This window comes from Pelmatolapia mariae, linkage group LG16_19 (assembly GCF_036321145.2).
Source record: "Pelmatolapia mariae isolate MD_Pm_ZW linkage group LG16_19, Pm_UMD_F_2, whole genome shotgun sequence".
NCBI lineage: Eukaryota > Metazoa > Chordata > Actinopteri > Cichliformes > Cichlidae > Pelmatolapia > Pelmatolapia mariae.
In genome coordinates, this window is record NC_086241.1 from 31,220,566 (window position 1) to 31,277,601 (window position 57,036).

At 41.8% G+C, this 57,036-nt stretch overlaps 2 protein-coding genes across 2 annotated transcripts; both read right to left on the minus strand.

Moving 5' to 3' along the window:
* Nucleotides 1-266: 266 nt before the first annotated feature.
* On the minus strand, nucleotides 267-30,482 carry LOC134645334 (amine oxidase [flavin-containing]-like). Its single transcript, XM_063498734.1, has 15 exons — nucleotides 30,391-30,482; nucleotides 27,014-27,108; nucleotides 26,607-26,744; nucleotides 12,732-12,836; nucleotides 12,545-12,636; nucleotides 11,352-11,493; nucleotides 8,560-8,709; nucleotides 6,003-6,162; nucleotides 5,827-5,923; nucleotides 5,300-5,353; nucleotides 5,157-5,214; nucleotides 4,971-5,068; nucleotides 2,297-2,408; nucleotides 1,654-1,716; nucleotides 267-1,462 (listed from the first exon to the last, which is right to left on the minus strand). Exons 1-15 carry the CDS (start codon nucleotides 30,443-30,445, stop codon nucleotides 1,307-1,309), a joined length of 1,575 nt encoding a protein of 524 aa, XP_063354804.1. The 5' UTR covers nucleotides 30,446-30,482; the 3' UTR covers nucleotides 267-1,306.
* Nucleotides 30,483-35,930: 5,448 nt separating this feature from the next.
* On the minus strand, nucleotides 35,931-56,805 carry LOC134645333 (amine oxidase [flavin-containing]-like). Its single transcript, XM_063498733.1, has 15 exons — nucleotides 56,718-56,805; nucleotides 55,042-55,136; nucleotides 54,634-54,771; nucleotides 47,356-47,460; nucleotides 47,169-47,260; nucleotides 46,089-46,230; nucleotides 44,873-45,022; nucleotides 43,470-43,629; nucleotides 43,294-43,390; nucleotides 42,363-42,416; nucleotides 42,220-42,277; nucleotides 42,034-42,131; nucleotides 40,544-40,655; nucleotides 39,725-39,787; nucleotides 35,931-39,288 (listed from the first exon to the last, which is right to left on the minus strand). Exons 1-15 carry the CDS (start codon nucleotides 56,770-56,772, stop codon nucleotides 39,133-39,135), a joined length of 1,575 nt encoding a protein of 524 aa, XP_063354803.1. The 5' UTR covers nucleotides 56,773-56,805; the 3' UTR covers nucleotides 35,931-39,132.
* Between the last annotated feature and the right edge of the window lie 231 nt (nucleotides 56,806-57,036).

Here is a 57,036-nt window from a genome sequence, read left to right on the forward strand (position 1 = left end):
AGTGCTACTGCACAGTCCTACACAGAGGACTGTGCAGCAGGTTGGCTTTCACATCTCCACCCCCGACAAATGATTTTAGCGGGACGAATGATCGCTGACGACGCTCATCATCAAGGCTACAAAGGGGATGTTCCCTTTGTAGCCTTGATGATGAGTTTTGACACCTCAGCATATATCAATAAAGTTGTGGTTTGAAGACAATCAGAACAGTTTCTGGGTTTTTCTAAGTCTAGTTGCACAGGGAGAGACCACCCGCACTAACTTCTGATGCACACCAGTCGTTTTGTTCTATAAGCCTGAAGCATTCAAGGTCACTCCTGGTCGATTTATACAAAAACAACAAGGAACTATAACTGAGAAGTGTCACCATTAGTTTATGGATTACCAATTAAATTTATGGGTTCAGTACTTAGACTGGCACCGTCTTAATTTTTGGTGGGCATATTTGGTAGCCTGTGTTTGCTGATACCTAAGACTTACTATAGTTTAAACAGAGGATTTATATGAAAGGAGTTACCATGAAGGAGACAATTAGCTATATGAATTCAGTAATTTCATATTAGGGCACATAATTTGCGCTTTGGGATCTAAATAAAATTTAAATTTAAGAGAAACAACATTGCCCATTTCACACGGTACCAACTCACTTTAGGTGCTCTTTTCTCTTCTGAAGTCACTGGATTTCATCAAACAGCTATGGCTGCTTGGCCAGAATAAATCAGCACCTAAAATCAGCAGAGGTAATTAGACACACAGTGGAAACTCATGCACACGTGCTTGCACACTTTGTACGGAAACTTTGACAACAACGCGCTCACAAATGCATGCTCACCAAAGCACGCGACACAGACGAGGCTCATACACATAGTAAGCATGGCGACTTTTATAAACTCACATATAATTGACACAGTGGATTTCATTGGCAGTGTATGGGATAATAATAATGACAGAGTAGGTTTCCCCTTACGAACTGATTCTGATCTTTTTTCCTTCATTGGTTTCACAATCTGAGTCTGGATTTTTTAAACTGAAGTTAGGCTTTCGTCACTCCTCTCAAACACCTTTCAGTCGGCCCTTCTCATCTGCTTTGTTCTCTCTTTCATTTGTGGACAGAGTAACAGTGTGTTAGTGTTTTGCATGAGCTGAGCAGTCCTTCTTACATCACGGTGTTTCTCAAAAAACAACGTATACCCTATGTAGGTCACTACTCTGTAGTTTGGGCCCATAAAGTAGTGCACTAGAAGTACACAAATGTCTATTGAGACGTGTTCCCTTGAGATGTGGAGGAGTGAGACGACAGGGTGGTTTAACTCCGGGGGATGATGCCCTTCTTGTAGGCCACCAGGCCAGCTGCGGCGGCAGCAGACAGGAATGTGGAGACTCCTAAGAACTTGAGGAAACCATCAACCGAAGGCAGGTTTCTCTCCCAGAAGGTGGTGACAAACGGGAGTGCCCGGATTTCCTGCAGGACGGAGGGAATGATGATATCAGATATCTGCCTTTTTCATGTGCATGATATTAACTAGATACTTGATAGATGATTTGGCAATATACAACTTATGTAATCTTGGGTCCAAAATGTGTAAACAATGCATAGGTGTCTTAAACCTGCATTCTTTTAAATGACCAGCAGGGGGCAACTCCTCTGCTTACCTCATTCTCAGGCTCAGGTTGCCAGATCTGACTAGGTTGGAGTTTACCCATCGCACACATGACCTGCGAAAAGACATTGGTGGTGTCAGTCAAGGACTTATCAAAATTTACAGTCTAAATTTTAAACATGATACACATTTGAGTTTGGGTGATGTTAGTCTACTCAGACTTGACTGGCCTTTACTGTAACTGACCTACTCTGCAGCAGAGCCAGAGCTAAGAAACATGGAGGAACATGAACACATGGGGGAGTATCTTAGGAAACCAAACCTAATGTTAATGCCTTGGAAGAAGGACATAAACTGCAAGCAGCAGGTGAGTGTTTTAGAGAGATTTAGCTTCTAAGTAAGAAGACTGAGTGGGGAGGACTAGTGTGATGATTTGATACCAGCTGACCCCCCAGCACTGCTGGCTAAGCTCACCTCAGACTCTGAAAACTGGCAATGTGCTGACTTTACGTTCTGTTACATTCACATCACCAGGAGCAAGCTGAGGTGTGACTAATAGGTGTGCCAGCTGCATGATTTAAGTGGTTTCCACCTGGTATATATAAGTAACCTGCCTCTAAGGGTGTTTAAACTGGTAAGAACTGGTATTTGCTAACACGTAGCAGTGAAAAGCAGGTACTTTAATGCTCTCTGACCTCTCTGGCTGCTCTCTCTCCAGCTTGTACGGCCCCCTCCATGTAGCCACTCCATTCGGTGGCCGTCTCTGTGCCCGCAAAGTACAACTTGCCCACCGGCTCTCTCAGCACTCTGAAGAGCAAAAAAGAGAGAAACAGGAGAGGCTTCAGAGGTTAAACTGATTTACGGGTTTTAAACACTGTTTTATTTTTTTAATGTATGCACCAGCATTGTACTGACCTCTGAGCTTTAGCATGCATTCACTTCATTTAAAAAAATCATCTCACCTGAATAAGTGCAATATGGGATTATATAACACAAAGTGCATTTCCTTTGGATTAATCTTCCCACCCCCACTGTGCTCAACGTTAAAGAACCAAAGAAAGGACTTTTGCTTTAACTCTATTTATTGCAGGGCCACCCGGTATGTGAAACAAGTTACTCTGTATAAAAAAGCACAATGTTAGGTTTCCAACTCCAGCTTACTTTTCATTGTGAGTGAGAACACATTTGCACATCTGGTGAGGACATTTACACATGAAATATGGTCCCCATGACGATTAACAAGGAGTTTCAGTTTTTCATATGGAGGTTAACAAAACTCTAATAGTGAACATATGCACCAGGATCTGTACAACAAGCAGCTTCGACTAATAAATGAAACCAGCCGCAATGCATCAGACACCTGCAAACAGCCACGGCACTGGATTGTGTTTTATGTGTGTGTACAGCTATAGATTTAATGGGCAAATCCTGGGAACACGTCCTGCTGTACTGAAAATGCATTCATTTTTTCACACTCCAATAAAACCCATGAAATGCAGCAAAAACACCATTCAGTTAGGAATGCCTCCAACAGAACCGGTCAGTTTTTTTCTTTAAAAAAGGTGAATTATGAGATCACAGTATTGCTTGTGTGGCAAACATAATTATCCGTGCCACACAAAGTGTTGTGATTTCAGTGAGTCCCCTCTGGAACCGTGCACAGGCAGGCAGGTTCATTTTATGGAGTACGAGTGGCGCTGATTTGCAGAAATAAGTGCAAATCCTGCTGAAACATATTGTGGTGAGCTCAGGCGAAGTAGGAGACAGAGACTTCTGTTTCAACCTGCTGTTCCTGCGCTAGCCTCACCGCTAAGCTACAGGAAGCACAGCCTTTTATTAGAAATTCCCCTTCACTGCCGGTAACTGATGCCCTCAGGGGTTGGTGCGTTGGTGGTTCTTGGTGTCCGGGGCTGGGCGCTCAGCTATACACCAGCTCACTCCCGGTGGCTACTTGGCGGGGCCTGGTGCCTGTTGCTCGGTCAGGCCTCTTCCGGGGCAAAGGGGCCCCACAGGCCTCCGGCCTCTGGGCCTGCAGCTCGGTTCACTCTGGCACAGCTGGCTGCCGGCAGAGCCGGCGGGCACGCCACTGCAGCCCCCTCTGGCTTCTGCTCCGTGGCTACTGGGTGACCCCTCATCTGGGGCTCTCCTCAGCTCTTCCCAGGAGGGTGGCACGGATGCCCCTCCGGTGGTCCTCCTTGGGCTCTCGCACTCTGGGGCCTCTGGATGTCTGGAGCCTGGATCTCCTCCATGCCTGCTTCATGCCCTGGGGGACGGGGCTATGGCTCTCTACATCCTCTAGCAGACCGTTACATGGGGAAACCCTTTGAATACAAGCGCGCTGATCCACACAGGTGTGCACACGGGTGTTCACTGTTCATAGACATAAACTACACCTTTATTGGCTGCTATTTCCAAGCACATTGTGCGCTGTCGGTCCTGCTTGCTACACAACAACATTCAATATTTAGTATTTACTGCTGTTTACACTTAGCTAGATTAACGGGATGGTGTTGTGTTTAGTATGTTGCTCTGTTTTTGGTTTTTTTTGCTTGTTTTCTCTTCTTTTTCTCTCAACAGGTGATCCAGGAGATTTTTTTTCTCTCTTCTTTCTCTTTTTAAGTGCCCTTTCTCACTGTCCCTCTTCCCTTCTGTTTTTCTTTTCCTTCATCTTTCTTTCTCCCTTTCCTATCCCTCAGTCATGTCTGTCCCGTCTGTAACAACTGAAAATAAAATAAAATAAATAATAACAACAAAGGTTGATCAAATGGACCAATACGGCAAGGCTGTGATGATCCATTTGGCAAAATAAATCCATTGGGTATCCTTGTTGGTCTTCAGACAACAATTCTGACGGCTAAAGAACCAAATGGGACAGACAAAAAAAAAAAGAAAAGAAAAAAAAAAGGAATGCCCCTTCACACACAACAGTAGTGAGAGGTACTCAAAATCACAGTGCTCCGCCAGCCACACTAAACACAGAACACACAGCTACAGTAATGTTACATACTAACAACAGCAATGGCAAATCAACACATGTTAACTGTAGCAGCTGTTATAACGCTACAACTTAGAAACATTAACAGCAGGTTTTGACCTATAAGCCCTTGGGCCAGCGGCCCCTCTCCCTAGCCCTCTACACAGGGGTCAGTTGTCCCGACAACCCCATCACCCCACACAAAGTCTTTCAAATGTCCAGGGGCCTTCTTTAGGCGAGTCGGCCGGTTGAGCCTGCTACAATACATTAGCCATTAATATCCAGCAGCTGACACATTCAAATAAATTAGGAAGTCAATTGAAATGAAAAGATCACACTTTCATATTTATGTTTATTTTTTTGTGTGTGTACACGTGTGAGAGAGAGAGACTCACCTGCCAAACTGAGTAAGGATTCCTGGGGGGAAATAGGCTGTGTAGCAGCCTCCAGAGTACTCCTCTTCACACCAGTTCTTCTCCTCATAGTGCACCGGCTGCAGGAAACAAGCAGACACATGAGCAGTCAGTCAAGTGATTCCACAGTATCCACATGACTGTGTACCACTCTGCACCCAAACTCACATGCAAAGCCTCATCTGTGCCCAGCACTTTGGAGTAGATCTCACAGATCCTCCTCAACCTAAACACAACAACACAGGAGTTGGGATTAAACTGATCTCACAGCTCGTGAGAGTTTTTTTCCATCTCTGTCCACTGGTGTCTACCTTTCTTCCTTGGACAGGCTTGAGAGCTTTCTGGACTTGCGGGCAAGGATGAATCTGGGGGGAGAATGAAAAGAGAAAACACTACATGAGCATGTGTGTGGCTGGTTGGATGACTTTATCACTTGTGTTTAGCTCCATTCAAGCACAAGTCCTACACTGTATGGAAATTCTTGTAGGAGCTCATGTGAGAATACTAGGTTAGAGTCAGATGGTAAAGCTGAGACACAAGCCTACAGGCCAGTCAGTAACCCTCTGATAATCACACGTCGCTAGTGAAAAAAAATGTGTATTCCACCCTAATGATGACTAAAGCATGCATCATGGTGCAGCACTGTATACTTCTTTGGGACTGCTGATATCACTTAGCGCTATTTGGCAACCTCAAGTAACCACTTGCCAACCAATCTTATAACTCAGGTTAAGCTGTCCTGCGGCAGGTAAATATTTTTGGCGATGTAGTGTACAATATGAAATCATAATACAAAATATACACAATTACAGAGAACTGTTTGAAGCTCTGTACCAACCCTATAATACAAGGTACAGTCCCATCAGGCTTTGTGTCATCCAGGGTGAAGCCGATGGGAGCGCCCTCCTCCTCAATCACCATGCTGCCGCAGTAACCTGGTGACACAATAAAACGTTAGAAATGGCATCATCTTGAACAGCATTCACGCTCTCTGTGTTTTCACTTCCTGCGTACCCTTTTTCCTCCAGAAGTTCTCTCTGTAGTAGACCATGCACTTTATGACAGAGCCCACGGGAACACGGCTGATCAGCTGGTTCCTCAGCGGGGGCAGCTCAGGGTTGAAGTGCATCTTCAGATTCAAAGCAGGTGGTGTGGCCACGATCACATACTTGGCCTAACACAGAGACAGAGACAGTACAAAGTGCGTTCCAATAGTCCGTTTATAACTGAAAGATGTGACCCAGAAGTATCTGCATGGTAGTCATCAGCCATAGTAAGAGCTGTTCCAGTTCTCCAAATACTAAGGAAAGGGGCTTCAATGCTTCCTTTAATATAGGATACACTGGACTATCCTTTATGAAAAGAGAGGAGAAAATGCTGTCCCATAATTCATTGCGATGGACCATCTGACCATAAATGAAAACAATCAACCTAATCAACAAAGTAACACAGATCATGTACATTTTAACTGCTTTTTTCCACTTCATGCCAAAACCCGATAATATAAACTGCTTGTTGTTGAGTTGCTGCTTTGCATGAAGAACATGTGGCAGCAGGTTTCCAAGCAGCCAGTAGATGGCAGCCAAAGAGCAGCAGTGGCAGTGAAGTTTGTGAGTAACACTGTGAAGCAGTTACTGTTTTACAGATACATGGATGTTTCATATTAAGACTGCATTATCTCACATTATGTAGTGTATAAATATGTATAAATATAGCATTTGTTTCATTTCCTAATACATAAAAAATGAAACAAACACTATAACAGTTATTTGAAACATGGCTGCAGTAACAGGAAAACAGTAAAAGGAAAGTCCTGCATTCAGAATCTACTGAAACATTAGCAATGCGTCATTATTAATTATCTTATCAGATCGTTAACGGTGATGTATTCATATAAGCAAAGTCATTCTGACTATTTGTTTTGTGGGCCATTTGAAGGTTGGGAACCTCTGGACTGAACTAATCAATTGTGTCTACAAACCCAGTTTCAGAAAAGTTGTGACATTGTATAAACTGTAAATGAAAACAGAATGCAGTGACTTGCCGATCTCAGAAAGCCATCTTTTATTCACATATACAGAAAAATATCAGAAATCTACTATTATCATTTACAGAAACAAAAAGCTCACTTTGAATTTGATGGCAGTGACATGTCTCAAAGTGACATGACCAGCTATAAAAAGAGCATCTCAGAGATGCTCTGCAAAAACCCCCAAAACTGTGTCTACAAATTGTGGAGCAATTTCAGAAAAATGTTCCTCAACATAAAACTGAAAAGAATAATATCATCAAAACATTCCAAGAATCTGGAGGAATTTCTGTGTGCAAAGGATAAGGCTGAAAATCAATAATGGATGCCCATGATCTTTGGGCCCTGCTGCATCACTGCACTAAAAGCAGGCATGATTCTCATGAAATCACTGGGAGACCTCGGGAACACTTCTGGAAATCACTGTCTATGAACACTGTACTGTTCACAAATACAGGTTAAAGCTCTATCATGTGAACATGATGGTGAAACACTGACATCGTCTCTGGGCCAAAGCTCATTTTAAACAGACTGAGGCAAAGTGGAAACTGTTCTGTGGTCAGAGAAATCAACAGAAAGGCTTCAGCAGAAGTAAAAGAGTTGGGGTGCTGAACAGGCCTGCCTGCAGTCCAGACCTTTCACTAATTTGGAGCATTATGAAATGGAAAAAAAAGACATATGACGGAGAGCCAGAACTGTTGACATATATAATCAAACATGAATGAGACAACTTCCTGCTCCCAAAGGTTTAGTACCTGCTCTCCTCAGTTGCTGAGGAGGTGTTAAAAGAAGAGACGATGCTAAACTGTCTTAAACATGGCCCCATCGCAATTTTTTGGAGAACAGTTGCTGCCATCAAGTTCAATATGAGCTAATATCCATTTGCACTTTCTATGCTCCGTTTATGAGATTGAAAATAATTGCATTATTTTTATTTTACATTTTTACACAGCATCAACTTTTTCAGAATCAGGATTGTACGTACATCTGCCAACTGCATAAGTTGGCAGATGTGCGTACAGATGCACATATATTTATTTATTTACTGTTTTAAAATGTCTCCCTTTGCAGCTGTCACACAGATGAATGTGAGTTAAGTTAGATATTTTCCTCCGAAATGCAGGGACACAAAAGTACAAAGTAGCACATTGGAAAAGGTTAGGGTAAAGTATAAGAACCACCTCTCTGTGATACAGGCCCATGCTGCTGAGGGACCTTCCATGATCCTCTGAGTGCCTTTCCTCTATTTTCCTCTCATTATTTTATCCTCACTGTTGCCAAGTTCTGCTCAAAGGGGTTTCTCTCCATCTTGTTGTAATCCCTTTGACCATTTAGTGCGGTGTGCCATGAGATGATTTGGTGCTAGATACCGTTAATAAACATTAATCGAGCTCCTCGAATATTTCCTAGAATGGACTTTAAATGCTCATTTCCAGCTCAATATTATATTCCTGACTATAGCAGAATATGTAAGGAAAGACATAAAAAGTGTCCTTAAAGAATAGTACTTCAAATGAAATACTGGTGATATACTCAACTCACCTTGTAGGTCTGCTTGTCCACGGTCTCCACCACGACCATGTCTCCGGTCTGGTCGATCCTGTAGACTGGAGACTGCAGCTTCACTCGGTCTCCCAGCTCCCTCGCCATGCACTGACTCACCTGATTCGAACCCCCTACAAACTTCCTCTCCTTGAGACACAAAGAGAGCAGAGTTCAGTGAGCACCAACAGGGAGAGCAGATGCAGCAACACTGGTTTCTATTTCTATTGGGTGGAAGTGACTCTGATCCCCCTCTGGGTACCCCTCAGCAAGGCTAATAAACTCCCATTTTGGAATGAAGCTGATAAAATCCCCTGATTTATCCTGGTGAGACGCATCGGTTATCCTCAGTCCACCTTCATTTCCTTCACTACAAATTTCTGCATCTTAATTCAAAAGAAACACGTTCAGGAAGATGATAGCGAGGAGGCGGAGAGAGGTTTGGGCTGTCAAAGCTCCGATACACAAAACTATCAAATCAAATCAAATCAAATCAATTTATTTATATAGCACTTTTCACAGGATAAAAACCACAAAGTGCTTCACAGTAATATAAAACAGAAATACATAAAATACATTAATAATCAAACATACAGCACAAATCTAATTAAAAGCCAATCTAAATAAATGAGTCTTAAGCTGCTTTTTAAAAGAATAAATACAATCAAGGCAACGTAAAGATGGAGGGAGAGCATTCCACAACCTGGGGGCCACCGCTCTAAAAGATCTATCACCTCTAGTCTTAAAACGAGTTCGTGGGACTACCAACAGCCTTTGATTAGATGATCTCAGGCTGCGAGAGGGAGTGTGGGATTCTAAAAGATCAGAAATGTAGGCAGGGGCATCACAATTCAAAGCTTTAAAAGTCAGTACCAAGATTTTAAAATGAATTCTAAAATGTACTGGAAGCCAGTGTAATGAACGTAACACTGGTGTAATGTGCTCTCTTTTTCGTGTCTTAGTTAAAAGCCTTGCAGCAGCATTCTGGACTAACTGGAGACGGTCAAGATTCCTTTTGCTCAAACAAAGAAAAAGACTGTTACAATAATCTAAGCGAGATGAAATAAAAGCATGAATAACCATTTCTAACTCAGATTTAGACAGCAAAGTTCGCAGTTTGGAGATGTTTCTTAGCTGAAAAAGGCAATTCCTAATCAACTGGCGAGAGTGTTGTTCTAGGGACATGGCAGAAAGATCAAAGATCACACCAAGGTATCTGAGGCTCAGGTGAACAGATGAGCCAAGAGAACCAAGATGCTGTTTGATTAGAGATATCTGGTTGTCGGGGGCAATAATTAATGTTTCTGACTTCTCAGAGTTCAACTGTAAGTAGTTGTCACCAAGCCACTGTTCAATGGAAGCTAAACAATTAATTAAAGAGGACAGTTTATGGACTTCCATCGGTTAAAAAGAGCAATAGAGCTGAATATCATCAGCATAGAAGTGACAAGACACCTCAGGGAACTGCCTAATTATAAGTCCTAGAGGTAACATGTACAAAAGAAAAAGAATAGGACCCAGAACTGAACCCTGCGGTACCCCACATGTCAGATCCTTAGAATGTGACATAAACCGATTCGCAAAAACACTAAAAGATCTGTTGGAGAGGTACGACCGAAACCACTCCAGAGCTAGACCGGACACACCGACTATGTCCCGGAGCCTGTTAATCAGGATGGTATGGTCAATGGTGTCACAGGCAGATGTCAAGTCCAACAAAACCATGACTGAGGATGCTCCGGAGTCAGCTGACATCATAATGTCACTAGAGACTTTAAGTAATGCGGTTTCTGTTGAGTGACTTTTACGGAAACCTGACTGAAATTTGTCATAAATTTCATGTTTTTCTAAAAAAGTGGTAAGTTGATCTGCAACTACTTTTTCCAGAATTTTCGATAATAATGGAAGCTTAGAGATAGGCCTATAATTCTTAAGCTGAGTTGGATCCAAACTGCTCTTTTTTAATATTGGCTCAAAAACAGCATGCTTACAGAACCTGGGGACCACACCTGTTGGTCAAAACTAAATCAGTGCTGACCATTTCCATGTGGTTAGTGTCAACATCTCTCTCATCCCTGAGCAGAAACACATTGTGTGCATTCCTCTGTGGTATTTGGATGAATTTGTCAAGCAGTCGCTGTGAAAGCACGAGCTAAACCTAAATCAGTCCTGGGCGGTGAAACGAGATGAGCTTCTTCTTGTCTTGTTTGATTAAAGACAAGTTTTGCAGTTTTGCAGGAAAGCTGCACTCAAAGCAATGCATACCAATTGCATATCCATATGTTTAAGATGACTATGTGTAAATACTTCAAACACCCCTATGTATGCACCAATCACAAGGTGTGCAAGCTTTAAATGTGAAGCAAACAGGAAGGGGTCACAGAGCCGACTGCACTACTATTTGTCATTTGTTTACCAAAGCCTTTGTGGCTATGGCAACAAGGCCCCTCAGCTTGAGGAACGGCAGCAGAAAAGACACCCTGAGTATTCCAAGAAAACATCTTTTGTGTGGACAGCATCTTATTCAGGCCAGACTAAGGAGACTGGGCTGTGAGGGATCTCCCTCTGACGTTCACACTGCTCCTCTGAATCACTGAATGAATCTGTGTGAGAGGCAGAGAACGCAAGTCCACTTCTTGGCACGCCCCCATTACGCTGTCTGTACTTTTTTGTAGTGCATTAATGGAAAGCTGAGAGAGTATTCTGTTTGCTCACATAGATATAAAAAAAATCCTTTGTCTTCTTTCAGTCTGTTGTTCTGAATCAGTAGGTATTCTTTTGTGCAGACATACCTGTCCTCCATTGGTGGTGGAGAAGATCCTCATTGTTCCTCCGCACTGTTTGACGTACCAGAGTAACCAGAGAGCCGACACCTCGTGGGGTTCAGCGGCCACGATCAAGTTGACAAACAGTGTGGCGAAGCCACAAGCAGCTCTGAGAGGGATTACATGGAAGGTAAGAAGTCTTTAAATACTGCATGTACCCCAGTCACAATTTTTATATTCTGTAAGAGTGTGAACAAAGCACAAATAAATCACCATGTCAGGGATTTCTGTTTGCTTATCCTACTTTTCCAGCAGAGACTTGCATGTAATGTACATTTGAGTAGTTTCAAAGTCTAACTAAAGTTTTATTTTAATAATAATAATAATAATGGATTGCATGTATATAGCGCTTTTCGAGACCCTCAAAGCGCTTTACAATTCCACTATTCAGTCACTCTCACATTCACACACTGGTGGAGGCAAGCTACAGTTGTAGTTTTAGTTTAATATAGGATACATTACAGGAGTAATTCAAACACTGGAGCAGTACAATCATTTAATTAGTGCAGGACTGTTGTCATTTACTTTTATAAGCTGCATATTTTAAATTTACACCGTAATTAGATTATCAAAAACATTCTCACTCACAGCACATCGTATACTGAAGCTTCTCCACCAAAAACCTCTATGAAACAACTACAACCTTCAGCATCAGTTTTCAAAGTTTTTGCCGGGATAAGGATTATTATTCTCATTAGTGCTGACACAGGAAGCTGTAACCATTTCCACCTCTGCAAGTTTGAGTCACTGATCTGGACCTCTTAACTGTGACTGTGGTGTTGGAGCCTTTTGGATCATTTTATTGGAATTAGCCAATTAACCAAAATTAACCAAAGGGCGTTAATTTTACTTCCAGCTTCGGTGAGTGGAATTCTAGCATTTTATGCCAAGTCTGTTGTGCAGAATGCTGCACCCATGAAACCTTAGTAACTAAGGTTGCTAACATTAGCTTATAACCTAGCACTCCACCAGCCAGCCTCGCTGACTCATATGAGATATTAGAAAATAAAACAACATTTCTTTTGTTAGAGACCACCTTCAACATTTGTGTCACATGATTTAACAATAAAACTTTACCCTGGATATAAATGTTCATTGGTAACAGGATGAATAGCTAGACCTATTCTCTGCAAATACGGGAAACATTTTGAACATGTTACCTGGTCCAGCAAAGTTTTTCAAAGAGTTCCTGCATGGTCATCTTGTCCCACTCCTCAGCATGGGGAGCTCTCCAGGGAGCCTCTCTGGGAATCTGAAATGCAGGAGGATGTTCAATATGAGTCAGGCATGTGCAGTAAACCAAACTATAATGTCTATTAATATGAATACTAATGGGAACTGCTTTACCTCCTCGCCCATCTTATCCATTGTTCTAAAGAGGTTGTTGAAGTCCATCAAAGCGATGGGGTTCCACATGGGAGGCAAAGAGCCTTTGAACGGGTAAGACTTTCCCTGTTGGACACATGATTGCGGCCATCATCATCAAAACAATATTCTCCAATTATCAAATAAGCACAGCTTCTATAAGCAATGGTTAATGATGGCAGCATTCAAAGAACAACATTTCAGCGTTTGCCATTAAAGATTTGTTTCAGCTGACCTCTAACTGACTGTGAAAGCAGTTTGAAGAGTGGTGGGGAAAGTGGAGTAATAGCTTGTGCAATGTTTACAACTGGATCAAAGATACTGAATCATTAAATGTGATAAGAGTAGCCATAATCCAAAGCCATAGTTTTTATGCCTGTTCTGGTTTATTTCTGCATTTCTCAATCACATACAAAGACATACAAACACAGAGGTGACAGTCAGGGGTAGATGCAGTGGGTTTAAAACCATTAAGGTTTTGCCAAACCGCTGCTCTAGCGTATGATGCTAGAGAGATTATTTGAGAGCTTGAGTATTGAGAGCGTTGCTTGACAGGAACATTTATTTCAAACCTTATTAAACACAAACTTCCTTGAAAGAGTAAAAACTGTCTGTACATCTTTGTGGGAATGCCCTACGCCTCACAGAGCTGTCAGCTCAGAGACAATTCTGGAATAACACTTACACTGTATTGTCTTGGTCTGCAGCTGTATTAAACTAATAATGGCTCCTATTATTTCTCTTAACTTATTGTGTTGTGTAATGTAATACCACTGTAATAGAGCCAAAGGAAAAAAACAAAACAAAAAGAATATCAAAATTGTTTAGATGTTCATTTCATTGTCAAACAATGCAGCTGTAACTGCATTGTTACTGCACTGAAGGAGACTGGAGGCATCAAGGTAGCACGGAGGGAGGTTAGCCAACTATCGGAGCTGCAGAAAGGTGCGACAAAGAAGGTGCCTAAGAAGTGCTGCAAGTTGTCCAATACCTGAGGCCTTGGAAACTGCCAAGCAAAGACTCACAGCCTTAGCCAGCTGCTTGAAGAGGTACACCAGAGAGATAGAATGCAGGAGAATAACTACAGCTGTTCTACACAGAACCGGTCAAGGTGTACTCTCAATTCAATTCAATTCAATTCAATTCAATTTTATTTATATAGCACCAAATCACAACAACAGTCGCCTCAAGGTGCTTTATATTGTACAGTAGATTGTACAATAATCTCTCAGTGGCAGGGGAACAATTTGAGAACAGCACCACCAAGGCTGGAGATGGAACAATACTGGAAGAGCATATAGGAGAAGGACGCAACCCATAACACAAATGCTCAGTGGCTAGTGGATCTGACAGCAGACCACAGCAACCTGCCTTAAAAGGGTCCAGTAACCATTGCTGTGGCAAATATACAAGAAAGGGTCTCTAGTATGAAGAGTTGGACAGCACCAGGCCCCGGGATGGTTAACGCCTACTAGCTAAAGAAGCTGTCTGCACTCCATGAGTGTCTGGCAGCACAAATGAACCAGCTACTAGTTGACGAGAGACACCCGGAATGGCTAACTGAAAGCCGGATGGTCCTGATCCTCAAGGACCCCAAGAAGGGACCAGTCCCATCCAACTACCGGCCAATAACCTGCTTCAGTACCACATGGAAGCTCCTGTCGGGCATCATGGCGGCTAAGATGAACAGGCACATGGGTCAGTACATGAACGATGCACAGAAAGGGACGGGCAAGAATACCAGAGGCGCAAAACACCAGCTACTGGTAGACCAAGCAGTCAGCTGAGACTGCAAGACTAGGCTGACAAACCTGTGCACTCTCTGGATTGATTACAAGAAGGCCTATAACTTGATGCCCTACAACGATCCTGGAATGCCTAGACCTGTACAAGATCAACAGGACCCTAAGAGTCTTTATCAGGAACTCAATGGGGATGTGGCGGACAACACTAGAGGCCAACTTCAAGCCTTGAGGTTGTATGCTAAGCTTAAGGAAGGAGGCCGGGGGCTAGTTAGTGTCAGTACCACAGTGGCTGGACAAAGCTGGACTGAAAGACAGCACAGAGGCGCTAATCATGGCAGCACAGGAACAAGCATAGAGGCTGGGGTCTATCACCCCAGGCAAGACCCCAGGTGCAGGCTGTGTAAAGATGCCCCAGAGACAATCCAGCAAATAACAGCAGGGTGCAAGATGCTAGCAGGCAGGGCATACATGGAATGCCATAACCAAGTGGCCGGCATAGTATACAGAAACATCTGTGCCGAATATGACCTGGAAGTCTCAAGGCTAAGATCCTGTGGGACTTCCAGATACAGACGGACAAAATGGTGGTGGCTAAATCAATGTTGGCAATGACCAGGAGTGACATGTTTAACTGCATGTTATCCTTAAATTGCTGCCTGTCTGAGTGGTGTCCAAAAAATGATGTGGGCTCTAAAGATAATTGGGAAACTTTCTGGAGGAAACCTGTTCTTGTTAAGACAGACGGCATCCATCCCACTTTGAATGGAGCAGCTCTCATTTCTAGAAATCTGGACAAATTTATTGAACCCCCCAAATATGACTATCCAGAGTTGGGACCAGGAAATAGAGTTGCAGTCTTACACGCCTCTCTGCAGCTCCTCTCCTCCTGTTATCCCCCAAAAACCTGTGTCAGCTCCCAAACAGACACAAAACAAACTAAAAACCAGCAATAAACAACTTAAACATAAAAAATCACAAAGAAAGAACAATACAGTATCCACATCTGAACCAAAGAGTAAAACAGTGAAATGTGGATTATTAAACATTAGGTCTCTCTCTTCCAAGTCTCTGTTAGTACACGACTTAATAATTGATCAACAAATTTATGATTTACTCTGCAGAAACCTGGTTAAAAGCAGGATGATTATGTTAGATGAATCAACACCCCCGAGTCATTCTAACTATCAGAAACCTCAAAGCACAGGTCGAGGGGGCGGTGTGGCAGCATGTTTCCACTCCAGCCTGTTAGTCAACCAAAGACCAAGACAGACTTTTAATTCATTTGAAAGCCTGATGCTTAGCTTTGTCCACCCCAGCTGCAAAACTCAAAATCCAGTCTTATTTGTAATTATCTATTGTCCACCTGGGCCTTACACAGAGTTTCTGTCTGATTTCTCAGACTTTTTATCTGATTTAGTGCTCAGCTCAGATAAAATAATTATTGTGGGTGATTTTAACATCTATGTAGATGCTAAAAATGACAGCTTCAACATGACATTTAATCTGTTATTAGACTCAATTGGCTTCTCTCAAAATGTAAAAGAACCCACCCACCACTTTAATCACACTCTAGATCTTGTTTTAACATATGGCATAGAAACTGAACATTTAACAGTATTTCCTGAAAACCCTCTCCTGTCTGATCATTTCCTTTTTACAATAATTGATTACACAGCAGTGGAGAGTAGACTTCATCACAGTAGATGTCTTTCTGAAAGTGCTGTAACTACGTTTAAGAATATAATCCACCCACTGTTATCATCTTCAATGCCCTGTAGCAACATAGAGCAGAGCAGCTACCTGAACGCTACTCCAACAGAGGTTGATTATCCTGTTAATGATTTTGCCTCCTCACTACGTGTGACACTGGATACTGTAACTCCTGTGAAAAAATCAGGCCTCAAATCAGAATCGGAATACTTTATTGATCCCTAGGGGAAAATATTTTGGCTAAAGAAGCTGACTGCACTCCATGAGTGTCTGGCAGCACAAATGAACCAGCTGCTAGTTGACGAGAGACACCCGGAATGGCTAACTGAAAGCTGGATGGTCCTGATCCTCAAGCACCCCAAGAAGGGACCAGTCCCATCCAACTACCGGCCAATAACCTGCTTCAGTACCACATGGCGGGCATCATGGCGGCTAAGATGAACAGGCACATGGGTCAGTATAAGAGCGATGCACAGAAAGGGACGGGCAAGAATACCAGAGGCGCAAAACACCAGCTACTGGTAGACCAAGCAGTCAGCTGAGACTGCAAGACTAGGCTGACAAACCTGTGCACTCCCTGGATTGATTACAAGAAGGCCTATAACTTGGTGCCCTACAACGATCCTGGAATGCCTAGACCTGTACAAGATCAACAGGACCCTAAGAGTCTTTATCAGGAACTCAATGGGGATGTGGCGGACAACACTAGAGGCCAACTTCAAGCCTGGAGGTTGTATGCTAAGCTTAAGGAAGGAGGCCGGGGGCTAGTTAGTGTCAGTACCACAGTGGCTGGACAAAGCTGGACTGAAAGACAGCACAGAGGCGCTAATCATGGCAGCACAGGAACAAGCATAGAGGCTGGGGTCTATCACCCCAGGCAAGACCCCAGGTGCAGGCTGTGTAAAGATGCCCCAGAGACAATCCAGCAAATAACAGCAGGGTGCAAGATGCTAGCAGGCAGGGCATACATGGAATGCCATAACCAAGTGGCCGGCATAGTATACAGAAACATCTGTGCCGAATATGACCTGGAAGTCTCAAGGCTAAGATCCTGTGGGACTTCCAGATACAGACGGACAAAATGGTGGTGGCTAACCAACCTGACAACCGGACAAAGACGGCCGTAGTGATAGATGTAGCGATTTGAAATGACAGCAACATCAGGAAGAAGGAACACAAGAAGCCTGAGAAATACCAAGGGCTCAGAGAAGAGCTCGAGAAGATGTGGAGGGTGAAGGTAACAGTGGTAATTGGAGTACTAGGTGTGGTGACTCCAAGCTAGGCAAGGTGATAGCACCTTTGTTTTTTAGTGTTCACAGTCTGTTTTCTACTGTTAGACAGAAGTCAGTGACAGACAGAGAGGGACGTTGATGATGTGTAGCTGCTCCCGTGCACAGAACAACAGGTCTGTCTCCATGGTGACCACAGCCAACAGAATACAGGAGGAGAGAAGAAGAGGGGAAGACAAGTAAAATTATAATTCACGCTGGCAGTAATGACACCCAGTTACATCAATTGGAGGTCACTAAAATCAATATTGAATCGGTGTGTAACTTTGCCAAATCCATGTTGGCAATGACCAGGAGTGACATGTTTAACTGCATGTTATCCTTAAATTGCTGCCTGTCTGAGTGGTGTCCAAAAAATGATGTGGGCTCTAAAGATAATTGGGAAACTTTCTGGAGGAAACCTGTTCTTGTTAAGACAGACGGCATCCATCCCACTTTGAATGGAGCAGCTCTCATTTCTAGAAATCTGGACAAATTTATTGAACCCCCCCAAAATATGACTATCCAGAGTTGGGACCAGGAAGCAGAGTTGCAGTCTTACACGCCTCTCTGCAGCTCCTCTCCTCCTGTTATCCCCCAAAAACCTGTGTCAGCTCCCAAACAGACACAAAACAAACTAAAAACCAGCAATAAACAACTTAAACATAAAAAATCACAAAGAAAGAACAATACAGTATCCACATCTAAACCAAAGAGTAAAACAGTGAAATGTGGATTATTAAACATTAGGTCTCTCTCTTCCAAGTCTCTGTTAGTACACGACTTAATAATTGATCAACAAATTTATGATTTACTCTGCAGAAACCTGGTTAAAAGCAGGATGATTATGTTAGATGAATCAACACCCCCGAGTCATTCTAACTATCAGAAACCTCAAAGCACAGGTCGAGGGGGCGGTGTGGCAGCATGTTTCCACTCCAGCCTGTTAGTCAACCAAAGACCAAGACAGACTTTTAATTCATTTGAAAGCCTGATGCTTAGCTTTGTCCACCCTAGCTGCAAAACTCAAAATCCAGTCTTATTTGTAATTATCTATTGTCCACCTGGGCCTTACACAGAGTTTCTGTCTGATTTCTCAGACTTTTTATCTGATTTAGTGCTCAGCTCAGATAAAATAATTATTGTGGGTGATTTTAACATCTATGTAGATGCCAAAAATGACAGCCTCAACATGACATTTAATCTGTTATTAGACTCAATTGGCTTCTCTCAAAATGTAAAAGAACCCACCCACCACTTTAATCACACTCTAGATCTTGTTTTAACATATGGCATAAAAACTGAACATTTAACAGTATTTCCTGAAAACCCTCTCCTGTCTGATCATTTCCTTTTTACAATAATTGATTACACAGCAGTGGAGAGTAGACTTCATCACAGTAGATGTCTTTCTGAAAGTGCTGTAACTACGTTTAGGAATATAATCCACCCACTGTGTCATGATCCTGGGTCCTTTTGACCCAGCGTTTTGTGTTTTCTATTGTGATTTTGGTTCTGTTCTTCCTCTGTTTAGTGGTTATTCGGTTCTGCCCATGTATTCCTGTGTTAAGTCCGCGCTTCTTAGTCTGTGTCCTTGCATGTGTAAGTTCCTGTTTTATTGTGAAGGTCTGTGTCTTATGTCAGTGTGTTCTGTTTACGTTTCCCCTGCCTCGTCAGCTGTGATGTCTTCCAGGTGTGTTCCCCTCCTGTTTCCCATCCCCTGATTCCTGGCATGTGTGTGTTACCTCGTCCTCGTTGCTGGTTTGTCTGCGTTATTCCCCTCCATCATTCTGTGTCTGTTCCTCCGTCTTCCTGGTCATTCTCCCTGCAAGGTACCCTCGTTCGTGTTCTGGTTTTGTGTTAAGTTTTAGTTTTCCCAGTTTACAGTGTTTTCGGTTCTGCTTCTCGCCACCCTTTCTTTTGTGTTGTACTTCACCCTTTGTAAATAAAGCTCACTCACTACTACACAGTCTGCATCTTGGGTCCGTTACTGATCCACACACGGTCTGCCTCGGCACCCCGTGACACACTGTTATCATCTTCAATGCCCTGTAGCAACATAGAGCAGAGCAGCTACCTGAACGCTACTCCAACAGAGGTCGATTATCCTGTTAATGATCTTGCCTCCTCACTATGTGTGACACTAGATACTGTAACTCCTGTGAAAAAATCAGGCCTCAAATCAGAATCGGAATACTTTATTGATCCCTAGGGGAAATTATTTTGGTTACAGTGCACCAGTATAAACAGTAACAAAGGCAGACAATACAAGAAGTAAGAAACAGCACAATATATGTGTATATATATATATATATATATATGTCACTTATTGATAAATATCTGAATAAGAAAGAAGAGCATGTGCAAAAAGGGTGTAGCTATTGCAGTACACAGTGTGTTAAGTGGATAAGTTGTACAGGGAGATGGCCAAAGGCAGGAATGATTTCCTGTGTCGTTCAGTTGTGCTTTTTGTATTTGACTCCCTGGTATAATTCCCCAACACGTAGTCTAAAGCAGATAACTCGTAAGCTGGAGAGGAAATAGTTTGGTGCTTTATAAGAAAGCCCTCCACAAAGCTAGAACATCTTACTATTCATCACTGATTGAAGAAAATAAGAACAACCCCAGGTTTCTCTTCAGCACTGTAGCCAGGCTGACAAAAAGTCAGAGTACTGTTGAGCCAACCATCCCTTTAACGTTAACTAGTAATGACTTCATGAACTTCTTTACAAATAAAATTTTAACCATTAGAGAAAAAATGACTCATAATCATCTCACAGATGTAACATTATCTACAGCTACTTTCAGTACCATTGATATTCATTTCGAGTCTTTTTCTCCAATTGATCTTTCTGAGATAACCTCAATAATTACTTCCTCCAAACCATCAACGTGTCTTTTAGACTCCATTCCTACAAAACTGCTCAAAGTCCTGCCATTAATTAATGCTTCAATCTTAAATATGATCAACCTACCTCTAATAATCGGTTATGTACCACAGGCCTTCAAGCTGGCAGTAGTTAAACTGTTACTTAAAAAACCATCTATAGAACCAGTGGTCTTAGCTAATTATGGGCCAATATCTAACCTCCTTTTCATATCAAAAATTCTTGACAGAGTAGTTGTCAAACAGCTAACAGATCATCTGCAGAGGAATGGCTTATTTGAAGAGTTTCAGTCAGGTTTCAGAGCCGATCACAGTACAAAAGTTGGTTTAGTGATGGTTATAAATGATCTTCTTGTGGCCTCTGACAGCAAAATCATCTCTTTGCTTTTGCACTGCAGGCTTACTTGTTGTTCCTAGAGTATTTAAAAGTAGAATGGGAGGCAGGGCCTTACATTTTCCGGCCCCTCTTCTATGGAGCCAGCATCCAGTTTGGATTCAAGAGACAGACACTATCTCTACTTTTAAGACTAGGCTTAAAACTTTCCTTTTTGCTAAAGCATATAGTTAGGGCTGGATCAGGTGATCCTGAATCCTCCCTTAATTATGCTGCAATAGGTGAGTATTTCTTTTTCAGTCACCTTTCTCATTCACTATGTATTAACAGACCTCTCTGCATTCAATTATACTTGTTATTTAATCTCTGGCTCTCTTCCACAGCATGTCTTTCATCCTGTCTTCCTTCTCTCACCCCAACCAGTCACAGCAGATGGCCGCCCCTCCCTGAGCCTGGTTCTGCTGGAGGTTTCTTCCTGGGAAAGGAAAAAAGGGAGCTTTTCCTTCCCACTGTCGCCAAAGTGCTTTCTCATAGGGGGTCATATGATTGTTGGGTTTTTCTCTGTATGTATTATTGTAGGGTCTACCTTACAATATAAGGCACCTTGAGGCGACTGTTATTGTGATTTTGCGCTGCATAAATAAAAAATAAATTAACGAAAAATGGCAACATCTGCTTCCACACCAGCAAGCAGTGAAGTGTCTTCAATCAGAGGACCAAAGAACGCTACTTGAAGACAAAGGTGACTGTACTGCAGAGGAGGATTTTATGACAACCATCTAAAGATAAAGATTTCACAGAACCACAGAAAATGTTAATCACTGCCCTTAGCCTTTTACCCAAATTATATTGTACGACTTCGAAACAAACATCTATTATCAATAGTAATTTTATTGCCTATTGTAATATACAGTACTGGGAAAAATGTTTGCTCTTCTCAATTTCTCATTTGTTAAACTACATTTAGTTTTAAAATGTAGTAAATTATTATTTGATTCGATTAATTAATACATTAATTTAGTAAGGAAAAAGCTAAACAAACCTACCATGTCCTAAATCGTGAATTTACTGTGATCAACCACATTTTTTGGAAAGTTGAACTTCGGAAAGTTCAGTTTCAACTAGCCACACTCAGGTCTGATAACTGCTGAATCCAGAAATCACTTAAGTAGAACCTGTCTGACAAAGTATAGTAGGTTAAGCGACACGTCATGCCATGATCTAAAGAAACTCAAAAACAGCTGAAAGACAAAGCCGCTGACAACTATCGGTCTGGAAAACCATTTCTAAGACTGAACCAAGTGGAAAGCTATTATTCACAAATGGGCTACTAAAATTACTCCAAGAGTGCATCAATGATTCATCCAGGAGGTCACAAAAGAATCCAGAACAACATCTCAAGAACTGCAGGCCTCACCTGCCTCAGTCAAGGTGTTCATGATTTACCAACAGCAATTTTAAAATTTTACTAATGTAGTAAAACACACACACACACACACACACACACACACACACACACACACACACACACACACACACACACACACACGGTATAAAAATATAGGTAATAAAGACTGATTGCTGTGAACTGCCGATGCAGGGATTGGTTCCCAGGTATAAGATAATAAATCATATCTAAACACAACCTCTGAAGTCAGTCTAAAGATTTCTTGGATTTCTATCTTGCAGAGCATTCATTATGCGAGAGGCCAACATAAAATGCAAACAGTTTTACATTATCTAATGGTTTCACTGTGATTATTATAGCATTCTAAGATCTGTTCAAGATCTGTTTTGTGTATATATTGTCATAGTGTTTTCTTTGTCCTTTGTCAGACTGTCTGTGACACATGTCTCTGTTCCTGTTTGCTATCCTCCAGTGTTTGATACATCAAGTGTTTTGTGAAATTTTCAGATTCTGATTATTCTCTTGTTGTTTTTTTTCCTGTTTAATAAGTTCTGGCTTGAGAATCTTTCATTTGGCCTAATTTTTGTCACACCCATAACAGGGTAGCCAAAGCAATAGGAGCCACTTCCCTCACAGCTTAATGGTAAACTCAGTCCACCAGCTGGTAAAAGGGAAATAATTTGAGGATCTCATCCCATAGGGCAATGGAGATCATTATAGTGCAGTCATTTTTAAAATATATTTTTAGGATAGCACTTCTATAAGGCATGGATGGAAAAACAGGCCCAGAGAGGGAGCAGGACTCTTAACGTCCATCTTGGACCATTGTAACACTTGTTGGGTAGGGGTGGGTAGTGTTTGTTAATAGTCCAAATGGCCCAGGGGAAGAAGCTGTAGAAGCTGTTAGTGAGTCTGGGGTGTGGGACCTGATTGGTGGAGGGTCAAACAGGTGGTGGGCGGGGTCACCTGTGTTTGTCTAAGACAGGAGAATCTAGCGATGGGTGGCAGAGGACAGCCAATGACTGTTTTGACAGTATTAATTACCCTCTGCACAGCGTTTCTATTCTCAGTTGTGGGCCTTGTGTACCAGACAACCAGGCAGTAGGAGAGCACGTTCTCCCCTGAGGAGCGGCAGAAGCCCAGCAGTAGCTTCTAGTCCAGGTTTTTCTTCCTCAGGACAAGGAGGAAGTGCAGCCACTGTTGGGGGTTCTTTACCAGGGTGTTTACCAAGCTTGAACCTAGGAACAGGTGGCAGGGGGGATCTGAAGGGGTGGCAGAGGACAGCCAATTATTTTTTTGGCAGTATTAATTACCCTCTGCACAGCCTTTTTATTCTCAGTTGGGTGTTAAGGATGTCTGGGATTATAGAGTTGAATGTTGAGCTGTAGTCCACGAAGGGCATCCTCACGTAGCTCTTCCTGTTAGCCAGATGGCTCAGCGCTCTGTGAAGGGTGACAGTGATGGTATTTCCAGTATTTCCAGATATTTCATTTTTTCCCCCAAACCACTGTCCAACCCCCCCCCCCCCCCCCCCCAAAAAAAAAAAAAAAACCTGAGCTCAGTGTGAGCGTTGGTAAGATATTTCTTGTAGTTGGTCATTAGGTTTGCACACATTTCAGGAGGGATTCTGGCCCACTCCTCTTTACAGAAAATCTCTAAATGCTTTAGGTTTTAAAGACCCCCACAGCACATTTTCTACAGGACTGGTAGAAAGGTCTGGTCTGGAGAGTGGCTAAGCTGCGAAATGAACTTAACATTCTTCTTCGTTGGCCACTCCTATGTTTCTTTGGTGGTATATTTTGGGTCATTGTCATGCTGGAAGACTCATTCATATCTTCAGTTTTTTGGCCGATGGAAGAAGACTCTTGTCCAAGATTTTACAGCACATAGTCCAATCCATTGGCCCCTCTATACGGTGAAGTCATCCTGTACCCACAGCAGAAAAACAGCCCAAAGCACAATATTTCCACCTCTGTACTTGACTGTGGGGGTTGTGTTCTTTAGGTCATACTCATCACTTCTCCTCCTTCAAACACTGTGGATTAAGTTGTTGTCAAAGAACTCGATTTTGTTTTCATCTGATTACATTACTTTCTTCCAAGGCTTCTCTATATTTTTTAGGTGTTCACTGGCAAACTTAAGAGGGGTTTGTAAATGTGCCTTCTTGAGCAGGGGGACCTTGTGAGCGCTGCAAGATTTGGTATATGGTAAATGGAGTGGTTCTTATACAGCACATTACTATTCTACTTGAACGCTCAAAGCACTTTAGCATGTCTAATGTACCCGTACCTTTTGATTAATAGATGACCTGCTCTACCTCCTGAGCCACAGTATTCTCTAATTTTAGACCATTACAGCCAGTGTGTTACCATTGGTGTTTTTTGGTGACTGTTTCCAGTCTTGAGATCATTAACAAGCTCCTCCACTGAGTATACAGGGTGGGCCATTTATATGGATACACCGTAATAAAATGGGAATGGTTGGTGATATTAAAGTCCTGTTTGTGGCACATTAGTATATGTGAGGGGCAAACTCCTCAAGATGGGTGGTGACCATGGTGGCCATTTAGAAGTCGGCCATCTTGGATACAACAATGGTGTGCTTGGTTTCAACGTAACTTTATTCTTTCATGAGTTATTTACAAGTTTCTCTTTGTTCACAGCCATTGACATGTCGAAGAGCTTAACACATGAGGAGCAGTTCGAAATTGTGTTGATATCTGGTGAACGCAGTAACCGGGTCATTGCAGCAGATTTCAATGCAAGACACCCTACGAGACCACCCATCTCCCATGCTACAGTTAGCAAACTGCTTGCTAAGTTTCGTGAAACTGGTTCAGTGTTGGATTTGCCAAAATGTGGACGCAAGAAAACTGTCACTAATGAAGAAACATCAGTGGCTGTCCTAGCTTCAATCAGCAAGAGCCCACAGCGTAGCACTCGCCGCATGTCACTGGAGAGTGGCATTAGTCGAACATCCCTTCGGCGGATATTAGCTACTCACAAATGGCACCCTTACAAACTCCAGCTACTGCAGCATCTCAACGAGGATGACCCAGATCGGCGCACAGAATTTGCAGAATGGGCAAAACAAAAATTGGAACAGGACCCTCAGTTCACGCATAAGATTTTGTTCAGTGATGAGGCAAACTTTTATGTGAATGGTGAAGTTAACAAACAAAACCACCGCTATTGGTCTGACACTAACCCACATTGGATGGATCCCTCCAAGACTGTTGGAACAACAAAAGTGATGGTTTGGTGTGGTATATGGGGTACAATGATAGTGGGTCCATTCTTCATCAATGGAAACCTCAAGGCCACTGGATATTTGAAATTGCTACATGATGATGTGTTTCCCTCTTTATGCACTGAAGCTGGCACGTTCCCTGAGTTTTCCAGCAAGATGGTGCACCACCACATTATGGGTGCCAGGTCCGAGCACTCCTAGATGAACAGTTTCCTGGAAAGTGGATTGGTCGTCGTGGGCCAGCTGAATGGCCCCTAAGGTCTCCCGATCTGACCCCCTTAGACTTTTATCTTTGGGGTCATCTGAAGGCAATTGTCTATGGTGTGAAGATACGAGATGTGCAGCACCTGAAACTACGGATACTGGATGCCTGTGTTGCTGCGTGAAGAGTGGGAGAAGAGGGTTGCATTGACAATCCAACACAATGGGCAGCACATTGAACACATTTTATAAGTGGTCAGAAACTTGTAAATAACTCATGAAAGAATAAAGTTACATTGAAACCAAGCACAGTATTGTTTTTCTTGTGACATTACCAATAAGTTTGATGTGTCACATGGCTCTCTTCCTGTTGAAAAAACAAAAGTTGTATCCAAGATGGCTGACTTCTAAATGGCCACCATGGTCACCACCCATCTTCAGAAGTTTGCCCCCTCACATATACTAATGTGCCACAAACAGGACTTTAATATCACCAACCATTCCCATTTTATTACGGTGTATCCATATAAATGGCCCACCCTGTATATGTTCTGTACGACCGTGTGTGTGGGGAGTGGCTAATTTAGCAGATTACAGTCAAGTGAACTTAAGTTAACAATGATGATAACAATTTTTTACTTTGTGTGCAAAGTAAAATATTTGTTGTTAGTGCAAACAAAAAGATTCCCAAGAAATGCTTCAAACTCTACTGCTGATGGCAAAGAGGCTAGCTCTGTTATCTCATGCAAAAGTCAAGCTGACAGGAAAAGTGCCAGTGGCAGAAAGTGGCAATTGAAAAATGTTGATAAAGATCCTTGTTGCCATGCCTACTCTGCCAGAGGGGTAGCAGAGACTTGGATTTCCTTTTTATTGGATAATGGGTCAGACTCAGGATATGGTGCATCATCTTCTGAACACTGTCATCATTTACTCCATCACTTAAAGTGAAGAATACATCTGGAACATGTCATGATCTGTCACAGACTACACAGAGATAACATAAACCAAGAGAGCTTGGAGTAGAAAATTATCTACAATAAAAAAAAGACACTCACATTAACATAATGCACCAAGTTCTCCTGCTCGTTGACTTTGTAGGTCTTTATGCCGTACTCTTTGGCCAGACGGAGGATGCGGTTCTGTGTCGGTCCAATGTATGCACCGCCTAGATCAACCCACTTTGCCTCCTTATTCTAAAAGACACATACTCGCAATTAGATCATGACAAAAAAGAAAGAAATGTCATAGATATTTCTGAAAAGGCTAACTGATCTATGCTTGTACTTCTACGCTCATAAATGACTTGAATGTAAATGTCATTTTTTTCTGTATGCCCATTAAAAGCAGTAGATACACCATCTTGGTTGTAAAATTGAAAAGGCTGGAAAGTATTTATATTACTGTTACTGATTGTCTCTTTTATGAGCCACTCCTACAGTAGTATTGGCACTCTTTGCCTTACCTGCACAGTGAAGGTACGACCACCAACCCGGTCTCTGGCTTCCAACACTACAGGATCGAGCCCACTGGCTTTCGACAGCTTTGCAGCACTCAAACCTGCAGAAGGACAGACACACCAACAGGACTTACACATAAGGATTCAAGCAATATATGTGCTTTCTGTACTTGTAAAAACAGCAATAGCAAAAGGCACACAGGGATTTTAAAGGTCTTTTAAAATAAATGACAAAAACGGCTTCCAAAACTGCCTTTCTTAAAAGAAACATTGTCTTTGTGCTCTATTAGATTGCTCAAAACCAGATCAAGAGCATCGTTTGGAAAATCTGATAAGAAAGACAAAGATTTGAACTTCTTTGTTTATTTTTAAAGTAAATCTGGTTTCTCTTATGCTAGTTAGGACACTGTTATACCATTAACAGGTATTCCCACTTTAATTGTTTTACGTTGTGCATTTAAAGTGATTAGTTTTTTGGTAGGCATGCAACTCTTAAATAAAATTACATAACATTTGCTTTTCAAATGAACTGAGAGAGCTCTGGGAAAAAATGGAGGGGGGCAGGGGGGATTGAGGTTCTCAACAAATCACAAACCAGCCAACCAGCTGATCATGTGGGGAGGAAGAGCTAACAAGTAAAGCACTGAGCACTGGCTCACCAACCACAGAGTATACAGTAGATAAACAGCTTGTCATACACTGCCCTCTGGCATATGGAGTATGGGTCTGTCACAGGTTTTCCTGTGACACTGGGCTGGGCAGACATCTCCGAAATCATTGGAGCACTTTTGCAAATAGGCTCTATCTTGACAAACCGACCAGATATCTGAAGATTAAATCTCTACATTCTCGGCTAAAAAGATATTTAAAGTGTATTTGTCGACATACAAACAGGGTATTTAAAGGCAAGTTCAGTTAGTTAGAGAAATGCCCAATAAAAAGAATGGCCACCAGGCCAAAGCAATGGTTTTCACTTGAACAGCATTAACCCCAGGCTGGCAGATAAAATTGGGTGAGGCTGGCAGATAAAATTAATTCATGAAGACAGCCGCAGGGTCAGGACTGCCAAAATGAATTAAATAAATACATCATTAAATAATTGATTAAATGTGTCAAAAATTAAATACAATTTGAAATTAATAAATACATAATTTATTCAGTGTTTTGAATGAAATTAATGGGCATTTAATTAATTATTTAAACATTTATTTAATTAATTAGTTTCAATTAAAAACATTTATTTTCATTTCAATTTTAATTAATTAATGACAAATTTAATTATTTATTTAATAGCGTATTTTATTTGTTTATTTCGTCACTCCTGGCCCTCCATACCGCGCACGTCCTCTTATATAATACAAAGTATGCGCTGGTTGATTAGCTGTTACTCAACTTGCTCTGCTGCTGCTGCAGTGATACAGAGGTGAAAGAGCTGGAGAGAGGAGGTGAGGGGAGGTAGTCTCACGGAAGAAGAAGAAAAATATGGGCTCAAAATGTGGTCATAAATATGTTGTACTTGTAAATCAGTTTTTTGCTTGTAAATCAGGATTTGTATGTGTAAAAAGAATTTGTGTGTGTGTAAAAAAGATTTGTATGTGTAAAAAAGATTTGTGTGTGTGTAAAAAAGATTTGTATGTGTAAAAAAGAATTTGTGTGTGCGTAAAAAAGATTTGTATGTGTAAAAAGAATTTGTGTGTGTGTAAAAAAGATTTGTATGTGTAAAAAAGATTTGTGTGTGTGTAAAAAAGATTTGTGTGTGGACTTAGCCAAAAAAACCCTGCAAGTTACAAGTACGCATTTTGACCCTATTTTTCTTCCTTTCATCTGATTGGTCAATGTCATGTCAATCACAAATGTAACAATCCAATCAGAGAACAGATGGGTTTGCCTGTCGGAGGGGTGCTTTTTTTTTTTAACTGCAGGTCTTTGAAGGGAATAAATGCCCTTTTACATGCCAACCCAGCGTTTCCCTTCATCACCACGAAGGAAAACAGTCTGTGGTCGTCTGAGTTTGGTGAGTTTTGTGTCACAGGTTTACGTGCTTAATACAGGGACTTCCACAGCCTTTTCAACAGCGCTGCGGACCGCGGGGCGGGGCAGTGTTTTGGAAATGACAGTCTTCATTACAAAGCTTTCTTCGTTATGAATTAGCATACAGGTTTTTATTGAACATTTGAAGAACTAGCAAAAAACCCCAGAAACTCTTGTAGAGGACATAAAGTCAGAGATAGAAACGACAAGGAGCAGGTGCATCTAGTACAGGTAGAGCTGCTGCAAAAACCCACAGAGCCCAGCAGCCAGCGCAACAAATTCTGGATCCTTAGCTTTTAGTTAGCATTAGTAGCACATCCTGCTTCCGATGTGAAAGGACTTTTATGCTGCGCACTGTGACTCACAGCAATGGTCCCGGGTCAGCCCTGACTTTGTGTTAAACTAATCCTAAAGTAATAATGGTATTTCTAACCACTGACATACCACAACTTTATCCTTTCAACAGCTGCTGAAAGTTAGGGGACCTAGCTGCTATCGGATATTTATATAGAGATCCTCCAGCTTCAAACTGTATTACCCTTCAAGGACCTGCAGTTCAAAAAAGCGCCCCTCCGACAGGCAAACCCATCTGTTCTCTGATTGGATTGTTACATTTGTGATTGACATGACATTGACCAATCAGATGAAAGGAAGAAAAATAGGGTCAAAATGCGTACTTGTAACTTGCAGGGTTTTTTTGGCTAAGTCCACACACAAATCTTTTTTACGCACACACAAATATTTTTTTACACATACAAATCTTTTTTACGCACACACAAATCTTTTTTACACATACACATCTTTTTTACGCACACACAAATCTTTTTTACACACACAAATCTTTTTTACACACACACAAATATTTTTTTACGCACAAAACTTTTTTACACACACACAAATATTTTTTTACACATACAAATCTTTTTTACGCACACACAAATCTTTTTTACACATACAAATCTTTTTTACGCACACACAAATCTTTTTTACACATACAAATCTTTTTTACGCACACACAAATCTTTTTTACACATACAAATCTTTTTTACGCACACACAAATTCTTTTTACACATACAAATCCTGATTTACAAGTACAAAACTGATTTACAAGTACAAAATATTTATGACCACATTTTGAGCCCATAGAAAAACACTACGAATAAAAAAAACTCTCCATCACTCTCAGCTCTGCACACACACACACACACACACACACACACACACACACACACACACACACACACACCTGTGGCTACAGCGTCTTCCACTCGCTCACGGCCACAGTTGTGTAGTTACCTTCCACAAAGCGCAGCCTGCACACCAAACTAAAGTTTTCTGACGTGCAGCCTACCTGATATGCCCGCGCCGACCACTATAACGTCGTAGGTGTTGCTGGGTGTAGTCATGTTGCTGGGTGGTGTGTCTTCTTTCCCCTCTTTGCTGTGTCAGCTCATTACCGAACGTAGGGTGCGCATCTGGATTAAAAAGCGCCGGGCAGGCCCACTCCCTGCAGAGACCGCCCACCCATAGTAAAGCCCTGCCCTGTGGACAGGGAAGACCATTAGGGGAAAACATTTTATGGAATAATAATAACAATAATAACAACAACAACAACAACAATAGTAATAATATTTTAAAACTTACTATTGACTCAAATTTTACTAGGAAATTGAAATACACAAAAACACGTAATTCATTCATCCACGTATAATAATAATTCATTCATAATTCATTCATTGTCTTTTTCTCCTTTGTACTTTTGTTTTATTTCCATCCATTTATTTATTTATTTTTGGCAAAATCCCCGAATTTGTCTTACTCACAGGGAATTACATTTCCGTGGCTCTGTGTGTCTTGTTTTTTTGTTCTTTCCACTTGCTTATAATTATTGTTAGCAAATTTTAGGAAGTCCCATGGCCTGTAGGGAGTTTACTCTTAACTTTTTTTTTTAATGAATTTGCATTATTTCTAAAAGCACAGACGTCCCTGATGATGGTGCCGTCTGACCAAAGGCCCTTTTCTTATCAGCAGAGTACTATATCATAGCAGGCTGGGTTTTCAAGTTTAACAGTCATCTTCATTTACACAAAGCTAAGGGGAGGATGAGGTTCATCCAAAGAATACATCTGGTTGCACAAAGAGACAGAACAGCTTTATACTTGCTATGATAGCTCCTATCGATCTATAAAAAATTCCCATTTCACTGAATGAAAAGATCCTGACTAATTGTGTAGGATACCCAGGAATCTCTCAGCATAGTTATTTTATCTCATTCTCAAGGGCACTGGTATTGCCTCATGTGCCCAGCCTCACACAAATATAAAAAAGAAAAAACACTGATGATTACACATGAAAAACAATGGATTAAATCAGCAAATTAAGTAAACAGTAAAACATTAAAGTAAATAAACTTTTACTTCTTCTATATTAGGAAACCTCCTACAAAAATGACGCTTCTTTTTTATGACTTTGTCCCCTCTGTCTTTTAAAAATTCAGTAGCATTATCATACATGATGCATGCAACCACTGAGTGGCTTCATGTTGTATTCTTTAGTTTCTGTTGACCTCTTGTGGTTGGTTTGTCACACCTAGCTAAAAACTGATGTCTGCACACACCATGTGGAGTGCACACACCATGTGGAGTGCACACACCATGTGGAGTGCACACACCATGTGGAGTGCACACACCATGTGGAGTGCACACAGTCACATCATGTGCCGTTACCAGTGTTGGGGCCATTTGCCATATAACTTAGTTATGTTTCAGCTAAACTTGCTCAAGGCTTTCTTTTGCATAAACTTCTCAATACAAGACTAGCTTTGTATTTTGGGACATAAGTATTTTACATTTTGGGTAGGGCTAGTATCACCTCATGTCCCCCTCTGGACAGTCCCATGGTCTGATAGATAATCCATATTCTGATGTCAGTCGCCAAGCTCATTCTATAAACCTTAATCCTAATATTTATTTATAGAATACACTACCAAAGTCCCACACTAACATGTCCATGTCCTTCCAGGCATCAGGGTAGTCTGGAAAAAAAGTGAAGTTTAATGTTCAGAATTTACAATGACATGTTACTGAGAATAAACTTATCCAAGGATGCCAAGGTGTTGCAGTGCTAAAACACAGAGACAACCTTGGGTTAATTTAAAATCGACAATTGAGCTGAGCCCATGCCAGAGTATGGGGAGAAAATGGAGAGAACCGATGGAGACACAGCGATACAGAGACCTCTGATGCATACTTGCCAACCTTGAGACCTCAGAATTAGGGGCTGAAGGAAGAACAACACTCGGTGTTTATGCTCAATCACAATCACTTTAATCAACACAATTCTCATTATTCCATACAAAAACTTTGAGCATTACGGGAGATTTGCACAGGAGAGTGTCCGGCAAAATCTCGAAGTGTCTGACCGTTTCTCACATTCTTATAGCTTCGGCCCCCCTCCAAACTAAGCATTCACATTCTTTCTCTCTCTCAATGAGCCTAAGTTAGGACCTTGGCTTCCTGTGCAGTATGTTTTGTTCTTTCTAATCAGTCAAATAAGGCCATGATTCTCTGCAAACAGTATTTCTTATAAATCAGCAGTATAATGCATCATAAAACAGTGTAATATCCCATTCCTGTTTTTTCTCAGAATAAACAATGAATTAATTTTATTACATGTACTTGGGGATTTTCATAGCTCAGCAGCCAAGATCAAAATCCACTGGGGCAGTTCCAGCAGCACACAATGACACACAGAAATCAACAATCTAGGTGCCTGCTGGTCCCTCTCTAGTCTAAACAACAGTGTTTCAGTAGCTTTCCACTAGAAGATGGTCCCCTGTTATCTACTTTCTCCCAGGTAAGCGTGAGCGAGAGTCTACAGCATTCTACCCCCCAAGGACACATAGTCTAATGCCTTTATTTTCAGGGCCGTGTCCACTTAATACTACACTACATGGTTATATGGCATTTTAGTTAATTTAAAGCATAGAATTGAGACACTTCAAATAATTTAATCCCAACAATATATACAAAAAACTTCAACTTTAAAGTGTTTATTTATCGGATAAAATAAGTTATTACTGTCCTGTCACCGTTATTATTGTCAGGGGTGTTCAAATCCACAAGCTAAGAAATACAGAACAGAAACCAAAACACTAGTAACCATGAACCAAGAAGAAAACAGACAAATAAACAATAATACAAAATCAAAACACTGGGCCACAGGCCCAGGACTGTAACAAATGCAGTCCAATACAGCATCAGCAGTAACTCTCTGATCACACAGTGTGAATTGTGTTCTTGTAATGTATCAGTGATGCTGTATTCTGTCTTTTAAAATTATTAAAATTCCTCATTGTGTGGCACTATACTCGATGAAAACAGTGCCTGTATTCTTAAAGCATCTGAAGACTGGGTTAGGTAATATTATTATATATTATAACAGCTCCTAGGGAAGCAATTTAATCAGTCCTTGGCATTTTGATGTTTTGGAAAAAATCCAACACTAAATTATTTTCCTGAAAATTCCTGTTACATTAAATGATGATGTGTATTTGTGGAGAATGCTGTGCTGGTGGCTGTATGAATGTGGTGGACAGGTGAGGGACTACAAAGCACTACAGACCAAAGGAGTTGGTGGGAAAGTGACCATGACATAGCAGGAAGTGTTTTAATCTCCAAACGTGTCTGTAATATTTGATATGCAGGATAAGCTCCAGCTATATCCTCAATCTTTAGTGTTCACTATGCACTGCTTCAGTGGGAAACAGAGGTGTGCACAGTGTGGTGTTTTGTCAGCAGAGCAGCAGAGGCCCAACATGAGTTTGGTAACAAAGCCTTAAAATGTCAAAGAATGCTGACAAAGGGACCAGACAAGGAACGATTCAGAAGACCCCTATGAGAAGACCACCAAGGGAACAGTTCACCCTGCCTGGGATAGGGTTACCGGGGCTCCGCCCTGGAGGCAGGCCCAGGGAAGGTGCCTGAGGGCGAGCATCTGGTGACCAGGCCTTCGTCCATGGGGCCTGGCCAAGCACAGCCCGAAAAAGGGACATGGGCCCATCTTCCTGCAGGCCCGCCACCCAAAGGAGGCACCGTAGGTGCAGAGCGCGGCCAGGAGTGGAGGCCCTGGCTGATTGAGCCTCAGCTACCAAGACTGGCAATTGGAACATGCAATGTCACCTCTCTGGTGTGGAAGGAGCCTGAGTTAGTGCGTGAGGTTGAGAGGTACCGGCTAGATATAGTTGGACTTCCCTCAGTGCATGGCTCTGGAGCCAGTCTCCTGGAAAGGGGCTGGACTCTGTCTCAGTCTGGATTTGCCCCTGGTGAGAGGCGGCGGTTTGGTGTGGGTATCCTAATATCCCCTCGGCTTGCTGCCTGTACGTTGGGGTTTCTCCCAGTGGACGAGAGGGTTTGTTCCCTGGGGAATGGTTCCTGACTGTTGTCTGCGCTTATGCGCCGAGTGGCGGTTCAGAGTACCTGGCCGTCTTAGAGTCCCTGGGTGGGGTGTTGGAGGTTGCTCTACCTGGGGACTCTGTTGTCCTACTGGGAGACTTTAATGCTAATTTGGGCAACAACAATGAGACCTGCAGGGGTTTGATAGTGAGGAACGGTTTCCCGGATCTGAACCCAAGTGGGGTTTTGTTGTTGGACATCTGTGCAAACCATAGTTTGGCCATAACCAACACAATGTTTGAACATAAGAATGTCCATAAGTGCACATGGCACCAGGACACTTTAGGCCATAGGTCGATGATCAGTTTTGTAATGTTCTGGACGGCGAAATGTTCTGGACACTCAAGCCTAAACATATAGTGAGGGTGTGCTGGGAAAGCCCAGCAGAGATCTCAGTCCTTGAGGTCTTCAGCGCACACCTCGGGCAGAGCTTCAACAGCATTCTGAGGGAGATGTGTGTTTTGGACTTGGAGAAGGCATTCAACTGTGTCCCTTGGAGTGTCCTGTGGAGGGTGCTCTGGGAGTATGGGGTGTTTGGCCCATTGCAATGGGCCATTAGATCCTCATACAACCGTTGCAAGAGCTTGGTCTGTATAGCCGGTAGTAAGTGGATTTGTTCCTGTATTTGTGGATGGCACAGTGAAATGTGTTCACAGCCGGTGATTTCTGGATGTGTTCCTAAGTCCATGCAGTGAATTTCATGACAGAATTGCATCTGTTTTCACTTCAGTTCACAGACATCCAATACTGATTGTCAGACTTGTCCCCTGCACACACAGATTTCTCCACATTCAATTTTATGTTGAGGAATATTATTCTGAATTGTTCCATAATTTGTACAGGCAGGTTTTTGCAGATTGGTAAACCTCCATCCACCTTTGCTCCTGAGAAGCTGTGCCGCTCTGAAACGCTCTTTTTACACTCCAGTCATGTTACTGATCTGATGCTATTTAACCTAACCTTCTTTTTAGCACTACTTAATTTTCCTGCCTTTTGTTGCCCCGTCTCGACTATTTTTAAATCAGGTGCTGCCATCAAAGTCAAAATGAGCTCTTATTTGTCTTAAAATGGCACACTGACTCAGCTTAAACATTTGAAATGTCATCTATGTTCTCTTGTTTGCAAATCATTGGATTCTGGTTTTATTTACAAATCACACAGTGTCCTTTTTGGAACTGGGGTTTTATTCTTCCTGGGCACATTGGGCACTGGACTAGCTTTTAATGATTTTTTTTCCGCATTTTTGACACCAAGAAAAAGACACTGACTCAGTGTCTTTTTCTTGGAATTCGACTAGCTTTTAATTATTATTATTTTTTACATTTTGCTTAACTATTACACCACTGTTTTCACTCCTTTGGGCTGTAGCTCTGCTCTGAGTCGACATAATGACACTTATAATACACACACGACACCAGAATAAATCAGCTTAAGACGAGTAAAAGATTTATTTCACATTTTGTTAAATATCATCAGCTTTGTATGAGGAATCAAAGACATCAAAGAGCAGGTCACAGGAATAGTTAAGAAGGCACAGAGGGACAAAGGGAGGGGGGGGGGTGTCTCCAGAAAAACCCCATAATGAATAACGCTGCTGCATCACGTCTGCTGATGGTTTGTTGTGAGTGCTGTAGTTTTATGTTGTTTTTTTACAGGGTGGATGGAATTTGCTGGCTTTGTTTGTTCAGCCAACCATAAACTCAAACACTTTTAGTGATGGTTCAAAAAGCGACATTATTATTCAATCATTACTTCTAGAACTGCACAACACCTGCACTGGGACTGAGGGTCAGACGGGAGAGGGACACCACAACCAGGGAAGAAGCGCTGCAGGCACAACACAAAGCACACACGGACACAGAGATAAGCAGAGGGATCACCTCAACAGTCTGAGCTCTGATGCTGTGTTTTTACACCCGGCTTTACCTGAGTCAAGTTTGCAGTGAGGACATAACTCAGGTAAGGGGAACTTTAAAAATGAAAGGTTTCGGATACACTTGAACACAGTGCTGACCCCTGTTAATGAGAGCAGATGATGCCTTGAAGCGATGACCTGGTCCATCTGACCTCTCACCTCCGGAGCAGGCGGGGGAGGGAAAGAGGGATGAGGGCTGAGAGTGTCAGAGTCACAGGCACTTGCGATAAAATGACAAAAATGTTACGATTTCCATTAAGGCACAACAGATAAACTACACTCACAAACATCTTTGGGACAAGAACAGCATGATTCTTGTGATGGGCATAAAGAGCTGCACACAGAGGACTGTGCAGCAGGTTGGCTTTCACATCTACACCCCCGACACATGATTTTACCCGGACACATGATTGCTGTGCCACTGCTTGCTGAGCGGCCAGTAGTTAAACCTTTGCTGCAGCGAGTCAGTTTTACAGCGCGAATGTCATTTCTTTAAAGTTTTCTCTAAAAGGTCATCGTTTGACTACGATGACCTGGATGACTGAGAACCTTCACAGTCTAAAAGACACAGTTTCATTTTTCCTAAACAAATCAAAACACTTGTTACAAGGACGCCTTAGAGCCGGTGGGATTGTGTTTATCTGAAGTGTGAATGTGAAAAGGTAAAAATACACAAGTGAAAAATGTGATTACCTTAGCAAAACCACCATGCATGTATTATCTAGTGTGAGGAAAATACATTCAAATACTTCCGTCATACTGACCGACAGATTACCACACTAGCAGCTGGACACCACTACATTTCCATTAAAAGAATAAGGCTGACTCTTCTCATTCTTAGGATGAGTTTTTCTTTTTGTCTGTCAACAAATCCCACAAATACTAACAGTGAACTGGTCTGTCTTACCACTTCCTGGCTTATGTACATGAGCCTAGAGTTCCTGTTGAAGAGAAACTACTAAACATGGTGCTGTAAGAGTTTGCATACACATAGGAGGGAAACTACAGGAAAAAACTAGATTGTTTGAGAAGTCACAAAAAGCTAAGCTGCATTCACCTTCTAGCTTCACTTCTGAGCTCTTATTAATAAAACGTGCACACTTTTATCTATGGCTATGAAAAATTTGGTATACTTGAAGATTAAAAATATAGAAAACATAACTATTCGTTGAACATCTGTACCTGCTCTGTGTTCAGTCTGGATAAACTTTAACTCTTTACTCCATAAAGAGACACTGACGACATCCCCTTTGTAGCCTTGATGATGAGTTTTGACACCTCAGCATATATCAATAAAATTGTGGTTTGAAGGCAATCAGAACAGTTTCTGGGTTTTTATAAGTTTAGTTGCACAGGGAGAGACCACCCGCACTAACTTCTGATGCACACCAGTCGTTTTTTTTTTCTATAAGCCTGAAGCATTCAAGGTCACTCCTGGTCGATTTATACAAAAACAACAAGGAACTATAACTGAGAAGTGTCACCATTAGTTTATGGATTACCAATTAAATTTATGGGTTCAGTACTTAGACTGGCACCGTCTTAATTTTTGGTGGGCATATTTGGTAGCCTGTGTTTGCTGATACCTAAGACTTACTATAGTTTAAACAGAGGATTTATATGAAAGGAGTTACCATGAAGGAGACAATTAGCTACAAAGACTGCACCAGGCTTTTCAGGTGGAAACCTAGACATCTTAACACAGGAGTCTGTGAGGACTAACCCGCTATTGGAGCCAGCCTTCAACTGCACAGATCGCTCATTGGGAATAATACACTTTTGGTGCCCTAATATGACATTATTAGGCTACATATTAGGATTCATATTAGGGCACATAATTTGAGCTTTGGGATGTAAATAAATTTTAAATTCAAGAGAAACAGCGAAACCCATTTCACGCAGTACCAATTCACTTTAGGGTTGCGACTCACATCTGGCTTTAGCTACAAAGACAATGCTAAAATTCACTATTCATTTGCGTTTTCATGGGATTTGCTGACAGAAAAAGCCCCTCCCCCCACTTGTCCTTGAACCTCCTCTGTGATTTTCTATGTGGACAGTGTCACTATACTGACTCTTTTCTCTTCTGAAGTCACTGGATTTCATCAAACAGCTACAGCTGCTTGGCCAGAATAAATCAGCACCTAAAATCAGCAGAGGTAATTAGACACACAGTGGAAACTCATGCACACGCGCTCGCACACTTTGTACGGAAACTTTGACAACAACGCGCTCACAAATGCATGCTCACCAAAGCACGCGACACAGACGAGGCTCATACACACAGTAAGCATGGCGACTTTTAAAAACTCACATATAATCGACACAGTGGATTTCATTGGCAGTGTATGGGATAATAATAATGACAGAGTAGGTTTCCCCTTACGAACTGATTCTGATCTTTTTTCCTTCATTGGTTTCACAATCTGAGTCTGGATTTTTTAAACTGAAGTTAGGCTTTCGTCACTCCTCTCAAACACCTTTCAGTCGGCCCTTCTCACCTGCTTCGTTCTCTCTTTCATTTGTGGACAGAGTAACAGTGTGTTAGTGTTTTGCATGAGCTGAGCAGTCCTTCTTACATCACGGTGTTTCTCAAAAAACAATGTATACCCTATGTAGGTCACTACTCTGTAGTTTGGGCCCATAAAGTAGTGCACTAGAAGTACACAAGTGTCTATTGAGACGTGTTCCCTTGAGATGTGGAGGAGTGAGACGACAGGGTGGTTTAACTCCGGGGGATGATGCCCTTCTTGTAGGCCACCAGGCCAGCTGCGGCGGCAGCAGACAGGAATGTGGAGACTCCTAAGAACTTGAGGAAACCATCAACCGAAGGCAGGTTTCTCTCCCAGAAGGTGGTGACAAACGGGAGTGCCCGGATTTCCTGCAGGACGGAGGGAATGATGATATCAGATATCTGCCTTTTTCATGTGCATGATATTAACTAGACACTTGATAGATGATTTGGCAATATACAACTTATGTAATCTTGGGTCCAAAATGTGTAAACAATGCATAGGTGTCTTAAACCTGCATTTTTTTTTTTTACATGACCAGCAGGGGGCAACTCCTCTGCTTGCAAATGATTGTATAGAAAGCTAGGGAGAAAATGACCTCTCTTGGTTTACAACCCCAAGAAACATTATGGTCTCGCCTGGTAGTTTTTTTCTAATTTATTACAGGATGATCTTTTTCACAGTATCATTTATGGTAAAAAGTGTTTTGGATTCATGACGAAAGATTTCAGAGTGTTTCTCCACTGACTGTTCATTTTTTATCAAAAGCCAACTTGTAATTTGGTGCATAAGGACTTCTCTTACATCGTTCTCGGGCTCAGGTTGCCAGATCTGATTAGGTTGGAGTTTACCCATCGCACACATGACCTGCGAAAAGACATTGGTGGTGTCAGTCAAAGAATTCAAAAGGATCAAAATTTACAGTCTAAATTTTAAACATGATACACATTTGAGTTTGGGTGATGTTAATAAGATATCTCTTTATTATTATTGCACAGTCGTACATAGTACAATAGTACAATGAAATTGGGGAACTGTCCCACGTTGGCACTACATACAACACAACACGACATAGCAACTTAACTTAAGTAATAAAAAGAAGAATAAGTGTATGTTTATGTTTAATGCACTCAGATAATCTACTCAGACTTGACTGGCCTTTACTGTAACTGACCTACTCTACAGCAGAGCCAGAGCTAAGAAGCATGGAGGAACATGAACACATGGGGGAGTATCTTAGGAAACCAAACCTAATGTTAATGCCTTGGAAGAAGGACATAAACTGCAAGCAGCAGGTGAGTGTTTTAGAGAGATTTAGCTTCTAAGTAAGAAGACTGAGTGGGGAGGACCAGTGTGATGATTTGATACCAGCTGACCCCCCAGCACTGCTGGCTAAGCTCACCTCAGACTCTGAAAACTGGCAATGTGCTGAATTTACGTTCTGTTACATTCACATCACCAGGAGCAAGCTGAGGTGTGACTAATAGGTGTGCCAGCTGCATGATTTAAGTGGTTTCCACCTGGTATATATAAGTAACCTGCCTCTAAGGGTGTTTAAACTGGTAAGAACTGGTATTTGCTAACACGTAGCAGTGAAAAGCAGGTACTTTAATGCTCTCTGACCTCTCTGGCTGCTCTCTCTCCAGCTTGTACGGCGCCCTCCATGTAGCCACTCCATTCGGTGGCCGTCTCTGTGCCCGCAAAGTACAACTTGCCCACCGGCTCTCTCAGCACTCTGAAGAGCAAAAAAGAGAGAAACAGGAGAGGCTTCAGAGGTTAAACTGATTTATGGGTTTTAAACACTGTTTTATTTTTTTAATGTATGCACCAGCATTGTACTGACCTCTGAGCTTTAGCATGCATTCACTTCATTTAAAAAAATCATCTCACCTGAATAAGTGCAATATGGGATTATATAACACAAAGTGCATTTCCTTTGGATTAATCTTCCCACCCCCACTGTGCTCAACGTTAAAGAACCAAAGAAAGGACTTTTGCTTTAACTCTATTTATTGCAGGGCCACCCGGTATGTGAAACAAATTTCTCTGTATAAAAAAGCACAATGTTAGGTTTCCAACTCCAGCTTACTTTTCATTGTGAGTGACAACACATTTGCACATCTGGTGAGGACATTTACACATGAAATATGGTCCCCATGACGATTAACAAGGAGTTTCAGTTTTTCATATGGAGGTTAACAAAACTCTAATAGTGAACATATGCACCAGGATCTGTACAACAAGCAGCTTCGACTAATAAATGAAACCAGCCGCAATGCATCAGACACCTGCAAACAGCCACGGCACTGGATTGTGTTTTATGTGTGTGTACAGCTATAGATTTAATGGGCAAATCCTGGGAACACGTCCTGCTGTACTGAAAATGCATTCATTTGTTCACACTCCAATAAAACCCATGAAATGCAGCAACAACACCATTCAGTTAGGAATGCCTCCAACAGGACCGGTCAGTTTTTTTCTTTAAAAAAGATGAATTATGAGATCACAGTATTGCTTGTGTGGTAAACATAATTATCCGTGCCACAAAAAGTGTTGTGATCTCAGTGAGTCCCCTCTGGAACCGTGCACAGGCAGGCAGGTTCATTTTATGGAGAACGAGTGGCGCTGATTTGCAGAAATAAGTGCAAATCCTGCTGAAACATATTGTGGTGAGCTCAGGCGAAGTAGGAGACAGAGACTTCTGTTTCAACCTGCTGTTCCTGCGCTAGCCTCACCGCTAAGCTACAGGAAGCACAGCCTTTTATTAGGAATGCCCCTTCACACACAGCAATAGTGAGAGGTGGAAGAGGTTAGAAACATTAACATCAGGTATAGACCCATAAGCCCTTGGGCCAGCGGCCCCTCTCCCTAGCCCTCTACATAGGGGTCAGTTGTCCCCGACAACCCCATCACCCCACACAAAGTCTTTCAAATGTCCAGGGGCCTTCTTTAGGCGAGTCGGCCGGTTGAGCCTGCTACAATACATTAGCCATTAATATCCAGCAGCTGACACATTCAAATAAATTAGGAAGTCAATTGAAATGAAAAGATCACACTTTCATATTTATGTTTATTTTTTTGTGTGTGTACACGTGTGAGAGAGAGAGACTCACCTGCCAAACTGAGTAAGGATTCCTGGGGGGAAATAGGCTGTGTAGCAGCCTCCAGAGTACTCCTCTTCACACCAGTTCTTCTCCTCATAGTGCACCGGCTGCAGGAAACAAGCAGACACATGAGCAGTCAGTCAAGTGATTCCACAGTATCCACATGACTGTGTACCACTCTGCACCCAAACTCACATGCAAAGCCTCATCTGTGCCCAGCACTTTGGAGTAGATCTCACAGATCCTCCTCAACCTAAACACAACAACACAGGAGTTGGGATTAAACTGATCTCACAGCTCGTGAGAGTTTTTTTCCATCTCTGTCCACTGGTGTCTACCTTTCTTCCTTGGACAGGCTTGAGAGCTTTCTGGACTTGCGGGCAAGGATGAATCTGGGGGGAGAATGAAAAGAGAAAACACTACATGAGCATGTGTGTGGCTGGTTGGATGACTTTATCACTTGTGTTTAGCTCCATTCAAGCACAAGTCCTACACTGTATGGAAATTCTTGTAGGAGCTCATGCGAGAATACTACGTTAGAGTCTGTCAAAGGAAAATTGTTTTATATAGTATTATCAGCTACATGAAATGTATTCTTTTATGGATCACTAAGCAATCCACATGTCTACGTGACTTTTCAGCTAATAACTTTTGACATGAACTCTTCTGTGATAAACAACTTAGAGCTTCCTCTTTCTGTTCTAGAACATACAGATTTAGAAAAGGGGAACCTCAGCTCTGAGTTCTGAGAATAACTTTGTCATCGTTGTACACACACAAGCTTGTATAAATAAAGAACGCAGACAGTGATACAGCGCGAGTCTGGAGTACGAGCGCTCTATGACCGTCCTTGCGAGTAAAGAAACTGCAGTGTTTGTGTTTTCTAACTCAGGTGTCTCAAGCTGAAGAACGGCAAGGTGATTTAAAGAAATCCCCTGTCAGAGTCAGATGGTAAAGCTGAGACACAAGCCTACAGGCCAGTCAGTAACCCTCTGATAATCACAGGTCGCTAGTGAAAAAAATGTGTATTCCACCCTAATGATGACTAAAGCATGCATCATGGTGCAGCACTGTATACTTCTTTGGGACTGCTGATATCACTTAGCGCTATCTGGCAACCTCCAGTAACCACTTGCCAACCAATCTTATAACTCAGGTCTGAAAGCTGTCCTGCGGCAGGTAAATATTTTTGGCGATGTAGTGTACAATATGAAATCATAATACAAAATATACACAATTACAGAGAACTGTTTGAAGCTCTGTACCAACCCCATAATACAAGGTACAGTCCCATCAGGCTTTGTGTCATCCAGGGTGAAGCCGATGGGAGCGCCCTCCTCCTCAATCACCATGCTGCCGCAGTAACCTGGTGACACAATAAAACGTTAGAAATGGCATCATCTTGAACAGCATTCGCACTCTCTGTGTTTTCACTTCCTGCGTACCCTTTTTCCTCCAGAAGTTCTCTCTGTAGTAGACCATGCACTTTATGACAGAGCCCATGGGAACACGGTTGATCAGCTGGTTCCTCAGCGGGGGCAGCTCAGGGTTGAAGTGCATCTTCAGATTCAAAGCAGGTGGTGTGGCCACGATCACATACTTGGCCTAACACAGAGACAGAGACAGCACAAAGTGCGTTCCAATAGTCCGTTTATAACTGAAAGATGTGACCCAGAAGTATCTGCATGGTAGTCATCAGCCATAGTAAGAGCTGTTCCAGTTCTCCAAATACTAAGGAAAGGGGCTTCAATGATTATCAGAAACAAAAAGCTCACTTTGAATTTTATGGCAGTGACATGTCTCAAAGTGTGAACATGATGGTGAAACACTGACATCGTCTCTGGGCCAAAGCTCATTTTAAACAGACTGAGGCAAAGTGGAAACTGTTCTGTGGTCAGAGAAATCAACAGAAAGGCTTCAGCAGAAGTAAAAGAGTTGGGGTGCTGAACAGGCCTGCCTGCAGTCCAGACCTTTCACTAATTTGGAGCATTATGAAATGAAAAAAAAAAACCCAGACATATGACGGAGAGCCAGAACTGTTGACATATATAATCAAACATGAATGAGACAACTTCCTGCTCCCAAAGGTTTAGTACCTGCTCTCCTCAGTTGCTGAGGAGGTGTTAAAAGAAGAGACGATGCTAAACTGTCTTAAACATGGCCCCATCGCAATTTTTTGGAGAACAGTTGCTGCCATCAAGTTCAATATGAGCTAATATCCATTTGCACTTTCTATGCTCCGTTTATGAGATTGAAAATAATTGCATTATTTTTATTTTACATTTTTACACAGCATCAACTTTTTCAGAATCAGGATTGTACGTACATCTGCACATATATTTATTTATTTACTGTTTTAAAATGTCTCCCTTTGCAGCTGTCACACAGATGAATGTGAGTTAAGTTAGATATTTTCCTCCGAAATGCAGGGACACAAAAGTACAAAGTAGCACATTGGAAAAGGTTAGGGTAAAGTATAAGAACCACCTCTCTGTGATACAGGCCCATGCTGCTGAGGGACCTTCCATGATCCTCTGAGTGCCTTTCCTCTATTTTCCTCTCATTATTTTATCCTCACTGTTGCCAAGTTCTGCTCAAAGGGGTTTCTCTCCATCTTGTTGTAATCCCTTTGACCATTTAGTGCGGTGTGCCATGAGATGATTTGGTGCTAGATACCGTTAATAAACATTAATCGAGCTCCTCGAATATTTACTAGAATGGACTTTAAATGCTCATTTCCAGATCAATATTATATTCCTGACTATAGCAGAATATGTAAGGAAAGACATAAAAAGTGTCCTTAAAGAATAGTACTTCAAAGGAAATACTGGTGATATACTCAACTCACCTTGTAGGTCTGCTTATCCACAGTCTCCACCACGACCATGTCTCCGGTCTGGTCGATCCTGTAGACTGGAGACTGCAGCTTCACTCGGTCTCCCAGCTCCCTCGCCATGCACTGACTCACCTGATTCGAACCCCCTACAAACTTCCTCTCCTTGAGACATGAAGAGAGCAGAGTTCAGTGAGCACCAACAGGGAGAGCAGATGCAGCAACACTGGTTTCTATTTCTATTGGGTGGAAGTGACTCTTCCCCCTCTGGGTACCCCTCAGCAAGGCTAATAAACTCCCATTTTGGAATGAAACCGATAAAATCCCCTGATTTATCCTGGTGATACGCACCAGTTATCCTCAGTCCACCTTCATTTCCTTCACTACAAATTTCTGCATCTTAATTCAAAAGAAACACGTTCATAAAGCCAGGCCAGCAAATGTTGAATGATGAAGTGAGGAGGTGGAGAGAGGTTTGGGATGTCAAAGCTCCGATATACAAAACTAAATCAGTGCTGACCATTTCCATGTGGTTAGTGTCAACATCTCTCTCATCCCTGACCAGAAACACATTGTGTGCATTCCTCTGTGGCATTTGGATGAATTTGTCAAGCAGTCGCTGTGAAAGCACGAGCTAAACCTAAATCAGTCCTGGGCGGTGAAACGAGATGAGCCTCTTCTTGTCTTGTTTGATTAAAGACAAGTTTTGCAGTTTTGCAGGAAAGCTGCACTCGAAGCAATGCATACCAATTGCATATCCATATGTTTAAGATGACTATGTGTAAATACTTCAAATACCCCTATGTATGCACCAGTCACAAGGTGTGTAAGCTTTAAATGTGGCGCAAACAGGAAGGGGTCACAGAGCCGACTGCACTACTATTTGTCATTTGTTTACCAAAGCCTTTGTGGCTATGGCAACAAGGCCCCTCAGCTTGAGGAACGGCAGCAGAAAAGATGCCCTGAGTATTCCAAGAAAACATCTTTTGTGTGGACAGCATCTTATTCAGGCCAGACTAAGGAGACTGGGCTGTGAGGGATCTCCCTCTGATGTTCACACTGCTCCTCTGAATCACTAAATGAATCTGTGTGAGAGGCAGAGAACGCAAGTCCACTTCTTGGCATGCCGACAGAGTATTCAGTTTATTCAGACAGATATATAAAAAAAACGAATTCTTTCAGTCTATTGTTCTCAATCAGTAGGTATATGGTAATCAGTAGGAGGACATACCTGTCCTCCATTGGTGGTGGAGCAGATTCTCATTATTCCTCCGCACTGTTTGACGTACCAGAGTAACCAGAGAGCCGACACCTCGTGGGGTTCAGCGGTCACGATCAAGTTCACAAACAGTGTGGCGAAGCGACGAGCAGTTCTGAGAGGGATTACATGGAAGGTAAGAAGTCTTTAAATACTGCATGTACCCCAGTCACAATTTTTATATTCTGTAAGAGTGTGAACAAAGCACAAAAAAATCACCATGTCAGGGATTTCTGTTTGCTTATCCTACTTTTCCAGCAGAGACTTGCATGTAATGTACATTTGAGTAGTTTCAAAGTCTAACTAAAGTTTTATTTTAGTTTAATATAGGATTCATTACAGGATTAATTCAAACACTGGAGCAGCACAATCATTTAATTAGTGCAGAACTGTTGTTTCTATGTTGTTACAAAAATGTAATTTACTTTTTATAAGCTGCATATTTTAAATTTACACCGTAATTAGATTATCAAAAACATTCTCACTCACAGCACATCGTATACTGAAGCTTCTCCACCAAAAACCTCTATGAAACAACTACAACCTTCAGCATCAGTTTTCAAAGTTTTTGCCAGGATAAGGATTATTATTCTCATTAGTGCTGACACAGGAAGCTGTAACCATTTCCACCTCTGCAAGTTTGAGTTACTGAACTGGACCTCTTAACTGTGACTGTGGTGTTGGAGATCATTTTATTGGAATTAGCCAATTAACCAAAATTAACCAAAGAGCGTTAATTTTACTTCCAGCTTCGGTGAGTGGAATTCTAGCATTTTATGCCAAGTCTGTTGTGCAGAATGCTGCACCTATGAAACCTTAGTAACTAAGGTTGCTAACATTAGCTTATAACCTAGCACTCCACCAGCCAGCCTCGCTGACTCATATGAGATATTAGAAAATAAAACGACATTTCTTTTGTTAGAGACCACCTTCAACATTTGTGTCACATGATTTAACAATAAAACTTTACCCTGGATATAAATGTTCATTGGTAACAGGATGAATAGCTAGACCTATTCTCTGCACAAACGGGAAACATTTTGAACATGTTACCTGGTCCAGCAGAGTTTTTCAAAGAGTTCCTGCATGGTCATCTTGTCCCACTCCTCAGCATGGGGAGCTCTCCAGGGAGCCTCTCTGGGAATCTGAAATGCAGGAGGATGTTCAATATGAGTCAGGCATGTGCAGTAAACCAAACTATAATGTCTATTAATATGAATACTAATGGGAACTGCTTTACCTCCTCGCCCATCTTATCCATTGCTCTAAAGAGGTTGTTGAAGTCCATCAAAGCGATGGGGTTCCACATGGGAGGCAAAGAGCCTTTGAACGGGTAAGACTTTCCCTGTTGGACACATGATTGCGGCCATCATCATCAAAACAATATTCTCCAATATTCTTCTATAAGCAATGGTTAATGATGGCAGCATTCAAAGAACAACATTTCAGCGTTTGCCATTAAAGATTTGTTTCAGCTGACCTCTAACTGACTGTGAAAGCAGTTTGAAGAGTGGTGGGGAAAGTGGAGTAATAGCTTGTGCAATGTTTACAACTGAATCAAAGATACTGAATCATTAAATGTGATAAGAGTAGCCATAATCCAAAGCCATAGTTTTTATGCCTGGTCTAGTTTATTTCTGCATTTCTCAATCACATACAAAGACATACAAACACAGAGGTGACAGTCAGGGGTAGATGCAGTGGGTTTAAAACCATTAAAGTTTTGCCAAACCACAATTGTAACTAGAGATTAATTTTTGTTGCTTTCTAGCAAAGGTCTCTTAGCTATGTGGAGGATAACAATGGTATGAGTGCATTCATTTATGTGTGTTGATGTAACCTCAAATAATCTCTCCAGCGTCATATGCTAGAGAGATTTTTGAGAGCTTGAGTATTGAGAGCGTTGCTTGACAGGAACATTTATTTCAAACCTTATTAAACACAAACTTCCTTGAAAGAGAAAAAACTGTCTGTACATCTTTGTGGGAATGCCCTACGCCTCACAGAGCTGTCAGCTCAGAGACAATTCTGGAATAACACTTACACTGTATTGTCTTGGTCTGCAGCTGCAGCTTAAACTAATAATGTCTCCTATTATTTACAGTCTCTTAACTTATTGTGTTGTGTAATATAATACCACTGTAATAGAGCCAAAGGAAAAAAACAAAACAAAAAGAATATCAAACTTGTTTAGTTCATTTCATTGTCAAACAATGTAGCTGTAACTGCATTGTTACTGCATTGAAGGAGACTGGAGGCATCAAGGTAGCACGGAGGGAGGTTAGCCAACTATCGGAGCTGCAGAAAGGTGCGACAAAGAAGATGTCTAAGAAGTGCCGCAAGTTGTCCAATACCTGAGGCCTTGGAAACTGCCAAGCAAAGACTCACAGCCTTAGCCAGCTGCTTGAAGAGGTACACCAGAGAGATAGAATGCAGGAGAATAACTACAGCTGTTCTACACAGAACCGGTCAAGGTGTACTCTCAGTGGCAGGGGAACAATTTGAGAACAACACCACCAAGCACAAATGAACCCGTTGCTAGTTGACGAGAGACATCCGGAATGGCTAACTGAAAGCCGGATGGTCCTGATCCTCAAGGACCCCCAGAAGGGACCAGTCCCATCCAACTACCGGCCAATAACCTGCCTCAGTACCACATGGAAGCTCCTGTCGGGCATCATGGCGGCTAAGATGAACAGGCACATGGGTCAGTACAAGAGCGATGCACAGAAAGGGACGGGCAAGAATACCAGAGGCGCAAAACACCAGCTACTGGTAGACCAAGCAGTCAGCTGAGACTGCAAGACTAGGCTGACAAACCTGTGCACTCCCTGGATTGATTACAAGAAGGCCTATAACTTGATGCCCTACAACGATCCTGGAATGCCTAGACCTGTACAAGATCAACAGGACCCTAAGAGTCTTTATCAGGAACTCAATGGGGATGTGGCGGACAACACTAGAGGCCAACTTCAAGCCTGGAGGTTGTATGCTAAGCTTAAGGAAGGAGGCCGGGGGCTAGTTAGTGATATAATTGGGAAACTTTTTGGAGGAAACCTGTTCTTGTTAAGACAGACGGCATCCATCCCACTTTGAATGGAGCAGCTCTAATTTCTAGAAATCTGGACAAATTTATTGAACCCCCCAAATATGACTATCCAGAGTTGGGACCAGGAAATAGAGTTGCAGTCTTACACGCCTCTCTGCAGCTCCTCTCCTCCTGTTATCCCCCAAAAACCTGTGTCAGCTCCCAAACAGACACAAAACAAACTAAAAACCAGCAATAAACAACTTAAACATAAAAAATCACAAAGAAAGAACAATACAGTATCCACATCTGAACCAAAGAGTAAAACAGTGAAATGTGGATTATTAAACACTAGGTCTCTCTCTTCCAAGTCTCTGTTAGTACACGACTTAATAATTGATCAACAAATTTATGATTTACTCTGCAGAAACCTGGTTAAAAGCAGGACGATTATGTTAGATGAATCAACACCCCCGAGTCATTCTAACTATCAGAAACCTCAAAGCACAGGTCGAGGGGGCGGTGTGGCAGCATGTTTCCACTCCAGCCTATTAGTCAACCAAAGACCAAGACAGACTTTTAATTCATTTGAAAGCCTGATGCTTAGCTTTGTCCACCCTAGCTGCAAAACTCAAAATCCAGTCTTATTTGTAATTATCTATTGTCCACCTGGGCCTTACACAGAGTTTCTGTCTGATTTCTCAGACTTTTTATCTGATTTAGTGCTCAGCTCAGATAAAATAATTATTGTGGGTGATTTTAACATCTATGTAGATGCTAAAAATGACAGCCTCAACATGACATTTAATCTGTTATTAGACTCAATTGGCTTCTCTCCAAATGTAAAAGAACCCACCCACCACTTTAATCACACTCTAGATCTTGTTTTAACATATGGCATAGAAACTGAACATTTAACAGTATTTCCTGAAAACCCTCTCCTGTCTGATCATTTCCTTTTTACAATAATTGATTACACAGCAGTGGAGAGTAGACTTCATCACAGTAGATGTCTTTCTGAAAGTGCTGTAACTACGTTTAAGAATATAATCCACCCACTGTTATCATCTTCAATGCCCTGTAGCAACATAGAGCAGAGCAGCTACCTGAACGCTACTCCAACAGAGGTCGATTATCCTGTTAATAATTTTGCCTCCTCACTACGTGTGACACTGGATACTGTAACTCCTGTGAAACTGCAGGCTTACTTGTTGTTCCTAGAGTATTTAAAAGTAGAATGGGAGGCAGGGCCTTACATTTTCCGGCCCCTCTTCTATGGAGCCAGCATCCAGTTTGGATTCAAGAGACAGACACTATCTCTACTTTTAAGACTAGGCTTAAAACTTTCCTTTTTGCTAAAGCATATAGTTAGGGCTGGATCAGGTGATCCTGAATCCTCCCTTAATTATGCTGCAATAGGTGAGTATTTCTTTTTCAGTCACCTTTCTCATTCACTATGTATTAACAGACCTCTCTGCATTCAATTATACTTGTTATTTAATCTCTGGCTCTCTTCCACAGCATGTCTTTCATCCTGTCTTCCTTCTCTCACCCCAACCAGTCACAGCAGATGGCCGCCCCTCCCTGAGCCTGGTTCTGCTGGAGGTTTCTTCCTGGGAAAGGAAAAAAGGGAGCTTTTCCTTCCCACTGTCGCCAAAGTGCTTTCTTATAGGGGGTCATATGATTGTTGGGTTTTTCTCTGTATGTATTATTGTAGGGTCTACCTTACAATATAAGGCACCTTGAGGCGACTGTTATTGTGATTTTGCGCTGCATAAATAAAAAATAAATTAACGAAAAATGGCAACATCTGCTTCCACACCAGCAAGCAGTGAACTGTCTTCAATCAGAGGACCAAAGAACGCTACTTGAAGACAAAGGTGACTGTACTGCAGAGGAGGATTTTATGACAACCATCTAAAGATAAAGATTTCACAGAACCACAGAAAATGCTAATCACTGCCCTTAGCCTTTTACCCAAATTATATTGTACGCTCTTATCTGACTTCGAAACAAACATCTATTATCAATAGTAATTTTATTGCCTATTGTAATATACAGTACTGGGAAAAATGTTTGCTCTTCTTAATTTCTCATTTGTTAAACTACATTTAGTTTTAAAATGTAGTAAATTATTATTTGATTCGATTAATTAATACATTAATTTAGTAAGGAAAAAGCTAAACAAACCTACCATGTCCTAAATCGTGAATTTACTGTGATCAACCACATTTTTTGGAAAGTTGAACTTTGAAAAGTTCAGTTTCAACTAGCCACACTCAGGTCTGATAACTGCTGAATCCAGAAATCGCTTAAGTAGAACCTGTCTGACAAAGTATAGTAGGTTAAGCGACACGTCATGCCATGATCTAAAGAAACTCAAAAACAGCTGAAAGACAAAGCCGCTGACAACTATCGGTCTGGAAAACCATTTCTAAGACTGAACCAAGTGGAAAGCTATTATTCACAAATGGGCTACTAAAATTACTCCAAGAGTGCATCAATGATTCATCCAGGAGGTCACAAAAGAATCCAGAACAACATCTCAAGAACTGCAGGCCTCACCTGCCTCAGTCAAGGTGTTCATGATTTACCAACAGCAATTTTAAAATTTTACTAATGTAGTAAAACACACACACACACACACACACACACACACACACACACACACACACACATACACACACACGGTATAAAAATATAGGTAATAAAGACTGATTGCTGTGAACTGCTGATGCAGGGATTGGTTCCCAGGTATAAGATAATAAATCATATCTAAACACAACCTCTGAAGTCAGTCTAAAGATTTCTTGGATTTCTATCTTGCAGAGCATTCATTATGCGAGAGGCCAACATAAAATGCAAACAGTTTTACATTATCTAATGGTTTCACTGTGATTATTATAGCATTCTAAGATCTGTTCAAGATCTGTTTTGTGTATATATTGTCATAGTGTTTTCTTTGTCCTTTGTCAGACTGTCTGTGTCTCATGTCTCTGTTCCTGTTTGCTATCCTCCAGTGTTTGATACATCAAGTGTTTTGTGAAATTTTCAGATTCTGATTATTCTCTTGTTGTTTTTTTTCCTGTTTAATAAGTTCTGGCTTGAGAATCTTTCATTTGGCCTAATTTTTGTCACACCCATAACAGGGTAGCCAAAGCAATAGGAGCCACTTCCCTCACAGCTTAATGGTAAACTCAGTCCACCAGCTGGTAAAAGGGAAATAATTTGAGGATCTCATCCCATAGGGCAATGGAGATCATTATAGTGCAGTCATTTTTAAAATATATTTTTAGGATAGCACTTCTATAAGGCATGGATGGAAAAACAGGCCCAGAGAGGGAGCAGGACTCTTAACGTCCATCTTGGACCATTGTAACACTTGTTGGGTAGGGGTGGGTAGTGTTTGTTAATAGTCCAAATGGCCCAGGGGAAGAAGCTGTAGAAGCTGTTAGTGAGTCTGGGGTGTGGGACCTGATTGGTGGAGGGTCAAACAGGTGGTGGGCGGGGTCACCTGTGTTTGTCTAAGACAGGAGAATCTAGCAATGGGTGGCAGAGGACAGCCAATGACTGTTTTGACAGTATTAATTACCCTCTGCACAGCGTTTCTATTCTCAGTTGTGGGCCTTGTGTACCAGACAACCAGGCAGTAGGAGAGCACGTTCTCCCCTGAGGAGCAGCAGAAGCCCAGCAGTAGCTTCTAGTCCAGGTTTTTCTTCCTCAGGACAAGGAGGAAGTGCAGCCACTGTTGGGGGTTCTTTACCAGGGTGTTTACCGAGCTTGAACCTAGGAACAGGTGGCAGGGGGGATCTGAAGGGGTGGCAGAGGACAGCCAATTATTTTTTTGGCAGTATTAATTACCCTCTGCACAGCCTTTTTATTCTCAGTTGGGTGTTAAGGATGTCTGGGATTATAGAGTTGAATGTTGAGCTGTAGTCCACGAAGGGCATCCTCACGTAGCTCTTCCTGTTAGCCAGATGGCTCAGCGCTCTGTGAAGGGTGACAGTGATGGTATTTCCAGTATTTCCAGATATTTCATTTTTTCCCCCAAACCACTGTCCAACCCCCCAACCCCCCCCCCCCCCCCCCCCCCCCCAAAAAAAACCAAAAAACCTGAGCTCAGTGTGAGCGTTGGTAAGATATTTCTTGTAGTTGGTCATTAGGTTTGCACACATTTCAGGAGGGATTCTGGCCCACTCCTCTTTACAGAAAATCTCTAAATGCTTTAGGTTTTAAAGACCCCCACAGCACATTTTCTACAGGACTGGTAGAAAGGTCTGGTCTGGAGAGTGGCTAAGCTGCGAAATGAACTTAAAATTCTTCTTCGTTGGCCACTCCTATGTTTCTTTGGTGGTATATTTTGGGTCATTGTCATGCTGGAAGACTCATTCATATTCATAGTTTTTTGGCCGATGGAAGAAGACTCTTGTCCAAGATTTTACGGCACATAGTCCAATCCATTGGCCCCTCTATACGGTGAAGTCATCCTGTACCCACAGCAGAAAAACAGCCCAAAGCACAATATTTCCACCTCTGTACTTGACTGTGGGGGTTGTGTTCTTTAGGTCATACTCATCACTTCTCCTCCTCCAAACACTGTGGGTTAAGTTGTTGTCAAAGAACTCGATTTTGTTTTCATCTGATTACATTACTTTCTTCCAAGGCTTCTCTAAATTTTTTAGGTGTTCACTGGCAAACTTAAGAGGGGTTTGTAAATGTGAATTCTTGAGCAGGGGGACCTTGTGAGCGCTGCAAGATTTGGTATATGGTAAATGGAGTGGTTCTTATACAGCACATTACTATTCTACTTGAACGCTCAAAGCACTTTAGCATGTCTAATGTACCCGTACCTTTTGATTAATAGATGACCTGCTCTACCTCCTGAGCCACAGTATTCTCTAATTTTAGACCATTACAACCAGTGTGTTACCATTGGTGTTTTTTGGTGACTGTTTCCAGTCTTGAGATCATTAACAAGCTCCTCCACTGAGTATATATGTTCTGTACGACCGTGTGTGTGGGGAGTGGCTAATTTAGCAGATTACAGTCAAGTGAACTAAAGTTAACAATGATGATAACAATGTTTTACTTTGTTGTTAGTGCAAACAAAACGATTCCCAACAAATGCTTCAAACTCTACTGCTGATGGCAAAGAGGCTAGCTCTGTTAGCTCATGCAAAAGTCAAGCTGACAGGAAAAGTGCCAGCCGCAGAAAGTGGCAACTGAAAAATGTTGACAAAGATCCTTGTTGCCATGCCTACTGCGTGATGCCAGAGGGGTAGCAGAGACTTGGATTTCCTTTTTATTGGATAATGGGTCAGACTCAGGATATGGTGCATCATCTTCTGAACACTGTCATCATTTACTCCATCACTTAAAGTGAAGAATACATCTGGAACATGTCATGATCTGTCACAGACTACACAGAGATAACATAAACCAAGAGAGCTTGGAGTAGAAAATTATCTACAATAAAAAAAAGACACTCACATTAACATAATGCACCAAGTTCTCCTGCTCGTTGACTTTGTAGGTCTTTATGCCGTACTCTTTGGCCAGACGGAGGATGCGGTTCTGTGTCGGTCCAATGTATGCACCGCCTAGATCAACCCACTTTGCCTCCTTATTCTAAAAGACACATACTCGCAATTAGATCATGACAAAAAAGAAAGAAATGTCACAGATATTTCTGAAAAGGCTAACTGATCTATGCTTGTACTTCTACACTCATAAATAACTTGAATGTAAATGTAATTCTTTTTCTGTATGCCCATTAAAAGCAATAGATACACCATCTTGGTTGTAAAATTGAAAAGGCTGGAAAGTATTTATATTACTGTTACTGATTGTCTCTTTTATGAGCCACTCCTACAGTAGTATTGGCACTCTTTGCCTTACCTGCACAGTGAAGGTACGACCACCAACCCGGTCTCTGGCTTCCAACACTACAGGATCGAGCCCACTGGCTTTCAAGAGCTTTGCAGCACTCAAACCTGCAGAAGGACAGAGACACCAACAGGACTTAAACATAAGGATTCAAGCAATATATGTGCTTTCTGTACTTGTAAAAACAGCAATAGCAAAAGGCACACAGGGATTTTAAAGGTCTTTTAAAATAAATGACAAAAAAGGCTTCCAAAAATGCCTTTCTTAAAAGAAACATTGTCTTTGTGCTCTATTAGATCACTCAAAACCAGATCAAGAGGATCGTTTGGAAAATCTGATAAGAAAGACAAAGATTTGAACTTCTTTGTTTATTTTTAAAGTAAATCTGGTTTCTCTTATGCTAGTTAGGACACTGTTATACCATCAACAGGTATTCCCACTTTAATTGTTTTACGTTGTGCATTTACAGTGATTAGTTTTTTGGTAGGCATGCAACTCTTAAATAAAATTACATAACATTTGCTTTTCAAATGAACTGAGAGAGCTCTGGGAAAAATGGAGGGGGGCAGGGGGGATTGAGGTTCTCAACAAATCACAAACCAGCCAACCAGCTGATCATGTGGGGAGGAAGAGCTAACAAGTAAAGCACTGAGCACTGGCTCACCAACCACAGAGTATACAGTAGATAAACAGCTTGTCATACACTGCCCTCTGGCATATGGAGTATGGGTCTGTCACAGGTTTTCCTGTGACACTGGGCTGGGCAGACATCTCTGAAATCAACGGAGCACTTTTGCGAATAGGCTCTATCTTGACAAACCGACCAGATATCTGAAGATTAAATCTCTACATTCTCGGCTAAAAAGATATTTAAAGTGTATTTGTCGACATACAAACAGGGTATTTAAAGGCAAGTTCAGTTAGTTAGAGAAATGCCCAATAAAAAGAATGGCCACCAGGCCAAAGCAATGGTTTTCACTTGAACAGCATTAACCCCACCCCCTGAGTTTGATGGGTGAGGCTGGCAGATAAAATTAATTCATGAAGATAGCCGCAGGGTCAGGACTGCCAAAATGAATTAAATAAATACATCATTAAATAATTGATTAAATGTGTCAATAATTAAATACAATTTGAAATTAATAAATACATAATTTATTCAATGTTTTAAATGAAATTAATGGGCATTTAATTAATTATTTAAACATTTATTTAATTAATTAATTTCAATTTTAATTAATTAATGACAAATTTAATCATTTATTTAATAGCGTATTTAATTTATTTATTCCGTCACTCCTGGCCCTCCATACCGCGCACGTCCTCTTACGTAATACAAAGTATGCGCTGGTTGATTAGCTGTTACTCAACTTGCTCTGCTGCTGCTGCGGTGATACAGAGGTGAAAGAGCTGGAGAGAGGAGGTGAGGGGAGGCAGTCTCACGGAAGAAGAATAAAAACACTACGAATAAAAACACACACACACACACACACACACACACACACACACACACACACACACACACACACACCTGCGGCTACAGCTTCTTCCACTCGCTCACGGCCACAGTTGTGTAGCTACCTTCCACAAAGCGCATCTGTTCGAAGCTTTGGCTTTAATCAGTTTATTTGCTCAACTCGTCCGCACAGCCTGCACACCAAACTAAAGTTTTCTGACGTGCAGCCTACCTGATATGCCCGCGCCGACCACTATAACGTCGTAGGTGTTGCTGGGTGCAGTCATGTTGCTGGGTGGTGTGTCTTCTTTCCCCTCTTTGCTGTGTCAGCTCATTACCGAACGTAGGGTGCGCATCTGGATTAAAAAGCGCCGGGCAGGCCCACTCCCTGCAGAGACCGCCCACCCATAGTAAAGCCCTGCCCTGTGGACAGGGAAGACCATTAGGGGAAAACATTTTATGGAATAATAATAACAATAATAACAACAACAACAACAACAATAGTAATAATATTTTAAAACTTACTATTGACTCAAATTTTACTAGGAAAT

Bases quoted from the DNA above. Each gene is read 5' to 3' on its own strand.
- LOC134645333 (XM_063498733.1), bottom strand. From the start codon at position 56,772: ATGACTGCACCCAGCAACACCTACGACGTTATAGTGGTCGGCGCGGGC. The intron at 43,391-43,469 runs GTACGCAGGAAG...TTGTGTCACCAG, and splicing joins GAACTTCTGGAGGAAAAAGG to GTTACTGCGGCAGCATGGTG. The intron at 42,132-42,219 runs GTGAGTTTGGGT...TGTTTCCTGCAG, and splicing joins GCACAGATGAGGCTTTGCAT to CCGGTGCACTATGAGGAGAA.
- LOC134645334 (XM_063498734.1), bottom strand. From the start codon at position 30,445: ATGACTACACCCAGCAACACCTACGACGTTATAGTGGTCGGCGCGGGC. The intron at 26,745-27,013 runs GTAAGGCAAAGA...TGTGTCTTTTAG, and splicing joins GTCGTACCTTCACTGTGCAG to AATAAGGAGGCAAAGTGGGT. The intron at 5,924-6,002 runs GTACGCAGGAAG...TTGTGTCACCAG, and splicing joins GAACTTCTGGAGGAAAAAGG to GTTACTGCGGCAGCATGGTG.